General features: G+C 41.0%; 1 protein-coding gene and 1 pseudogene across 10 annotated transcripts; one reads left to right on the top strand and one right to left on the bottom strand.

The window, feature by feature from the left end:
* Positions 1–2,915: 2,915 nt before the first annotated feature.
* On the bottom strand, positions 2,916–3,104 carry LOC108392566 (large ribosomal subunit protein eL38-like; annotated as a pseudogene).
* An 11,577-nt stretch (positions 3,105–14,681) lies between these two features.
* NR4A2 (nuclear receptor subfamily 4 group A member 2) lies at positions 14,682–24,040 on the top strand. 10 transcript variants are annotated; one of them, XM_036996074.2, is made up of 9 exons: positions 14,703–15,236; positions 16,197–16,408; positions 18,110–18,233; positions 18,692–19,540; positions 20,340–20,469; positions 20,877–21,040; positions 21,910–22,112; positions 22,502–22,680; positions 22,825–24,040. In XM_036996074.2, the coding sequence occupies exons 2-9, from the start codon at positions 16,374–16,376 to the stop codon at positions 23,079–23,081; spliced, it is 1,941 nt and encodes a 646-aa protein (XP_036851969.1). In that variant the 5' UTR covers positions 14,703–15,236; positions 16,197–16,373; the 3' UTR covers positions 23,082–24,040. The 10 variants fall into 10 exon arrangements, 9 of the variants coding, with proteins under 9 accessions (XP_036851974.1, XP_036851969.1, XP_036851973.1 ...); XM_036996078.2 differs by having other exon boundaries at positions 15,220–16,408; positions 22,502–22,518; positions 22,623–22,680; XM_036996079.2 differs by lacking the exon at positions 18,110–18,233 and having other exon boundaries at positions 14,682–16,404; positions 18,675–19,540; positions 22,502–22,518; positions 22,623–22,680.
* The last annotated feature ends 36,908 nt before the right edge of the window (positions 24,041–60,948 follow it).

Here is a 60,948-nt window from a genome sequence, read left to right as displayed (position 1 = left end):
TACATTTTAATGCAGATTATGTGGATTTGCTGGTATTTGTCCCCCTGCTTCTAACCTGGCCAGATTCCTAGAGGTCCACAGGAAACAGGATGCATTCCAGCAAACTTTTCAAGTGACAGCAACTCCCTTGCTACACAAAGATGTTGAAATCATGGAATTATTAAAAAGTATGGATATGAAATGTCTCCGTGTGTTCTTTTATAAGGTGGGTGGAGAGTCTTTAATTACCCTGGTTCTTTTCGGTATCTGATTGCATTTGCTATTTGAACTAATGCTTTGGTTCATGCCTATAATAAATATTGTGTGGGTCTGGGGAGGAAACAGACATGCACAGGAAATAAAATACTTAAGGAAATAGAAAGAAGGTCTCAAATTTAAAAGAGAAGAGGAAGACAGCCCAATATAAAGAATGAAAATTCTTGAACTTTGTAATGTGCTGCATTTGTGCAAGAATAAAGACTGTTACACATAATCACAGTTAAGTTGATGAAATTTAACATTCTTAGAATTATGACTTTGCTATTCCTGTTATTGTGGTAAATATCTGGGCTTACAAGGATTAGGCAAATTCTAAGGTCTCAGGCATAAAAAAATGTATGGCTCTTTCTGCTTCCACATTCATTTATCTCATGTACTCCATTATTTCCACTTTTCACAAATAATTATTGATAGCTAAGTGATCAGATCCCTAAAAATTCCAAGATGAATTGGAGAGAATTCTTGCCCTCATGGAAGTCAATCTAGAAGGGGAAATAAAAATAAAGAAATAAACCAGTAATTGTATATGGGCCACACTAGAAGGATGTACAGAGTCTAACAAAGTAAGTGATCGTTTTAGAGTATGTGGGTAGAAGGTATGAGGAGCAGGGCAGTGTTAGATAAAATTTCACAAAGGCTAGGGCACCTGAGTCTTTGAAGGGTAGACATACAGGAAGTTCATTTCAGTCTAAGGAAAAGAGCTCATGCAAAGGTACTGATATATGAAGCAGATGGGTGATTTGGGAAACTATAAGTAGACAGGAAGCTGGAGGTGGGGTGCAGCAATAAATAAAGATGTGGGAGATATACAGGGACCCAAGGCTGCTACATTTCATGTCTCCAGCTTAGACCATTGAATTTTCTGTTGTGGTGATTTAAGGGTTTCATGTCTCTGTGGCAAGAAGATTCTCATCCTCTTGGAAGTTCAACCCAAAATGGGCCCTCCCATTTTTGGTTCTGACATGCCAATTCTTATGTGACAATATTAAATCCCACCACCACAACCACCACCACCCTGCCTGGCTGCAGTAGCGTAATAAATTGGTATCCCACGGGATGCCTCTAATAATACTCAGTAAGTTTTGTACTTGGTATGCCTCTGAGCACTAAGGCTTGAGCAGGTGATACCAGTGTACCAGTTCAGACTCTCTCCAATGCGACAGACAGAAAATTCTGTCTGACTTTAGCTACAACAGAACTGATTTACTCATATAACCTGAGAGTCTGGTGATAGGTTTAGCTCCAGATTTAGTTTGATCCAGGTTCAGTCTTCAACACCCAAGTTCTCCTTCTCCATCTCTTGGATCCATTTCCTTTCTGTGTTGGTTCTATTCTCCAGCAGAATCTTGTCCTGTAGTGGCAGTTTTCATCTTTCTGTGTTCAAATACAAAGAGAAAAAGGAGGTCTTTCCAGATGGCTCCTGCATGAGTGACAGCCAGTCGCTGTGGCTACCTGGGGTGCTGTTTGGTGGATGGTAGGAGGAGCTAGGTAGTCCCTGGAACAGAGGAGTGAGGCCGGGCGACACTCAGCTCCCATGATGTGCCTGTATGCGAAAGCCATGACCTCGTGGGACTCCTTTGCCAAGCCTGCCCTGGGTCACCGCTTGGGCAACTCTTCCAGGGTCGGCTCCCAGCTCCTTGTATCTTCCTCAGGGCACGCTGATCATTCTCTGTCTCTCTCCCCCTGTGGAAGCCCATGAGGATCCTCTTTTCAGTTCCAGGGAAATCCTTTTCTTTTCGGAGCTTCTTCAAGGTACTTAGGCTGTGTCCAGGAATCCTTTTCCCTGAGACTTTAGGATTTTATAAAATGAAGTCAGAAATACTCATAGACAGCTTTTTTTCTGCTCTTCTTTGTGCCTCTTCCTGGGACAGTGAACACTTAGTTGATCTGCTTACAAGGGTGGGAGGAGAGAAGAAATAGCAGAAAATACAGGGAGAAGAAGAGGGTAGACATAATTTAGATTTGGAATTATTATCTCAAGGATTCAATGCACATGATATGACAAAGTAATAATACATTAAGTTTTTTCATTCCCTTTCTTTCCCTTCCCTTCCCTTCTCTTTCTCTCCCTCCCAAAGGTACGCGAAGACAGAGAGACCACTGACGGATAAGTTGGTAAATGGGCAGACCTCATAGAGGATATGTGATAGAAAATAAACCTTGACAAGTAGTACATGCCACCCTTATTTTTAGCATGGTATTCATGTATCAGTATCAGCTAAGTATTATTGGTTTCTGACTAATGAACAGTAAAGTTTATAATATTTTGCTTGTTTATAGTTTTGAGTATTTTTCCAGGAAAACTGATTTTCGAAATTTGTTGGGTCTCGTTCTACTTTCTGACGACTGAACCCTTTATTAACACTTCTACATAGCACATTAAAAACACAGAATTCCCAGTAAAATAAAATCAAGGAATAACAGTTTTCCATGTATATCATTCCATAATGCCTTTCAATAGGATCTATGGAGTCAGGCTCCACCCTGGAAAACAGAAGCTGCTCTTAAGTATTTAATACAGGGAGAATTTAATGTAAGTAATTTGTAAAACAGGTGGTAGAAAGGCTGAGTAACCAAAAAAGAGAACAGTGCTTTTTCTTTTTCTTTTTTTTTCAGAGTTTTAAAAATTTTAATACAGTTCACATTGGCAGGCCTGGTTCATTTCGGCTCCTTCACTGACAAACATGGCGGCAGGGACTGCTTCAGTTTCTCTGCCTTCTCTTTGTCTGTGATGACCAAGGCATAAAGGTATCTGCTGCATCGAACTTTAAACTTCACATTATCCTTATTTTTCTTGATCTGGCTGTGAGCAGGAAGTCCTTGATTTCCTCAGTTTTGCGAGGCATGGCTACACGGCCTGCACAGAAAGTACCAAGCAGCGAGGCAGACGGAAGAGCAGTGCTTTTTCAATAGGATAAAACCTCTACGATCTTTAAGCGGAAGGAATAAAGGGAAAAGGCAATGTTACAGGAGCCCAGGGCCAGAAGTCACTGTGCATTTGGCAGGAGGCAGAGAGCATGGTGGCACTGTGGGAATACCCTGCAGCTTCCCTTCCCCCAGCTCTCCACTTTCCTGCTCTTGCTTCCCATTAGTCATACCCAGTGGGCTGCCAAGTCCTAAAGGCAGGCAGGCAAAGGCAGCTTGCAGGGATCAAACCACCCTGTGACACAGCCCAGAGGAGGGCAAAGAAGAGCCAGGGATGGATCAGAGGGCCAACAGGCCTAGGACCCTGGACCCTCACAAAGAACTTTCTGAAATTCACTGTTAACAAATCCTGGTTGATGTTATATTTTATACTAGAAGAACAAAGTTGTTTGCAATGGGCCTTATCAATGAGTTACCAAAGTTGGTGCCAGTTTGGGGCTGAACCATTAAAAGCAGGACAACCTTATCAGAAGGACCAGCTATGTATGTATGTCTATATTTTGAACTGATGTTGGGAGCCCTGTTAATTTTGTTGAATTCATTAAAATAAAAAATTCTAAGAACCCTGCCTGCCTTAATTTCTTAGCCTTTTAAATGCAGAAAGCTCCAGCTCTATACCTTTTCCTTCATTTGAAATAGAATTTCTCATCACTTTTCTTGTTAACCTATTTCTTCTTATCCTATCCATTTGAAGATTGCTAAGATTTGCTTACACTATAACTTCAATGATATTTTCCGAAATGAATTTTCTATCATGAAAACTACACTGCATAGAAAATGGCAAATATTTGTGCTCATTCCTTTGAAGCTTCAGTCTGGCTGGTCCCACTCTCTAAATATAGATGAGGATTAACTGAGTAATAAGGCAAGAGTGCACAGTAATTTCTTTAATAAATTCTTCAATCCTGCTACTGTAGAGGAGTCTTTCAAAGGATTTAACCTCAGGTAGACAGAAACTTTAGAAATATTGAGAAATGTCCATAATCTAAAACATTCACTATGTTTGAAAAATTTTGACAAGGTTTATTCTATCAAGGAGATCCAAATAAAAGATTTTCCATATTTTAAGTCTCTTCTTTCACAAATTTCACCATGATTGTTCTGGTTTTTCTTTTGTTTGAAGGAAACTGGTTATTTTACTCTATTTCTACTGGTCTTAAAGCTTAAAATTGGGCATGTCTCAATTTGAGCCTGTATAGTCTAATTCACATTCTACTAAAAATTTTAAGGTAAGAATAGAGAATGGAACTGATTGCATTAAAAAGGGAAAAGAAATAGGCAAGAGTTTCAATTTAAAACTATGTGAGAAGTTGGAAGTTTCAGGAAAGAAGCAAAGAAAAACACCTCTTTATAAGCTGCAGAAGAAAGATCTTTAAGATGAACTTAAATTAGAAAGACCAAACATTTTATGGGGAAGGGAGGCAGATGTGCTTTTGCAACCGGGAAAATACTGGTTACCTTTTAGTTGTGATCACACTTTGATGGTGTCTATGTGAAGCAAATGTTTTGGCTCTAAACTAGTTTCTGTCGCTTTTATGTTTTCTGCCTTCACCAACCAGGAGACAGGAGAATAAGGTAGATTCTTTCTGATGTGGGTCAGTCAGACTTTCCCTATCTCATTAAAATCATTGATAAATGATTTAGTGTCTTTCAACTGAAAGCTTTTTCCTGAAGACCCTATAAGTGAGATTTAGGGGCACAGTTGGAGAAAGTGGTCTTAGTACATTTTGCTACCCATAATTCATCCACTCACATGTGAGAATGTGGGGTTGGAAAGGACCTAAGACATCATATGACTTTAATATGTCTGTTGATGTGTGAATGAAGCATATAGTGACAACTGTTTCTTCCTCTTAATATAGTGTTAATGAGAGCTGAATTCATTCTTTTCCTCAAACAACCCTAATATATTTTCTTTTTGAAAGATGCGCAGAATAATTAATCATGAGAGGACTGAATTATTTTTCATTTGGTTACCTTTTTCCCCTACGACATTGTGTGTTCATTAACTTTATACTTGAACAATTATGTCTTTCAACATCCTAGAATGTTGTTGTTGAAAGGAGCTTAGAAACCACCAGTTCTCCATTTCGAAGGTGAGAATACTGAGAGAGCAAAACATGTGATTTCTGCAAGGTGGCACAGAGAGGCACAATGAAGAAATAATTAAACCCCAATTCCCTAGTCTCCCAATTCCTATCTCATTGAGCCCTTCATTACACCATTTTGTCTTGATTGTGAACCGAGAATCATTTCCTCGGTCCTTTTAACTCACTCTATCCATGCCAGGTCACTTGAAAACTTTTGCTTGGATCTGCAAATTACATACCAGCATCTCAGGAAATTTGGAGTTCGTACATATGAGCCATTTTGCTCCAGAGGAGCTAATAATTGTCTTTATTAATAGTCTATTGGTTACTTACTAGCTGATGTTTCCACGTTAACGGACTACGTCCACTTGTATAGGTGGGCCTCAAAGGACAGCAGGAGTGTCAGGGTGTGGGGCAGAATTGCCTAAAAATGGAACTTAGAACAGAAAGTCCCCGCAACAAAGTTACCTACAGAGAAAGCCCCTTTTAAGTGGCAGCCCGCATGAAAGTGCAGAATGTTGACAGATAACAGACTTTTGGAAAATTCAAATGTGCAATGTACAAGGCCAAAAAGACAGGCAAAATGCTCTGGGGCTGAAAGCGTGAGTCTTGGAACTGAGTCTCTACAAGTCCCCAGGTCAAAGCAGTAACGTAGCCCGGCCCCGCAAAAACCTAGACAGATCATTCTGGTGGAATTTGAGCAAAGGGATATGATCCAGATACGGTGTGCGCTGCAGGCGGAACCCCGGCAGGTGCACCCACAGACGTTAAAACGTAGCAGATCAGGATATTTAAGCTGGAAGTTTTTTGTTTTGTTTTGAACTGAGCATTCACTACCACCGCGCCTCCGACCTGTGCTAGAAAGGGCGTGGAGGGCGCAGGAAGCACGAAGAGGTGAGACCCGGTGGGGCAGAAGGCAACAGCGACGCCACTCCCTGAACCCGTCCGCTCGGCTCAGTCCTTCCCCCGCGGGGGCCGCGGGAGGGGGCGCGCGGCCGGGAGGGCCCGGGCGGCCGGGGAGGCGGGCGGGCGGCTTTATTGTCTCCCTGCGCCCTCCTCCGCCTCCCGCGCCTCGCCCCGCGTCGCTGGAGAGCCGCCCGGGCCGCCCGGCGGCGGGTTATTTATAGTGCGGGCTGCGCGCGCGTCACGGAGCCCGGCCCGGCTGACGAGGCCGCTGACGCGCTTGGCCGCGGGGCTGCGCGCCGGCCCGGCGACAAAGGGCCCCTGTGTGTGCAGCTGCCGCCGCTGCCGCCGGGGGCCGGGGGCCGGGGAGGGGGCCGGGCGGCCGCTCCCGAGCCGCCTCCCTCCGCCCGCCACCCCTCGGAAAGGGACCGGTCTCTTCTGCCCCTGGCCGGGTCCCGGGCCCCGCCGTCGGCTGCGGCTTCCTCTTCTTTATTTTTAAAATATCTTATCAGTAAGTTCCCCTCGCCCCAGTCTCCGCTACCACTTCCCCCGTTTCTCTCTGCCCGCCCCCCAACACGAGAGAGGGGGATTTAGCCGGCCGGGGGGCGACCGCCTGGTGCGGCCTGGGAGCGGGACCCGCGCCGGGCGCGCCCAGCGGGGACGCGGTGACCGCGGGGCCGGGAGCGCCGGGCAGGTAAAGTACCGCGGGCCGAGGGCGGGGCTTGGTCTGGGGTGGGGGAGGGGCCCCCGTCTCCCCGTCTCCCCGCGCCTTCGCCCCCGCCGCCGCGCGCAGGAAGCCTATCTGGGTGTGTAGCGCCTAGAGCAAAAGAGAAACTCCGGCGTGACTGACTAGCTGAGGCTCCTCCCGAGGGCCGGAGATAATGGAGGGCTCCCCGCCCCCTCCCCGCGGGGCCCGGCCGGTCCGCCCCCGCCTTCCGGGAGGAGGGGCTGGCGCGGAATTTAGGGACTTCCTGGGACGCGGAGACCGGCTCTGCACCGTCCCTCTCGGCAGCCGGGAGCTGGGAAAGCTTCCTCTGGAGCCTCGCGCACGTGGCAGGCAGGCAGAGAACTTGCTGTGCCTTCTAGGAAATTGCAGTCGATTTGTACTGCAGTTTCGCTAATTGGGAGTTCAAAATTAAACTTTAATAAAGCATTTGTGTCGTGTCGTCTAATTGTGAAAGCTTCCATCCGTCCTGGTAGATAGGCTCTAAGTCTCGAGTTAATGGCGCTAAACTAGATTTCCCCCCCAAGTACAATTCCGCCAGCCGCCGTTGGCGCAGCTGGATTTCCGTGAAGTACAGATGTTGCTAATGGCAGCTTAAGCACGGATGGGCAGATAGCATACGGCATGCAACATGTTGCCATATGGTTCCTTTAGCCTTTCACCTCCAGGGATATCAATCACATATATTCTGGGAGGAACTTAATGACTCTCTGAACGGCAAAATGAATTACCTGGTACAATTTATATCCCTTGACCTGATACGTTATAACAACAGGGAGATGGCGTCTCACAGTTTCTGTGGTATAAATTGAGCTACAGGGCTACATTTCAAATTCTGTAACATCTCTGTAGTTTGAGGGGCCCTGCCAAGTCATTCTGGCTGTAAAATCTGTTTCTGTAATCCCTTCCCCTTCCCACCTCGGATGACACAAAGTTTATAAAGTTTAGCAAAACCGTTGTCTTAGAAATTGCCAATCAGCTGACCAAATACTAATCGATAAAGGCATGGAGAAATGGAAAATATGACTTCCAGAACTGGTTACTTAAAGAGTTAGCAATCTCTGGGAACACCGTACTGTGGAATCCAGAAAATTAAAAAGGACTTTTAGGAAAGACAGGTATTATGCTAGTCGTTTCAATGTAACTTATAAACCCGTTCATTAACTATTTTTTTAAACTTAAGTCATTCATAAATTTAGGAAAGTAACTTACAGAAAACAGAGCTCAGCAATATGAAATACAAGAAATATAAGGAGAAACTCCTCAGCAAACCAATTTCTATACAGTTCCCCAGCCCACCATGAACTATGTACTTGAACTTAGATCACGGTACTAGTTATTTGCCACCATGACCCCCCCCCCCACACACACACACACACAGGTCAGTGACAGTGTACTGAAGTCACTTTAGATCCTAGTGGAATGATTCGGCAATATTTCACAGATCTTTTTTTAAAATATCCTGGTGACTAATAAAATGTTTAATTGCCTCTAATTTCAGGTTATACACATGGTTGTCTTTTACTGTATCTCTCCTTTTTCTTTTACTAATGCAGAGAGGCAATAGCGAAAAGCAAGAAATAAGGGTAACAAAGTAAAATAACAAAATAACATTTTAAAACTTTTTAATAGGGACATATGAAAGCAATAGACATCTAAGGTATTTTGTTTCTGATAATATGTAAACCATGTGAAGTGATAGACTAGCAAAATACACAAAGACATAAATAGTATAAAAAGTATATTTTCAGTAGTCAAGTTTCAGAAAGTTAACATTTTCAAAGTTTGTCTATACATTATGTTTTTTCAGAATCATTTTGAAATTACAAGATAATGTTTCTCCTTTCCTCCTCCTTATGTTATGGCTGATGATTTGTTACCTAGTGCTTGAGTTAGTGCAATGATTTTGATAAGTATCAAAGAATATTAAATCTTTTGTGTATATTAGTAGAAAGTCTTACACAGAATGCATTAAGACCAATCTGAGTTATGATAACCTTTTCTGGAGGCTGTTTTTGGTAATTTTCAATGGCTGAGATTTTATTTCTCTGTATAGCATCAGCCCTAGAGTTTTAACCTTGATCAGTACTTGGCTTGTCAATAATGACTACATCTCCATGACATCTGAATAGGCAGTGAGTGTGTCCTTTTAGTCAGTCACACAGAACTTGCCTTACAAAGCTGTTATTGTCATGAACAGATATTGCAGCCTTTTGTTAGACTCTGTGATTATTAACGTGTTCCTCCCTCAAAAGCCTGGCTGGAAGTCCTGCTGTGCTTCATTTCAGAATTCAAGTCCATTAGTAAATAAAATCCTAAGCAGCATTACTTGCTTTTTCTCAAGTTATAACATTACATATAGTTTATGAATAATATCAGGCCCTTTTAGACATTAACTATATATTTTTGATATACAGTAATAAAACAGTATTTGTATCTTACATCATGACTTATTTTAAATGAAGATTTGATGGATGTCCATTGTTACTCCAAACGAGATGGCTGGCTGCCAAGGCGATCCCTTATAGCTGGAAAATACTAGCATTGTTATTTTCTACTAGGGAATCGCTTTATATTTTTTGAGGCCTCAACTTCACCTCCCTCTCTCAATATTGCCCTTCCATACAGCTAACCTAACAAATGGTTTGGATGTGAATATGTGTCCGTATTGGCCAAGGAGATTTTCGCCAGGGTTTCTGGTTGCCTCCTGGTTTACTACCTTATTTTGAGCTGGTAGGTTTAGCTGAAAATATTAATTGGAGAAGGTGTAGTCTCCATGGTCTAAGTAATTTTAATTGTGCTGTAACCCAAGCTACGTTATTTTTTACTCATGAATGTATTTAAAAATATTTAAGATAGGGTAGATTTATGTTTTTCTCAAGGTAACGAGACAAGTTCTGGATAGTCATTAGGTCTCTAACAGAACTCTTCACTCCAGTGAGTGGGGGTGGGGAGAGCTATTAGGAAAGAGCATATAGTCCAAATGTACTTACTGGCTGTGTTTGCTTTTTAAATTTAAAATCCACATTGCTACATTGGAAACTTGTTTCTTTTATAGCATTTCATTTTTACAAAATTAGAAAAAAAAAAACCTGTCAATCTGTAAATATTTAACCAGCCAAGCAGGAAACAGTCTTTTATTCTCAGCTATATGCAGCTTTGTTTTTATCTGGTTTAGTGTGAGTGCCATGTAAATATCACATAAAAATTTGACTTGGTTTTCCTTACTTTGACTGAAGATTGACAGGGGCTTCTTTAATTAATCTTGTTCCCTTTCATGTTCTGTATTCCGATATTGAAATACAGTATTTTATACATTTATAAGATTGTGTTGCATTTATTTAATTTGTTTCTTTTTTTAAAGCATGTAGCCTTGAATGTTTGTTCTACTTTTTTTTTCTCTTCACATCATTACTCTGGTACTGCTTGATGTAACTTGATTAGCTCCCTCCCCAGTCATGATTGGTAATTAAAATAGGCATTAAAATTAGTCACTTAGCAATTTTGCTGTTCAATTGGCAATTAAATTACTTAATTGCAATTAAAGTCCTAATTTTAATTGGCAAAATGATAGATGTAGATTTAAGATAATATGTATAAATACTTTAATAAGTGTCTATATAAGGATTACTTAATTACTCAACTTCAAGTTTATGCTGTTAACTTTAGAACTTTCAAGTGAGCAATGAAATTTATATTACATCTATTCAAAGGATATGGTAATTAGATTTATTACTTATCACTATAAGGGTCCTTGCTATAAGTTACTTTTGTAGTGTTAAAATTGTAGGCTTCATAATTGCAGAATTATGATCAGGGAAAGGGCATATGTCTTTGTGTTATATCAATTCAGGATCTTCATTTTTTATTAAATTGAGAGGTTTGTATCCACTAGTTAGTGGTTATTTTATCATTAAAGGTAGAACAAAAACTAGCCAGCTATGATATACATATAAAAACTGTTGCAAAGGGTATGTCTTCTATCTACTTAAACAAAATGCTATATAATACTGTGATGGTTACTAATGTTATTAGCTACTTTTAGAATTTCAAGCATCTATAAGTGTCCTTGGTATTTTCTTACCATATAGCAACCTATTTTTAGAATCTTTCAAATGTCTTCTATGACTTTGTACATTTCAATGTCTCCCATGTTTACTGAAATTAGCAATGAAATCTAAAACCAAAATTACTCTTCCTTACTTTAAAAAGAACTCTTACATAAGAAAATATTGGTAGTTACTAGAGGTTGGGAGGAGGTGAGATGTTTAATGGGTATAGAGTTTCAGTTTTTTAAGATGAAGACATGGGGATGGTTCTTGATGGTGGGTACACAACAATGTGAATGTATTTAACACCATTTAACTGTATGCTTAAAAATGGCTGAGATGGTAAATTTTTTGTTAAGTGTATTTTACCATAATGAAGAAAGAAAATATTATGTGGTTAATTTAAAAGCAAATATTGAGGAAATGGTTACTGAAAGTCAGACATTAGAGAAAAGATGGATTTTTATTACGCAAAATACTTTTTGAGTGGCATGAGGCTTTACCATATGTTCAGTTTTATAATTTTAATTTTCAAGTAGATGCTTCTAGTAAAAAGGATGCTGGTTTTTTCTGTACATCTTTACACATTTCTAGAACTGAGTTCTGAATCAAAGTAAGAAATACTTTCATGTTAAGTGGTTTTTGGTGAGAAGTGGGCTGGGTAAAACTGATTAAAAGCCCCAACTACCCAAAATATAAATATCAGCTAAGCAATTAACTTGTTCTCAAAAGCATACCATAGGAAAGGAACAAATGATTGGTTGATTAATGTCTTATTAATGCAAATGAAATGGCCAAAGCAGAAAACCCAAAGCCCTCAATATTAAAATATGATTTTGTATTTCCACTGATTTTTTTTTCAAAGTGAAAATTTCTTCTATTACTAATGTAAAATAAAACTTCCTGCTGAATGGTTATAGCTTAAGATATGTATCTCATTTTTATGCTTAAAATATGTTCTATTAAGTAATTTTACCTTGAAATATCTTAAGGTTACTTTGACTCTTACAGCATAACAGTTGTGTCTATTCACTGTATCTGAGTTGTAAGGTCTACTCTATGTTCATTCTGGGGGAATACTGAAATAAATCCCTAAAGGCCTCTTTTCCATGCTTTAAGATAGAAAATCCTGTGGGATTACATCCATGTTTGCTTTGTAAATTATACCAAAAGCTCAATTTTATTAAGTATAATCTGCCTAGCCATGCATAAAATAAAATACTTTGGTTTAGATGTGAGTGTATGTATTATTGACATTAAAAAAAATATTTTTCTATACATGTGCTAATATGTTCTGATTAATATCATCATAAAAAATAGTATATATGTAGTAATATGACTTTCCTAAATGCTTTTCTGAGGTCAATAGTATAGATTTATAGTAATAATAATCTTGTGATTTGTTGATTTCAAAAGAAGAAATGGACAGGACCAATTTTTTACTCCCATTTATATTAGATTGTTAAGAAAATAGATCTTCATTTTGGGGTAACTTTACACATTTATACATGACAATAATATAAAGTCATATCAGATTCTGGACCCTGAAAAAAGCCATTATTGTCATTTTAATTGAGTTATAAAATAGTATATATTCAAGAATCTATTTATGTTCAAGAATCTTGAAGTGTTGCTGTCATATAAATGCGGAATTTCAGTTTCTTTTAGCCTAAAGCATCATTTTAACATTTTCTGAAAGGTTCAGTTACACCTTTTGATTCCATTATATGTGTAATTAAACCTCTGTGCATAAAGCATTCTCTTACATACCAGCAAATACACCCACAGGAATCCTCTTCTAAACTGTAATTTATCTAAATATGTAATCATAGGATTTTAAAACATGCTTTCATTTTTTCAAACTATATGCCAATTTGAACTAGGTGATAAAACGAGAAATTATATTACTATTTTGATTTTTTTTGCCTCTCTGTGACCTAATAGTGAGTTAAACATGGGTAGGAAGAAATAAAATCTATTGTGAAACTAATTCCATGTGTTAAACTGTTTCCCTTTTCTAGAAAAAGAGACTAAACAATGTGTAGTTACTTATGAATTCCAGCACAACATGAATATTTGGGCCTGCAGTATGCTCTCCTCAAGCCTAAATAGTAAATAGCTAGAGGCGTGTGGGGGTGCGGGGGTGCGCGCGCGTGCGTTATCCTCCTGGACCGTGTGGAGTCAGGCCCCCTACTGACAGGATCAGTCAATTACAGACATTGGAGGTTCTACTGAGAGTTCGTTCCGTCAGAATCTGGTAGCACACGTAAGTCTGGAGTTTTGAGTGTGGTACTTTACACTTTCTTCTGGTGACTGTGCTGGGTCCTTTCCACCCCAAGTACATCCGAGCTCTACTAAAAACACCAACCTAAGGAATAACTTACACAGTAATTGATTTAAGTGAGTTTTTCAGTCTTGCATCCACTGTGTCTTCCTAAGAAGTAAAGTTTCTCAGGAATTAGAATAAGAATTTGAAGAGGAGAGGGAAGACTCATATGAAGAGACAGATAGAAGGAGGAAAGTCCACCTTCATCTCAGTTTAATGTTATATTAATCAGCCCATTCCCAGTTACTCATAATTATTATAATTAGCCGCTGTGAAAACTGCCTCTCGATTTTAGGGGCTTTAAGACTTGGGCAAAGGCTCTATTATCAAGAAGCCAGACTCGACAGGTTGTCGTTACAGAATAACGCTTCACACTACGTTTGATGTCTTTGGGGCTCACTTTAAGAACTTCAGAACACTTTACCACTCTCTGGGAGAGAATTATCAAGTTGCCCGCAGGCTAAACCCAAGTGATTTTTTTAAATGGCAACCAGGAAGGAGGAAAGTGTGGAAGGAATGTTTCTACTCAGTTGTGCTTGTAGTATGGTGCGTGATGGTTACAACCTTAAAGTTCTCCCGGTCCCCGCTTTCCTAGGAATAATTAAAAAATAATTACTGCCACCCCAGCGTATCTGCGCCCGTTTCCTACTGCCAGAAAATAGCAGCTGGGAGCCTGGCCCCCCGCCGGGATCAAGGCGCGCTCCCCTCGCCGCGCCCCGCTCCCTGGCGGAAGGGGAAGGGAACCCGGGAGGGCGCCACCGAGCCAGAGCTGCTGCTATTTTGGGCCCAGCCGCGCGGGTGCGTCAATGCCTGCGCCCCTGCGTCACCGCCACCCCCACCCCTTTCCTTCTCCCCTACTCTCCAAACTCTCACTTTTTCCCTTTCGTTCGCGTGGAATCGCTCCTGCCCACGGAGCGCTGACGCTACCGAACTCATGCTAATAAGCTATTCTTTGCCCTCCCTCATCCCCCTACTCACACACCGTCACCCGCCTCCCCCCACTCTCTCTCTCCCTCTCCCTCCCTCTCTCTCTCTCTCTCTCTCTCACACACACACACACACACACACAGACACACACACACACACACACACACTTCCTGGTTTTATTTTTTCTCGCGCCCGCTAGGGCACCACTGAGCCGCGGCGGCGGCGGCGGCGCAACAGCAGCAGTCGCAACATCTGGGGGAAACTTAAGGTGGTCACGTAGGTTTTCCCCAGGCTGCGGCGCGGAGGTGCCAGCGGCTTCCCGGGGCAGCCGCCACGCACCTGACGGTTACGCCTCTCCAGCCGCTGGGGTGCTGGCGGGGGCGGGGAGCCGGCAAAGGCGGGGGTGGAGATTAGAGCTGAGCGGTGGGGATCGCGGAGAGTTCCGCGCTTTGGGCCCGTACTGGGAACACGAGGATGGGCGGCGGTGGGGGTAGGGCGTGGCTCCCGCAATCAGGAAGCGAGCCACTCCGGGGGAAGGCTGGTCCTCGTCGCAGGCAGAGAAGGGGGTCGCTTCCAAACCCTTTCCCCGTTCCATCCTCTTGCAGCCCCACGGGAAAAGCCCCAGAACCCCGCCTAGCCTTCCACCCCAGCGTATCTGCACCGAGGAGCCGGGAAGGGGACTCGCTCCAAGGAGTAGGGGCGTTTCCTTTGCTAGAAAGCGCCTTGCACCCTCAGGGTGGCGGGTGGATTGACTTACAAAGCGGGGTCGGCAGCGACTCCGGCTGCCGCGGGGGTGCGGCCAGATCACACAGTCGGCCCGGGCCCCGTTCTTAAGAGGGCTGGACGCACACACTTTACGCTTCAAGGAGATACCCACTGACCTAAGTTTTGTCTTTCCCTCTTGGCTCCCAGATAGAGGCAGCGAGAGCAGTTGTGCTCCAGAGAGATGTCGGTGTATTTCCCTAAAACTTATGGAAGGTTGTGAATTGTTGGGCACCGAGATGTGTCGAAAGTAATATTACAGTTGGCAAAAGGTGAGATTAGAGCACCTTTCTGCAGAAGGCGCACCTGTTGCGCGCTGCTCGGCTGCATTGTCTGCGAAAGTGGGTGACGCCTCACTATGAATTTTGGGGGTCCCTAAAGGTCTGGGTCGCAGTCTACCCCCTCCTCTCCCCTCCCCTATCCACCCACTACGTCGTCCTTTGCACGTGGGCACTGCAAGGAAAGAAGGGAACACAGGACGTACCCACTCCCTACCCATGTGTGTGTGTGTGTGTGTGTGTGAGTGAGAGAGAGGTGGGGGCGGGGAGGGGAAAAGGGAAGAGAGAGAGTAGGAATGCCAGAAGAGGAGGCCGCGGACAGGAAAAGGAAGAAAAGGACGATGTAACGGGCTGGGGAAATCCCACCCTAACTGCCCGAGCTCTCCGAGCGTCTCGTGTCGTGGGGCTTCTGCATGCGCTTCGGCTAATGGGGGTGACAGGCGTGGGTGGGTGAGGTTAGGGCGCTGCCCGGCACACCCCAGCCTCTGCGATTCCAGGTGCTGCCCAGGTGCTGGCTACCTGGCCCACGCCAGCCCTCCCTTGCGCCGGGGCTTTTGTTGCACCCTCCCCCACGCTTGAGGGGCCGGGTGGCAGCGGTGGTGCGCGGGTTTGGGGGAAGGTGAGGTGAGATGTCGCGGCGCTTGCGGGCTGCGCAGACCCGAGTGAGGAGGTCACACCTCTTTCGGAAAAAAAAAAAACAAGAAACAAACAAAAAAAACCCAAAACCAAGCTGGCTACCAAGGTGAACCCAGAACGGTTCCCACCTTAAAATCGGCCCTGCTCGTGACGTCAGGTCGGAAATATACCAAAGCGAGCGCGGGCCAGGAGTCCGGGGAGCGCGGCCGCGCGGCGATTGGGCGGCGGGCCGCTGACGCGCGCTGACGCGCGGAGACTTTAGGTGCATGTTGGCAGCGGCAGCGCGAGCCACATAAACAAAGGCACATTGGCGGCCAGGGCCAGTCCGCCCGGCGGCTCGCGCGCAGCTCCGCGGTCCTGCTCGTCCGCCCAGCCGGCCGCCTTCCCCTGCTCCCTCCCGGCTCTCGGCGGCTCGGCTCCAGCGGCTCCGCAGTTCACTCCTCCCCGACCCTGCCACCCGGACTCCCAGAGGGAACTACACTTCGGCCGAGTTGAATGAATGAAGAAAGACGCGGAGAACTCTTAAGTGAGTAGGTACAGTCCGTGCGCTTGCGTTCTTTTATCCTTCTTTATTCGTTTGCATGTCTCTTCTTTCCACCTACGTGGTACAGGTTCTCTAGGAGTGGGCGTCAGAGGCGCGGAGCGCCAGTGGGCCAAAGGATGGGGAGAGTAAGTGCGCCCAGCTACAGAGGGCATTTGTCTGAACTCCAGCTCTGGCACTAGGGGTAGCTGACTCTCATCAAAGGCTTCCAGGCTCCTCATTGGTGGACGTGGAAGGGAGACTTGCATAACTTGGGAGGCTTCGGACTTATCCGCAGAAATGTGCTCAAAGTTTGCTCTTAGTGAGAAATTGATTGTGGCCTTTGGACGCAGAGACTCCAAGCCCTGCCTATACGAGGGGCCTGGACGCTGCCCACAAAGTGACAGGGAGAAAGTTATTCAGTATATGTGTTGCTTGGGAACTGTGTCACCGCGGCTGGCCGGCTGGCCAGTGTTGCCTGGGTATTGTTGAGTAGGAGGGTGGGAGAGGATGTTGGTAGAGTGTCCTGTTTCTAAGTTGTCTGAAATTTCTGGTTTTAACACATGCCGTGCTTGTGTATGTGAGTGTGTCAGACAGAGACAGAGACAGAGAATATGTAGAATACAGTTACAGAGCTGTGAAGTTAACCAGGAGGTTACTATCCAGCAAGGGCATATTTCTCAAAGGCCATAGAGACCAAGAGTCTTCTTTCTATTTTTTCTGGTTAACCTTTCTCATGAAGTAAGATTATGGAGGAGGGAGAAGCACAAGAGGAGTAGATGTTTGGCTTTTTCACTAGTAATAAGATTGTCTATGTCTAGAATGTCTTCCAAGTGGAGATATCTGAAAATTACTAGGACTCAAGAATGCCTTGTTCCAGCAAGTAGGCAGGTTGTGGAAGGCTGTATAGGGAAGGTGTTCAGCTTAGCATGTTGGGAAGTGCTGCTAACACTGTTGTCAATACTGGATAAGCAGTGTGCCCCTCCCTCTGCAATTGACCTAAGATGCCCCTTAAAAAGTAGTCTCTTCTTCCCACCCTTTGGCCATTCAAGATGTTGAAAGACAAGCTTGCTGGAAAAGTGAGTGGCAATTCACCTGTATCCCCAATCCCAGTGTCAAAAGCATTTAGGAAATCCAGATGCTTCCATTTAGATTGACTTCAGGGCTGCCCAGGCCTTGTTAACATTTTGTAACGTGTGGGGGCGGTGGAAGAGATTCATTTTCATTTTATATTTTTGACTTCTTTTCTCACCCCCTCCCAAAAGAAAAGCCAATTTCACCACAGGAAAAGAAAGAAAAAATTAAGAGAAGGTCCCAATGCTGTATTTTATTAAACTCTAGTTTCTTCTGATTTGGGTCTGCATTAAACTAAAATGGAAATAAGAATCCTCTCCCACCTACCTACCCCCACACATCCTAGCAAAGGGGCCAATCTATTATATTTTAAGTATTAAATAAGTACATGGAATACCTTTCCTCCTTCAGAGACCTCTCTCTGCAAGGATTTACACAGTACAGTGGGTGGCATTTTCTGTTGTTTTCAGCCATCTCAGCTACACATTCAATTTCACTGCTAAGTTTGGTAGAGGCTGCAGAGTAATTTCCAATAAAGCAATCAAGGAGGGCATCAACGGGCCTGTCTGGTGAGTCTACAGATGCCCAGCCAGTCGGGGGCAAAGTCACCCTGAAGCTTCCTGTGTCTGTATTTCAGGGAGGACATCAGACAGGCTGGACTCCCCATTGCTTTTCTAAAAATCTTGGGAATTTTGTCCTTTCTTGAATTACGACCCTGTCCACCTTTAATTTCCTCGAAAACGCCTGTAACCCGCCTGAAGGTTAGTGCAACTTCATTTCTCTTTCCCTCCCCCAAGTTTCCTAAACAGCAAGAAACAGGGCAATGCTATGTTCCTCAGCAAAGCCTTTTAGCTTAAGGTTTTCCCGAGCCATCGCTTTGGGGAACAACTTTGTCATTGTGCAATTGAACTTCATTTCTATAATGAGCTTGCTGAACCTGAGCTTAAGGGGAAAGGGTCATTCGAGCGGGATTGCCCGGGAATATCCGGGAACGGAGACCCTCAATCGGTCTTTCTTTGAGCAGTCTCTCCATGCCCTGCACTGTTTTGCTCCGCAGCCCTCGCGCCCTCCTCCCTTCCTCTCGCGCCCCTACACGCTCTCTGACCGCCGCGGGCTGCCGGTGTAGCTCCAGGTGTACCCGAGCCCGGGAGGAAGTGTTCAGTTGACCAGGCTGAGTGTATATTACCCTGTTTCATTTCCAGCCATGCCTTGTGTTCAGGCGCAGTATGGGTCCTCGCCTCAAGGAGCCAGCCCCGCTTCTCAGAGCTACAGTTACCACTCTTCGGGAGAATACAGCTCCGATTTCTTAACTCCAGAGTTTGTCAAGTTTAGCATGGACCTCACCAACACTGAAATCACTGCCACCACTTCTCTCCCCAGCTTCAGTACCTTTATGGACAACTACAGCACAGGCTACGACGTCAAGCCACCTTGCTTGTACCAAATGCCCCTGTCCGGACAGCAGTCCTCCATTAAGGTAGAAGACATTCAGATGCACAACTACCAGCCACACAGCCACCTGCCCCCCCAGTCCGAGGAGATGATGCCGCACTCCGGGTCGGTTTACTACAAGCCCTCCTCTCCCCCGACGCCCACCACGCCAGGCTTCCAGGTGCAGCACAGCCCCATGTGGGACGACCCAGGCTCCCTCCACAACTTCCACCAGAACTACGTGGCCACAACTCACATGATCGAGCAGAGGAAAACGCCCGTCTCCCGCCTCTCCCTCTTCTCCTTTAAGCAATCGCCCCCCGGCACTCCCGTGTCTAGCTGCCAGATGCGGTTTGACGGACCCCTGCACGTCCCCATGAACCCAGAGTCAGCGGGCAGCCACCACGTAGTGGACGGGCAGACCTTCGCTGTCCCCAACCCCATACGAAAGCCCGCGTCCATGGGCTTCCCAGGCCTGCAGATCGGCCACGCGTCGCAGCTGCTCGACACGCAGGTGCCCTCGCCGCCGTCACGGGGCTCCCCCTCCAACGAGGGGCTGTGTGCGGTGTGCGGCGACAACGCGGCATGCCAGCACTATGGCGTGCGCACTTGTGAGGGCTGCAAAGGTTTCTTTAAGGTGAGCAAGGACCGGGGTTGGAGGAATCAGGTATGGGCCCCCTAGTGCCCAGAGCCTCCGAGCACGGGCTCCACCCTGGTGCAGGCAGCCCAGCCCCAGCTTGTCGGGACGGTCCAACTCCCGGGGTCCGCGGAGGCATCCTGCCGCAGTCCACCGGATGCGGGGTGGGGGTGGGGTTGGGGCCTTTGGATGCCTGAGGAAGGGAAATAGAAAGACCCGGAGACTCGGGGTCGTATCCCTCGGATGCAGCCGACCCGGCCGGCCCCCCGCCCGAAGTTACTGGAGCCAGAGTTGGAAGAGGGTCATTTGCATGTGCTAGGAGCTGTCTTCTCTGTTCAGATTGAAATTGGTTAGGACAGAGAACCGTGTCTGAGCTAACCAAGTGGAACAGAATTCCCTATGGTCAAATTAAGTGATCTCTTTATTTCGCCATCCTGATTGAATAATCTTATCATTTTAAATAGAGAAGGTCTCCAAGGAATGTAAATAATATGAATGCCCACGGATTTGTATTTACTGAGCGTCTCCTTCTACTTCTCTTGGCATATAAAACACAGCAAGGAGCGGCAAGGTTAGCTCAAATGTTAACGCTATCAATTTTCTCCTGTTAAATGCCCTGGGGGAGGAAAAAGAAAAGAAAGAGAAAGGAAAGGAAAAGGGGGAAAAATTAAAAAGGAGTTGTGTGTGTTTGTTTGTGGGAGGGAGTGTAGATTCCAGCTGTTCGGAAATTATCTCTGGATTCCTTGGGTTGCTGGATTTTCAAGAGAAAAAAATTCGGCTATATTGTCTCTTTTTGCAGCGCACGGTGCAAAAAAACGCGAAATACGTATGTTTAGCTAATAAAAACTGCCCAGTGGACAAGCGGCGCCGGAATCGCTGTCAGTACTGCCGGTTTCAGAAGTGCCTGGCTGTTGGGATGGTCAAAGAAGGTAGGTCGGAGCAAGCAGCCCACTCCTCAGTCTGCACCCCCGGGAAATCGCTGTTTCTACCACAACCCCACTTTCCACTTCCCAGACCTGGGGGTCTCCCGGATCCCCCAACCCGCATCTGTCCTCCACGACCCGGCAGCTGCCTGCTTGCCCATCTTGCCTTAGAGAATGCCGCTAGGCCCTTCTCGCCTTTAACTATACGACCCATTTGGAAGAAGACGTAAAACCACCCCGCATTTTTTATTTTATTTTTTAATGCTTCTCGTTAGTAAAAGCTTTACAAGCAGTGGGGCCCTGAGCCGCCCCGGCCCGGCGTCCGGCGGCTGCGGCCTTCCCCGAGGGAGGGGCAGAGGCGGCAGCTGGGTCCCGCTAGGGGGAGCGGCGCTAACCTGGCTGTTCCTTCGCAGTGGTTCGCACGGACAGTTTAAAAGGACGGAGAGGTCGTTTACCCTCGAAACCGAAGAGCCCCCAGGAGCCCTCTCCCCCTTCGCCCCCGGTGAGTCTGATCAGTGCCCTCGTCAGGGCCCATGTCGACTCCAACCCGGCTATGACCAGCCTGGACTATTCCAGGGTAAGAAGCTGGCGGGGGGGTATCCTATGGACAAACCGGCAGTTGGGCAGGACCCCCTTCCCACACCTATCACTAGCCCCCAGATTCAAGGATAAAGGAGGCAAGCCCTGCTGTGGCCTCATAGCTTTGGCCAGAAACACAGGAGACAGACTGATAGATAAATGCTGGGGGTGCAGCCGTGAGGACGGGACAGAGGGACAAAGAGAGGATAGGCCATACAGTCACACCTCTGCCAGCTCCCCATACTCACACACTGACCCCTCTGATGCCAAAACCAGAGACTGTGCCAAGTGCCCCCACTTGGATTCTGTCCCTACCCTTTCATTCAGATGCTTTAGCCCTCTTCCTCTCTGGCACTGTCAGGGTGGGGCCTGCCTGCTCTGGGGTCAGGGAGAGGAAAGAGTGAGGGTATATAGAATAGGGTGGGGTTCAAGTGGTCAGATTCCTCTTTTACCCCAGCTGTGAGAAATCTGTGGGCTTTAATTGGAGGAGGTTTGTCGGGCAAACCTAGAAGTCACTGCAATGTTATTAAGATTTGCAAAGGGCGGCTCTGCTTGGGACCCACTCTGGGACTGGCATGAATACTAACGTGTCAATTGTTTTGTGAAGATAAGAGTGAACGTTTCCCAGGGCTGGATGGCACTGTATTTAGTCTGTATGGAAATGGTAATTTACATATTTAAAGCAGCGACCTCATAGCACCATCCCTAATTGAATTAATTGCCCCAGAACATCTAATTTCCTTACTGGTCAGAGCGAGGTTTAATTGTTATAAAAACCTGGCTCCCCTACTAGAAGCGGGGTTAGCAATTTCACGGGTTATATATTTTAGAGAACCTCATTAAGTGCTTTTTAAAATGAAATTCCAGTTCCAGGCGAACCCTGACTATCAGATGAGTGGAGATGACACCCAGCATATCCAGCAATTCTATGATCTCCTGACGGGCTCCATGGAGATCATCAGGGGCTGGGCTGAGAAGATCCCGGGCTTTGCTGACCTGCCCAAAGCTGACCAGGACCTGCTTTTTGAATCGGCTTTCTTAGAACTGTTTGTGCTGCGATTAGCATACAGGTAATGGGGGAGGCAATTCAGGAAGGCTGGAAAAACAGGAAGAGGAATGGAGAAAGGAAAAGAAAGAAGGAAAAATGGGTTGGGGGCGGGGAGAGAAAAGAACAGATAGGAAATGAAAGGTGTGGGGAAAGGAAGTAAAGGGTAGTAGACAAAAGGAAGCAAAAGGAAGGAGCCCGGGAGCCTTGGATGAATGGAATGGAGGTGGGATAGGGGGCGTTCTTGATTGTTATGAAATTAAACCTTTTCAAGGTCTACTGGTCTACATTTTATTAACTCTTCGGTAATTAGGTGCCTCTTAAATCCCTCATTTATTGCTCTTCAAGTAATTAGTTGTTTAGCTTTTCTCTCTCTCTTTTTTCTCCCCTCTCTCTCTTTGGTATTAATTGCAGGTCCAACCCAGTGGAGGGTAAACTCATCTTTTGCAATGGGGTGGTCTTGCACAGGTTGCAATGCGTTCGTGGCTTTGGGGAATGGATTGATTCCATTGTTGAATTCTCCTCCAACTTGCAGAATATGAACATCGACATTTCTGCCTTCTCCTGCATTGCTGCCCTGGCTATGGTCACAGGTTAGTACCACAGGCTCAGGGTGCTTCTCCACAACTGCCCAGTAGAACTTGTCCCGGTTTTTCCTTGCTACCGATCCTCCCTGGTCCTGCCAGCTAGCTAACTGTCTTGTGTGTTCCTCTTTTGTTTCTGATTGTTTTTTGCAGAGAGACATGGGCTCAAGGAACCCAAGAGAGTAGAAGAACTGCAAAACAAGATTGTAAATTGTCTCAAAGACCACGTGACTTTCAATAATGGGGGGTTGAACCGCCCCAACTATTTGTCCAAACTGTTGGGGAAGCTCCCAGAACTCCGTACCCTTTGCACACAGGGGCTACAGCGCATTTTCTACCTGAAACTGGAAGACTTGGTACCACCACCAGCAATAATAGACAAACTTTTCCTGGACACTTTACCTTTCTAAGACCTTCTCCCATGCACGTCAAAGGAACTGGAAAGAAACTTAAACCTGTCAGAGGGGCAAGTCACAAAGGGCAGAGATTTCCTCCTGAGCTGCTGCAGCTCTAGCTGGCTCCCACCCCCTCCATAAAACCCCTAACCCCTTGATCCCTAAACAAACAAATAAGCAAACAAACAGAAAAACAACAAAAACTGTTGCTATTTCCTAACCTGCAGGCAGAACCAGAAAGGGCATTTTGGCTCCGGGGCATCCTGGATTTAGAACACGGACTGCACCCAATACACTGGTATAAACTTTTTATTATTAGTTTAAAACTCAGTTTATTGTTCAGGAAAAAATTCCTAATGTATGATGGGAAATGTTTGACCATGTTTGGTTGTTGCAGTTGAGACAAATGTAACACACACACGCATACACACACACACCATAAGGGGACCCACATGTATTGCCCTTAAAGACTTCAAAGTTTTCTGCTGTAAAGAAAGCTGTAATATATGGTAAAATTAAATGTTCCGTGGGTGGCATGAGTTGAAGAAGGCAAAGGCTTGTAAATTTACCCAATGCAGTTTGGCTTTTTAAATTATTTTGTGCCTATTTATGAATAAATGTAAAAAAATTCTAAAAGATAAGTGTGTTTGCAAAAAAAAAAATAAATAACTACACAAAAAAGGGAAAAGCATGTTTGATCCTAGGTCGAAAATGTTATAGGCACTTGCTACTTCAGTAATGTCTATATTATATAAATAGTATTTCAGACACTATGTAGTCTGTTAGATTTTATAAAGATTGGTAGTTATCTGAGCTTAAACATTTTCTCAATTGTAAAATAGGTGGGCACAAGTATTACACATCAGAAAATCCTGACAAAAAGGACACATAGTGTTTGTAACACCGTCCAACATTCCTTGTTTGTAAGTGTTGTATGTACCGTTGATGTTGATAAAAGAAAGTTTATATCTTGATTATTTTGTTGTCTAAAGCTAAACAAAACTTGCATGCAGCAGCTTTGACTGTTTCCAGAGTGCTTATAATATACATAACTCCCTGGAAATTACTGAGCACTTTGAATTTTTTTGTTTTTTTTAATGTCTAAAATTGTCAGTTAATATATTATTTTGTTTGAGTAAGAATTTTAATATTGCCATATTCTGTAGTATTTTTCTTTGTATATTTCCAGTATGGCACATGATATGAGTCACTGCCTTTTTTTCTATGGTGTATGACAGTTAGAGACGCTGATTTTTTTTTCTGATAAATTCTTTCTTTGAGAAAGACAATTTTAATGTTTACAACAATAAACTATGTAAATGAACAGAATTTTGTCTTCTTTCTGGGTCAGGAAAAAAAGATGACTAGCCAGGCATATACAATAGACAGAACTGGAGATTGACTTGGGATGGGTCACTTATTCAACATTTGAGTTTCAGATCTACAGCCTAGATCTATTCTGACAAAAGCAACTGGGGAATTGAACTAATTATCCAAAGAATTCAGTACATTATTTTTCCTTAACCACAATTTTGCAGTGTGGCAACCTACATTTATCAGAATCAATAAGAATATCTCATCTCTCTGTTAACTTTGTAAGTGCAGCTATCAAGAGAAATTCAGGAGACCAAACAGCTTTTGAACTTTTGTAAGGCTAGAACTTCTGTCAAGTTTTTGTCTTCCATGATGTTTAGGAAGTATCTTTTGAAGACTCAGGAAGTCAATACAGATTTGAAGTGTGTTGTTTGTGACCTCTGTTTTCTTTTCAATTCTTCTAATTACTACTGTTGTATAGGGTCTTGGAGGAAGGGCCAAGCATTTGGGACCTTTGGTTAGTGGTGTTTGGCATAGAGGAGAACTCAGTAGAGGCTTTTCTTAAAACTTTTTGTTTTCCTCCTTCAGTGGATAGTAAAGAAGTTCAATTTGCAGTTTTGGAATAATATTTCTGTCTTAACATTTTCTCAGATAAATAAAATATCCATTTGTCAGGTCCTGGGTCCGGTATAAATACGTTATACCACAGCTTATAGGATTCCACCCAGCACCAACTTTAGCAAAGAAAGTAACTAACACTGTAGACGCTGTTTTCTGTCTGTGTTTCTGCTTAGAGACCAGGTCCTTAGGCGGTCGAGGTCCTTCCAGTTTTGCCTCAGTCCAGCTGTGCATTCATAGTGCAGGGTGGGTACAGTGTTCCCTGACCCTGGTGAATTTAGTGATGGCTTCTGGGTCACTGAAATTTACATAGTGTTATTATTTTTTTTAATGCAGGGTTAGAACAATAAATTGCCCCGAGAATTCTCAGGTTGTTATTTTTACTTTGCCTTTCCCCTCCTCTTGAAAAAAAAAACTTCTGTGGGTCGGGAAAAGGAGACAAGGCAGGTCTCAGGTAATTTAAGGTTATTTTTACGAGATGCATTTCTCTGCAGGTAACTCCGAGGGGGCAAAAGTAGGTGGCCACGGAAGAGATTAAATAATAAGCGAAATGTCCAATTGCCTGGCTTTCTTGAAAAGATGGGGCTTGCCATTCCTTTTATTTTCACAACGTAAGCCCAACCAAAGCAGCACACTAATAAGCACAGAGAAAAAGAAAGCTCTTCAGACATGCTGGAAGTCTGCAGAGCCGTCAACGCACATCTCCCAGGTGTCTGCAGCCCCGAGACAATTACATTTCGCCTCAGAATCCCCGAGAGCTGAACCCAGAAACGAACCCTGTTGCCAGTTCTCCCTTAAGGAAGCGGCTGCGCATCACCTGAGGCCAAGGGGGTGTCAGGTAGTGCGCCTCCCGAGAATTTGGGGTGAAAGGAGGGAGGGATGACTCTCCCACCCCCGCGTGCAGATTGCACCGGCTCCGCACACATTCAGTTGTAATTCCTAAGTCGCAAAGTAGCTAGTGCTTTTTCTGCTTCACAGCTACCGAGTCGATTTCCAAGACCTGGCTGCGCACTGGGTTGTACGGGGAAAGCCTCGGACACATCGCTTCTGCATCTTCCGAGATCCACGCAGCTGAGCCCTTTTCCTGTCCTAGTCTTTCTAGAGTAAAGCCTACTAGGAAAAGCAACAGACACGTTGCATTGTAAACACCAGACATTGCAAGGAACTTCTTCAGAAAGATATTCAAACTTTATAATGGGGGCTTCATATCACTTTCCTCTCTTCACTGTCCTTTCAAGAATTTCGGGTATTGTGTGTAGTTCCAGCAATGAAAAATACATAATCATTGTTCTGCAGATATGACCACGCACTTCTCAGCTCAGAGAGAAGGTCTAATGTTAAGTCCTCACGGTGTCTAGACCCACTTAAAGTGTTGTTGAGAACGTCTCCTGACTTGATGAAGAAATGCCTTTAACTTAAAGCACAGGTGAGCCAGCACTACCTCCTGCTGCGCGGTGGGTCCCTCTTCTCCGCAGTCCAGGCGACCGCCGCGGCCGCAGTCTCTGTAGGTGCTCAGGCTGCTTTCGCTCCCACCTTCCGCTTTTGGGGAGCGGGTGGGAGAGGGCGAGAGAGACAGAGACAGAGAGAGACAGAGAACAAGGGAGTTTGAATTCCTGGTCCTCATTCAAACAGGAGAGCTACACCTGGCCCAGGTCGCTTGATAGTATTCCTTAGTGACAGCGGCCACCCAACGACCTCTTGTGTATTTCTTCTTTTTGGTGCTCACCTCTATCCCTAGAGTTTGGGTGGCTCCTCCACTAAAAACATTAATCGTAAGTCTTAATCGGACAATGGTTCTCTCTCCGAAGGAGAAAGTTTTGCCAACGTGAAAATGTCACTTGAAGGTGCAACTTCACTTTGCCTTGAGAACATCTTGGTTTCGTCTGTGGCGGTGCGTCAACACGAGTGTCCAATGATCTGATTAAATTTTAAACCTAGGCGTCGGCAGCGAATACTTCCGAGATACAAACTGGTCCGTGAGGGAAAAGTTTTATTTCATCGTAGTGTGTTGGGCACAGAGTTTTCCGGTACAGGATACATTTCCGTCCTGCCCGTCCCCCGTACAAGGGCGGCAACACACGCGCATTTTGGGCGTCGCCGCGCGTGTTGCGCATCCCTGCACCCCCAGCTCCCTGCCTAGCTCTGCTCACGCGTCCGTTTCCTTTTTCATCCGCGGAGCGGCAGCGCGGAGGTGGCGGCGGAGAGTAAGGGCTGGGGGTCTTCCGGGCCAGCCTCGCCACTCTCGGTGAGAGAGGCGCCCTTCTCGAGGCCTTGGGTGCCCGCACCCACCTCAAAAATGGAAACAGTTTCTATCAAAGCGGGAGGAGAAAGGAAGGTATCTGGTCCCACGGATTTACAAACTTTTTTTTGGTATTATTTTGACGGTTGAACAAAGGTCTGGGAGTGTCTCTAAGACATCCTCCTCCAAAAGGGATTGTATGGCTCCCCTTGCCCCCACCCTCTGTGTCCGCTATTCGGAAACCGGAGCTGTCCCTTCTTAGGCGCACGCAGGAATTTCTCAGCAGTCCAACTTTCCTGGGCACCCGGCAAGCAGGACTTGACTCAATTTTTGGGTCCCACGGAGGAAGGAAGGGGTTGAGTCCTAGCCCCAGTCAACTGCTCCTTCCCGTGGGTCTCGGCCTCTAGTAAAAAGAGGGCACACGGTTGCAACAGTCTTCGGAAAAGGTTCTGCTTAGATCCTTGCAAGACAAAACTAGAAACTGAGAGCTCGCTTTTTGCAGAGCTGCATTTTGGGGGTTTCAGGGGATATTGGCTAACTTCACTGGTGAAGCAAAATGTGAATTCCCAACAGCGTCATCATCTTTTTGCAATTTTTAATTTTATATGTTTAATAATAAAATAAACACAGAAAAATCCGCTTTTCATTTTTACTTTTTAGTTTTACTAGGAACCCCAAATTGGAGAGTGCACACAATCATTTTAGGATGGCGAGGCTGTCATTTAAAGCCATTTTTTCCTCAGTATGTTTTCTGAGCACGACAGAAAACGATCGCTGGAACTCGCAAGGTTCGTGCTCCGACTTTAACTTTACATTTCCTTAGGGAAAGTCCGGCTTCCGTCGGAGGGCTGCTCTTAGAGCAGTCTGTGAGCAGGGAGGCAGGGCCCCACCCGACGCCCGGCGCGAGGAAGACAGGCGCACCTCTGGTTTCTAGCCGGGAGGTGAGTTTAGGGACAACGGGCAGTGGTGGGAGACCTCCGGAGAGCGATCCTCTGGCCGCTTACTCCCCGCCCCACCAGGCTTCTCACGGGGCTCCCCCTCCCAGCGTGGTCTCATTTTGAGGCACCAGGATTCCTGCAGAGGACGTGTGCGTGTTTACGGGTCCGCCCGGCACGGATGTAGACACGCAGCAGCTCACTGCGTTTTGGAGACTTAGAGTTTGACTTTGCAGGTTGCACCAGGACTTTGCCGAGGGATCCCGGCAGCAATTAAGACGAAATCGCCCGGGTTAACTCTCTGTTTCCTTGGTTTCCTGCCCTCCCCAACTGCCTCCTGGCTTCTTCCCCAGCTGTTTCTTGTCCCCCAGGGCTGGAGGTCTCAACAGGTTCCAGTCAGTGCAGGGCCAGTCCGGTGCGTTAGGGCGCGGGCACCTGCGGCTGTGCGCGCCGCTGGCTTCCCTTGCACCCACAGATCAGTAGTCAGCCTTGGGTCTGTCGGATCGTGTCTCTACACCACACTTGGGAAACCTTTTTTAAAGTGTGGGGCGCATAAAGGGGAGGAGGGGCAGAGGCTCAGGGCGTCCGTACGAGCGCATCCGCACCACAAGAAGGGCTGGGAAAGGGCCCGTTCACCATGTGCCGCACATGTACTCTCAACTCCGAAGCTGCGAAGAGAGGTCGCGCGCATCCTGGCCCTGCCTTCATATGTCCTCGAAACACTTGTTAGGAGACCTAGGCCCGCGAGCTGGAGGGAGCGACTGGTCAAGGTGGCCAGATGGTGCTGCGCCCTGAGCGGCTGCGGGGCAGCCAGTCTGCCTACCCGCCTGCCCCCGGGCGCGCTCCTTTCTCCCTGGAAGACACTGATTGCGGGTGGCTGGCTGCCCTCTTTTACGCTCAGCAGAGAGCTCTCGCTGTCGTGCTCAGCTGGATGCCCAGCCAACCGTTCCAGCTGAGACGCGGATCCTTGGAGAGAGCGGCTGCCACGCTTTCCACCAGGTTTCTTCTTCCCTCAGTGGATCTCTCTCCTTTCTACTTCTTTGTATTTCTATCCAAATTTGTGTTTGGAGAAACTAGGACTTCCACGACACCCGTCGTAACAGAGACGATGCTGAGTTTCCCTTAGACTTCCCTAAGGCAGTAGCGGGTGGCTGGGGGGCTGCTGCGAGTTTGAGAACTCCAGCGGTTACTAGAGGGACTTCCAGAGGGACGAGCCTGCTAAGATATTCTGCCTCTGGAAGCTTGCACAAGAGGATTGTGTTGACTATCTCAAATTAAATTGGACTTTTGAAAAGGGTACAGGAGCGGGGGAGGGGGTGGGGAACAGAGAGAACTCGCCATCAGTATGTGGCAATAAGGCTGGAGTTTTTCAAACTGGGTGGGGGTCCTGACCCATTAGCGGTTTGTAAAATCAATGCAACAGGCTGTGATCAGCATTGTCTTTCAAAGGAATAAAAGAATAACAGAATTAAAATAATGAGTGTTACACAGAGTAGCTGAAGTATGAAAAGTCTAAGTGTTGTTTGTTGAAACTTTTCTTGGGCTACAATATAAAATATATGTATGAGGATGGGTCTCACTCAAAAAGTCTGAGAACTGCTACCAATGGACCAGAGGGTTCCTGATGTGGAGGGGAGGGAATGTCTCACTGAGAGACACTGAGAAGGGTTTTTCAGCCCTGTGGGTTTGTAATCAACCCTTTCTCTGTTGTCTTTTTTTTTTTTTTTCTGTTTCTGTTTTCTCTTTCCTCCTCCTCCCCAACTCCAATGGGAGTCCACATCTTTGGCCTGTTATGTGCTGGGCATCGGGAGTAAGGGCAGGGAACAAGCATATAAAGTCACCCCCAATGCTTTCTCTCAGCAACCTAGCATCTGGGAGGAGGGTGAAAGTGAAGTGAAGAAGGTCACTGGGGAGGCTGGAGAGAAGGGAGGGGAATGGACATAATGTGTCTACTCACCATATGCTAGGCCACCTCATTTATATGCTGTCACCCAACACAAGGGAAAGCAAAAGCTTTAGAGGAAGATAGGTAAAGACACAGGTGGATCAAAATAACAAACCATACTGTGAATGATCAGGTGAGTGGGGACCGAGAGGGAAGAGGAAGAGGGAACTTGAGGAGTTATGTAATCGGAGTGTTAGAGTGGAAGGCACACAGAGATGGGCAGGAGAAGACTAAAGTGCCCTGGGAATATAGGATGCCCAGGTACCACCTACAATGTAGATGAATTTAAAGAAAAAAGAAGAGATGAATGGAGCAAATAAGAAGGGCACATAAAGGATGCTGGGGGTAGGTGGGCAGGTATGAGATAAACATTTGGATGTGGAGGCCATAATAAAAGGATTATCTAAGGAGAGGGCGGCTGTAGGTGTGGGAGGCCTCGGGCTAACAGGGACCACTCAGAAGTTTTGTCATAAAGGAATTGAAAAGAACAAAACCAGTGGCATAGAAAGGTATGCTTCTGTCCTCCCTTTCTAACTGAAGAGCTTTGGAAGCAGGCTGGTCTCCTAAAGGGTGCTGCAATCTCCAGGCAGGCGTGGTGTGGACTCCTTTGAAGATTTGGGCCAATGTGGGCACATGCAGGTGGAAGATGAGGCCACCTTCCATAGTTTCTGGACTTCCTCCATCACAATAACTCTACCCACCATATGTTGCAAAGCTAAATCTCATCTCAGGTAGTCCTCCCAACTCCAACCTGTGAGGTTCACATTATTACTTTCATCTAAAAATGAGGAGATGGGGCCCAAAAGCCTTGTTAAATATCAGCCAAGAGCTGGATAGTTGGGATTCGAACTCAGAACTAGGGCATACAATTTCAGCTGCCTCTCCTTTGCAATACCAGGGTCAGAAGGATTGTACCTCTGCCCACACCTTGGGGAAACTGATCATATGTTTCTTCTGCGAGTTGAGAATATTGTTTCAGGTGTGCTCAGACTTCTAGAGGGAAGCATTGATGTGAAATCATAGTGGGGTACCGGTAATAGTATATTGCTCTTCTCTCTCATTTTAAAGAATAATCCTTTCTTAGAAAAGATTATTTTGCTTTTCTCAGTTAATGCAGGAAGGAGTTTTGAGTTGTTTGCTTCACTGCCCAAGAAAAGAATGATTGCTGCATGTGTTTATGTAACTGAGAAAGTCCTATTAAAGGTAGTAAAGAGAAAAAAAAAATGTTTTTCCTCCTGAAGCTGTTTGAATTTCTTTATATTAATCACTTGCTTTTTAGCCAGCTTCTAGGTTTCCTATCAGGAAAACCAAATTGCACATCAGTATGTTCACTTCAGTCACGGCCCCGAGCAGACCACTTTGTAAAAACTGGCTGGGCATGAGCCATTTACTTTTTCTTCTACTTCGCCTGTATTTTGGGTCTACGATGTTTAACTGTTATCAACATTTTCTTTAAAGCTACTCTCACAGTCTACCCAACGGTATAAATAGGTTTTGCTTAGCATCTCAAACAGAGAGTAATATTTCTTCAGAAGATTCTCTGCATCTAACTCGGTGTGGTCAAAGGGTTGCAGAAGTAGTTTTATTATATTATGAAATTTATTAGAATATACACACTAGACAAACAAAATATGGTAGATTTAGGTCACCTGTTTGCTTATACAATGATTTTGTTTGTCTTTGACATTTAATTTAAGCTTCAGTTATCTGAGGGCCGGAGTAGGCAAAGGGTGTTCTGCCTGTGTTATGTTTCCTGTTTTATAACACTTACTTGTCTGTAGCTCTCTGGATATAAGTCACAGGAAGTGATTTAGGGACAAGGAAGCCTTGTGACATATTCTGAAAGTGCCTTTCTGAAACAAAGTTCTGAAAAGTTGAATTATGGCGACCCTAACAGTGGCTTTTATTTTTGAAGACTTGATATAGCTTCATTTGCTTTCTTAGTCTTTGCTTAATTATCTTCTTTGCATACTGAATTGATACAGCTAAAAACAAGCTTCCAGAAATCCATAATGAATGCACTGGATGCCAAGAATATGTGTTCTGTGTAATTTCCCCGCTCTCGCGGCAGTGCTGGGCAGAATGTGTATGGCCCACATGTGTAAAAACAACATCAACAACACTGACACATCAGCGACTGATTTTTAATATACCTGAGAAGAATAAAGTCTGCTGCTGTAAAATCTACACTTGCGGATGTGTTAGCCCTAAATAACCTTTAAAATTGGTCATGGTGTGGTGGGAGACGGTTGGTATTCACGAGTGTTTTGACATGTTTGACATTTTATGTATGGTGTACTGCTTGTCTGTCTTGCATTTTTTCCCCAATACTTCATGTTTTCTTACTAAAATGCAGCTTTTGGTGTTTATATTTGGGGCCTATAAGTCTGCTCATTGGATGAATGATTCATTGTTATTTATGCAAATATGTATTGATGATTAGGCTATTACTGCCTTTCATGCTATGGTCATAAAAAGAAGGCTGTATAAAGAACTTTTAGATTTTAAAGAAAAAGTGTATTTGACACATGTCAAACATCTGAAATTTGCTACAGTTCTCAATTAGCAAATAAGGAAAAGGAATTCTATGGAATGATTATGCGCTCAGAAGCCAAGGAATTGGTGCACCAGAATCTGGTGTAATGAACAGAGGTTTTGAAATCAGTCTGAGAAGCACTTAAAATTTTCCTCCATTTATTTTTGGAAAGGGTGAAAGGATCTCTACAGGGGATGACCAATTGAACTGAGCAATCTAGGTGGCCTTGAAGTAATATTTATAAGAAAACACATATCTAAATATGTATAGAATCAGAGCCTTAAACAGCATTCTCTGAATAAGACAGAGATTCAATCATCTTCCCTTTGTACCACTGTCTGTTAGTTCTCCAGGGGGAGCTCAAAAAATGAGTTCCAAAGGTTTAGCTAATCTTTGGTGAGGCATTTTTCGAATCGATGAGTACCATATACTGAAAGAACTAAAAACTATCATTTGTTTTTCGAGTATTGGAAAAGGCAACAACTTGGATTGAAAAGCTTTTGGTGTCCCTCTTTACCTTGTAGTCTATTTTAATGTCTATACAGATTTGTCTACAGACAGATTTGGTCAAAATTTTTCGAAGTCAGAACTAATAAGTTGCTAATTACCTTTCCTCCCTTGGAAGCCCATGTTGCTGATAACTGTGGCTTCCCTTTAAATGTTATCCTCTTTAAGACTGTAACGGACTCTAAGGCTTTGACATTTTTTTGTCCCAGATATTTCTCCTGTTTTTAATCTCCACCTGTGGTCACATGCCAGGAGATGGTGCACCTCCAGGCGGGATTCTAGAGGGGCAACGCTCTCTGTCTGGGGTGTCAGGGCCACTTTTCTTCTGGAGTGTATTTTTGTGTGAACTTTCCTTTGTGCCCTCCCCAGAGGACTAACACATCATCTCCATGACACACACAATTGTTGCCTGGGGTTTGACAAGAATATCATAAGTTTACTTTCGGCTAGCAGAAATATTTAATGTTGCATCTTGTGATTCAAATGGGGTCAAGAGACTGACACGCATGCACTCTCTCTGAGTATCTTCCCAGTTTCTCCTGTAGACTAACAATGCCTTAGGTCTTCCACATCCCTTTGAAGACCTTCCTTAGTAAACATTCATTCGTAAAACACAAAACAATGGAAAACTTTAACATGGAAGGTGCAGGGTTGCTCTTTGAAAAATATTACTTTGACTTGTAAAGCAATGTGAATGATTATAATCTGACACTAATAAGATTGTGAATCTCATTTCCTAGGTGATGAGTTAGTGGGAAAAAACGCAAGGCTTCCCTTGAATGTGCAGGGTTTTTGTATGCTTAACATTGCTTTCATCAAAATATGTACTGTTGATCATTCATTACATTTCTTGTATGTACTTAACTGAAAAGCAAGAAAAAGAAAATCAAGTGCTTGTCTTTCCTTGAAGTTAATTTCCCTTAACATGTATTCAAAATAAGCATTCCAATGTAGCATAATATAGTTACGGAATTTGATGATTACAGGAAAGCTGGTGTGGGTGGGAAATGCATCATTCATTGGAGTGCAAGTAGCAATGTATGATATAGAAAAGGCGAGATAAGAACAAAGAAAAAAACTGAAGGAACAAAACATCAGCAGACTCACAGAACCCAAGAATGGACTAACAGTTACCAAAGGGAAAGGGATTGGGGAGGATGGGTGGGAAGGGAGGGAAGAGGGAAAAAGGGACATTACGATTAGCACACATAATGTAGGGGTGTGTGTACAGGGAAGGCAATACAACACAGAGAAGACAAGTAGTGACTCTATAGCATCTTACTACACTGATGGACAGTTACTGTAATGGGGTATGTGGTGGGGACTTGATAATGGGGGGAATCTAGTAACCACAATGTTGCTCATATAATTGTATATTAATGATACCAAAAAAAAAGAAAAGGTGAGATATTCTAAACAAGAAGCTGTAAACTGGCATTTTTTTTCCTTTCTGTAACTAGAATACTACCTAATACTTGTATTATATATGCATATTCATATGTTTTGATGATAACTTAGTGAAACTGGACCATAAATATAGAAATGAAGCATATTACTAAATATATATGATTTTGCAATGAGCACTTATTATTTTTAAACGTCTGTGTTCTTATGGTTTTTACTTAGAGAAATCAATCCCTCAGTACTCTGAATAGCCTTATGATATTTTTTCCTCCAACTACTAACAGTAACTTCCAAAATTGAAGACTGAACCATAGTAGTCAAACTTAACACTCCTTTGATCAAATTACAAAACTGGTAACTAAAGGAACATGAAACCTCTGATACAGTTTCACAAAGTCTTATTTAAGGTCTTATTCAGATTAGCATGAGCATGGTCACATATACCGAAAACTGGTTGAAAGGCCATAAATAAAAAACTGTCATCTGGCAATAAGCTGACTTGTGTGGAGCGATTCACTGGGGGTGTTTTTATAAGGTCTTATATAACTTTATTATTAATAATGTTATAATGGGCAAAGATCATATTAATTACACTCAGAAATGGTATTGCTTGGAGAACTTGGTGAGATGGGAGAAACACAGTGACACAAAGAGAGGCCAGACATACACGGAGAAAATAAATCACTTCTCAGCTGAGCAAGGAAGATGAAAGCAAATACATCCACTACATGTCATAGCAAAACAAATTTAAAATATAGAGTATGAGTGTAAAAGAAAAATTTGTAAAATACTAATATTGGAGTGAGGGCTAAATAAATAATTAGGTAGAAATATTCCACGTAAAATTAGAGGAAAAATCTTATATGCTTTTTTAGCTGAATGCGTAGGGACTTCTCACCGTCAGAACAGGAGAGATGCTAATCCTCTTCTGCAGGAAGCTTTGACAAGGCAGTGCCAGAATCCTGCATGCAGCCCTGAACTTCCCAGCCCCAGAGGGATGTTGACAAATTGGACAGATTTCAGAGAACCACAACAAAAATGATTAAAAGGGGCTGGAGCAACTGACTTATGAGGAAAAATTAAAAGAACCAATTATGTATTGCTTACCCACACAAGACAAGCAGTAGAGGGGAGGAGAGATAAGAAAACCATGTATGATTATTTGAAGAGTGTAAATACCAAGGTAGGAGATGAATTGTTTAGATTGTCTCAAGGTGGCAATAACTTTGAGGTAAGGGGAGGAAATAAGTAGAGGAATTTGGTGGATCATCAGAAAGATAATTTGCAGTGGTATTATTTGTAAAATAATAAGCAATTTTGAGGAATGAGTAAACTGTATTGCATCATTATTATTTTTTTTAGTGCAAAAAAGACTGCCTATTCACTACTGGGAAAACTTTAAGATGAGTTAGAGAAAAGAGAAGGAAAACAAGTAGTTTACTTCAACTTAGAGTGTGAAGAACTTTATATGTAGTTTAAATTAAATATGACATATTCAAATAAAAGTCAGAGTGAATCTTAAATGAAGCTAGCCTAAAAATAAGACCATTCCTCCTTTCATAGGTCTTCTCAGCATTAGATCTACTCTTGTCCATATACCCTGCAGTAGGGTAGTCTTACAGAGGTCAATTGTAGTTAGAGGATTTTAATGTTTTGTTTTAATATTTTCTCATGGTATTGGCCTCCTCAATAGTGATGTTGCTAGAACTAAGTCCAGTATCTAGTTGATATAAGAAGTAAGAAATGTCCTCCTTTGACTTTTATTACTATTTTTTCTGGCATGCCCCTCTGAAACTTGTCTCAGCTTGGAAGGGAAAAGTACAAATGGAATGAAGTGGCCACTTTAAATGATAGCAGGCATGGAACTGAGGGAAAGAATATTATTCTGAAAACATCTGAAAGTGCCTGACTCTGGAGGTGAAGCAAAGAAAAGATTTCTTCTAGTGTCAATGGGAAATATAAATGGATCTAAAAACATGAATGGCAAAAAAAAAAAAAAAAGTACGTGGATGCAAGGTGCCTCAGGACCTCTTGCTTTCTCTGTCTTAGTAAAAGAGTGCTGTTCCTGTGCTAGAAGATGCAGCATAAGAGACAGAGATGCAGAAGGAGAATCTTATTAACATGAGCTCTGCACTCCCCATGCACTTTGAAACTGCCTGCTGTCAGGCTGCTGAGAAGCCAACATGTGCAGGCTTCCAGGGCGTGCATGCTGCAGAAGGCTGAGTGTAATTATTTCTGGATAGGATCCTGTGTATGATTCCATGATAATAGTGACTGGTAGTCTGTCTTTATTTGAACGGATATTTACTATACATGTAATTTAAGCTTTTAACAGTGAGGTATTGTATTGGGGGAGACACCACTGTTTTCTCTTAAGCTATGCAATAAATGTTCATATCTTAATTCTGGTGGGTATATTGTGCTGATTGGAAGAAGTAAAAATCCCCAACATTATTTTTTTTTTTACTTTTTTGGGAGATGTTGTTTATAGCCAGTACATGATAGATTGTGTCTATTATAACCAATTGGTTCTATCTGGAGTATCTACAAATTTCTAATGGATGTGTTTTATACCAAATCTTGCCACATAATTTTAGTTTCAAGATGACGTATCAAGTGTTTGTAGTACTCTCTCAGGAGATCCCCAATGTTTTCCTTGTTATCATTGTTTGTTAAAAGTAGTGTTTAAAAAATGAATTACCTAATAAAATTCAATGAACTATATTTACTGGACAGTTTCATTAAGTGGAGAGGATGCTGTAAGATTTCAGTAGCTTTTTTCATTTTGTAAACGGTTATACTTTCTGTTTTTATTTTGACAAACTCTTCAACCCAGACATTTAATTTAATCATTTTACCTTAAAAAGCAGAAGAGAAGAGATTACACAGGTAGACTGTGCTGTCAGTGAACATTTATACTTGCTGAACTGCTTTACTTTTGTTCCTATGTTAATGGTTTGGTGGAAAAATGACCTTGTTTTGGCACAAAAATTAATTCAAGTCAACAAATCTATTTTTGACTTTTTCTTATAAAATTAATGATAGACTTTTCTAACAAGGAACATTTCTGCTGTAACTAGTTGTGCAGCTAAAATATCAGTGTGGATAACGGAGGGGATTGGTTTTTGTTTTCAGTTTTATGGTTAGCTTTATTTTAAACATTAGTTCTTCTGATCATTTAAAGGAATGTTGAATATTTACAGGGCTTACACCTGGGTTCCAAAACTTTGGATAGCAAAGTCTTTTTGTGATTCTTATTTCTTTAATAACCAGGAATTTGTTGTAAGTGCTATTGTGCTTTTGTTTTTCAAATAATTAAGAACTTAATTTCTTTTTCATTTTTAGTCTTGTCATTGTTTCAGGGTGAAATTTTGGCTCTACCCCTTTGTCTGTTAAACTTTTTATTCAGTTTAACCTTCACATTATTTTGAGCTCAAGTTTTTTACCACAAATTTTCCTGAAGTGATTTTGCAATTTTTTTTTTCTATCCGTGACATTTGTGGTTCCTTTCTGTCTTTCGAAAGCATAGACAAGTCCAACCAGGGTGAAGGGCCATGTTCAGAGCTGAGAGTTATGCCGTAAGACTATGAGTTGTGTGGATCCTTTCAAATTCTCTACGTCATTGCACAGAATGTGAGTTCTCTTTGGGTACAAGAACATTATTATGAATTATGCCTTAACTTCAACAATGTTTGTAATATCTACTTTGTGAATTTGATTCTTGAGGCAGTTAACATTTGTTATCTTCTTAGGAAGACAAATACTTGTCTACTTATAGAATTATAAATGATGAAGCTTAGAGAGATCTCGCAAGGTTGACTAAGGCCATCTCTTTTTCTCCTGGCCAGTCTTGTCTTGCTTCCCTTGCATGTCAAAGACAATGTCCCAGTGTATCTCCAACTGCACAAAGGGTAATAATATATCAAGAATGGAGATTTGAAAACAAATTTTTATGAGGACTTGAATATTTAGATGGTAAATACTTTGAATATGCCATTAAAAGGAATGAGAGATTTATCTTTTGATGTATTTCTGAGACCTACTGAAAATCCTTAGTCACTTGAGTGTTTTACTCCATGGTGTATTAACACATTTATCCTCCAGATAAATGTCTCAGAAATGACTGTTTTTAGGCCCACTTTAGGAAGGGCATATTTTGCATATAAAATATTATGATATAGTAACAGAATATTATAGCATTTAGTGAATGATTTCATGAATACTCTCCCAAGTGTGTTTAGGATGCCAAGTGTATCTAAATTACATTATGTACATTTGGCTTCCTTGTACAAAATGTATTTATTTATGGAAAAAGTGGTTTTTTGAAATGATTCTTTAACATATGTGAATAACTTCCATTGATTTTTTTCCAAGGAATAAGATGTCTTTGAGTTGGTTTGAGCATTAAGAGTTTTTGACAATGGTGAGCTTTGTCTCTTAACACTATCTTTGTGGATTTATAAATAATGACTTATGTTTGTAAGATGTGCACAATGCAGAGGAAATGCTTGAGGCAGTAGACATGTATTATTATATATACAGATACTAAATTGCTCTGACACTAATTAGGGCATAAATAATGGCATACCTAACCAAAGGCAAGCAAAACGTTTGTTGAGTAACTAAAACTAAACTTACTTCTTTGCAGGTTCAAAGTCCATCTGTTTAAAATAGGCTAGGTCAGGCAGATAAACATGAGCAAGTAAATACACAGTACCCAGCTTTGCATCATTCTGAATATATTGAACTCCCACTGAGAGCCTAGATCTGGAGGCATGTGGAAATCGAGGTGTTGACATGTTCAGCAGGATGAACCTCTATCTTAGAGCTTTTTATTTTCAGTAAGTTGTATACAAGACTGCGCGTATCTCATGTTCTCCTTGTTCTTTTCTATTTGTAATTTTGTTGGGAAGAATTAACCTAATTTGGGCTGATATTAGGAGCCCTTCAAGAATTAGACCAGTTGCTTGGTTTAAAGCTATATGTTATAGAAAAAGAAAGGGAAGAAGCAGGCTCCAGTGGAATAATAGCTTTAGATTCTTTAGGAGTATGCAGGGGAACAGTTCTGAAGATTTGGATGTAAATGTAGGAGTTGACTAAATGCAAGCTAATAGTCATTCCATAACTCAAGATCCAATGCAATGTATCACATACAAGATACAGTGAGATTCCTGGCACTTCCTGTGAACATTGAAATAGAAGTACCAATCTTTGGTAACCCACAAAACATTTAAGTTTGTTGAACAGTGCCAACTACTAGCTATGTTACCCTGAGCAACTTACCTGTCTTACCTATGCCTGAATTTCCTCATCTGTACATGGGATAAAAAGAGCCTGGTACATGATTAACGCCCAGTAGGGTATTGCTATTATTATTCTATTACCACTATTTGAGAAATAAAGACTTTTTAATTTCATTCATATTAATATTGTACTGTACTTGATGCTTTATAATGCTGATGAGAATGAAGGGCCTCTTTTCAGGTCTGTTTATTTGACCAGGCTTGGCCGCAAAGTCTTTACATGCCAGTGTAGGAATGCTGGGAATGCAATGAAGAAAAGACACGGTCCGTCTGCTTTCAAGTCTCTTACAGTCTAATAAGAAAGACATAAAGGAAAACAAACACTTTCTGCATTTTTTATATGTGTATATATATATATATGTATATATATATAATTTAATTAAAGTATCATTGATATACGATGTTATGAAGGTTTCACATGAAAAACATTGTGTTTTCACCATTCACCCATATTATCAAGTCTTCATCCCCCCATTACAGTCATTGTCCATCAGCGTAGTAAAATGCTATAGAGTAATTACTTGTCTTCTCTGTGTTGTACTGCCTTCCCTGTGACCTACCTATATTGTGTGTACTAATTATAATGCCCCTAATCCACTTCTCCCTCTCCACCTGCCCTCCCCAACTCCTTCCATTTGGTAACTGCTAGTCCTTTCTCAGAGTTTGTGAGTTTGCTGCTATTTTTTTTTTTCGGTTTTGCTTTGTTGTTATCCTCCACAAATGAGTAAAGTCATTTGGTACTTGTCTTTCCCTGCCTGACTTATTTCACTGAGCATGATACCCTCTAGCTCCATCCATGTTGTTGCAAATGGTAGGATTTGTTTTCTTCTTATGGCTGAATAATATTACATTGTGTTTAGGTACCACATCTTCTTTACCCAGTCACACATAGGTTGCTTCCATATCTTGGTTATTGTACATAGTGCTACGATAAACATAGGGGTACATATGTCTTTTTGTATCAGGGATCTTGTTTTCTTAGGGTAAATTCCTATGAGTTGAATTACTGGGTCAAATGGTATTTCTATTTTCAGCTTTTTGAGGAACTTCCATATTGCTTTCCACAACAGTTGAACTAATTTACATTCCCACCCAGCAGTGTAGGAGGGTTCCCTTTTCTCTGCATCCTTGCCAGCATTTGTTGTTTCTTGTTTTTTGGGTGTTGGCCATTCTGACTGGTGTGATGTGATATTTCATTTTGGTTTTAATTTGTATTTCACTGATGATTAGTGATGTAGAGCATCTTTTCATGTGCCTGTTAGTCATTTGAATTTCTTCTTTGGAGAAGTGTCTGTTCAGATCCTTCACCTATTTTTAATCAGGTTATTTGTTTTTGGGTGTTAAGGTGTGTGAGTTCTTTATATATTTTGAATATTAACCACTTATCAGATGAGTTTTTTATAAATATATTCTCCCATACTGTAGGATGCCTTTTTGTTCTACTGATGGTGTCCTTCACTATACAGAAGATTTTTTGTTTGATATAGTTCCATTTGTTCATTTTTGCTTTTGTTTCCCTTGCCCAAGGGGATGTGTTCAGGAAAAAGTTGCTCATGTTTATATTCTAGAGATTTTTGTCCATGGTTTCTTCTGTGAGTTTTATGGTTTCATGACTTACATTCAGGTCTTTGATCCATTTTGAGTTTACTTTTGTGTATGGGGTTAGACAATAATCCAGTTTCATTCCCTTACATGTAGCTGTCCAGTTTTGCCAACACTGGTTGTTGAAGAGGCTGTTATTTCCCCACTGTATATCCATGGCTCCTTTATTGTATATTAATTGGCTATATATGTGTAGGTTTATATCTGGGCCATCTATTCTGTTCCATTGATCTATGGGTCTGTTCCTGTGCCAGTACCAAATTGTGTTGATTACTGTGGCTTTGTGGTAGAGCTTGAAGTTAGGGAGCATAATCCCCTTAGCTTTGTTCTTCCTTCCCAGGATTGCTTTGGCTATTCAGGGTATTTTGTTGTTCCATATCAATTTTAGAACTATTTGTTCTAGTTCATTGAAGAATGCTGTTGGTATTTTGATAAGGATTGCATTGAATCTGTAGATTGCTTTAAACAGGATGGTCATTTTGACAATATTAATTCCTCCTATCCATGAGCATGGGATGTATTCCCATTTATTGGTGTCTTCTTTAATTTCTCTCATAAGTGTCTTGTAGTTTTCAGTGGAGAGATCTTTCACCTCCTTGGTTAGGTTTATTCCTAGGTACTTCATTCTTTTTGATACACCCACATAATATATTAATAACCCTAAATAGGGGCCTGTAAGCCACATGTTGAGATGGAGTACCCGAGACTTCCTGAGAATGTCTTTGTCAGAGAAAATAGGAGTTTACTTCTAAGCCAAAGAGGGGATATATGATTAAAGGCATAGAACTATGAAAAGACCTGGGGTGTTCTGGGAAATGTTGGCATATAAAATCCAAGGTAAGGGATATTGGCAGAGGAGGTTATATTGCTATTTGGAACCTAGATTCTGCAAAGCCAAAATTTAGTTTATATTTTGACTGGTAGGCAGTAGGGAGCAATTAATGAATCTTCAACTGGGAAATACAATCATCTGATTAAATTTTTATAAAGATCACTCTGGCTACACATGGAGGATGGATTGAGGGCAAATTGATTTAAGAAATAGGGAGACCACCTAGGATGATGCTGTAGGTGTCTAGAAAAAAAGATGGGTACCTAAATTAAGGTAGTGGCAGAGGGCCTACAGGAAGGGGAACGTATCCGAGAGATGTTTTAGATGCACGGAAATAATGCAGAAATGAACCAGCTCTGAGGGAGTAAAGATAAGAAATGGAGTATATTGTGATTCTAAGGTTTTAGGTCTGAGTATTAGAGTGGTGGCAATAGATGTTATGGATGGGGAGTAGTTACTGGAAACTCTACTTCATCTAGGTTTTCTGTGAGTGTGTCAGGCAATGCAGAGACTTTAAGAATCCCTCCTTGCTGGGATACACACTTTTTAATTTTTATAATATTCTAACATGTAAATTAAATATACTTTTTAATTAAAGCAATATTTCATCTAGTTTAAAAGCAATCAAATAGTAGTAAAAGGTTTATAAGTACAGCAATCACTTGAAGTCATCTCTTGCCTTTCAGTAATCCCCATCCCCAGAGGCAACCACTTCAGAAATTTTTCTAGATCTTTTGATTATATTCCTCTTTCTTGATTTCTTAATGTTAGACATTTATTTATTGACTTCCCATTATGATAGCTGAGAAATTTGCTTTCTTTCAAGCCATTTCTATTTCCCTCTTTTTTTCATTTCCACTTCATTCTTTCCATGTAAGTATATTACAAATTTTAGTCCGTTCAATAGTACATCATTATGACTCCTATGAAGTCAAAATCAAACTATGATTTACTTTTTCATACAAATTTTATATCTATTTTTCACTTCATTGCTTGCTTGTCAGTGTAGTCTATCATTGTACTTCATTTGCTGCTTCCTGTGTTCCTTCTTACTATTTTTTCCAGTGCCCAGATTTGTTCTACCCTAATTTGTAATTCTAAAATTTTTAATATAGTTCCAAACTAGTTAATAATCGCAATCTATTCTCTTCCCAAGCCCCAGTCTCAGAGCAATCTTTGCCCCTTATCCCCAGACTTTCTATTCTGATCTACACTGAATGCTGCTTGGCCTGGGGCATTTTTCTCAACCTGGGGCTCTCCTTCATGGGTCTTCTGTGTCATTCTGTTTCCTTGGTCTCATTTCCTTTCTTTGTTTTAATTTCCTGGGTGATGACACATCCTTCATTAATGTTCTGAGAAAGCATTCATGAGAGAAATTTGCCACAACTTTGTTTGTTTGACAATATCTTAATTTTATCCTAACACTTGTTTGATAGTTGGGCTGGTTATAGAATTATAATAATTTTTTTCCTCTGAATTCAGAGAAAATAATTTTTTCCTCTGAATCTTGATAACATTGCTATATTTTCCTTTTGTATCTAGTGTTGCTGTCGAGAAACTTAGTGCCATTCTGATTACTTTTCCCCCCCTTTGTATATGGCCTCTTTTACTCCCCTTTGGAAGGTCTTAGGATCTTCTTTGCAACTTCATTACTATAAAATTGTATGACCTGAGTTATATTATTGGCCTTTTTAAATTTATTATGCTGTGCTGTGTATTCAGTGGGATCTCTCAGTCTAGAATGTCATTTAGTTTTGGGAAAATATCCTCAGTTATTTCTTTCATATTGTTTTCCTCTTTACTTTCTGCTCTGTCTTTTGGGAACTCCTGAGGTAACACTATGGATTTTGGACTCTCTGAAATAATTAAAAAATATATCCATATTTTTTTTCATTTATTTTTTGCTGTTATTTCTCCCATCCAAGTAGTAACCAGGACTAACCCTGCTCACCTTCTGAGATCAGATGAAATCAGGCATTCAGGATGGTATGGCCATAGCCATTTTGCTATTACTTCTAACAATCAATAATCAAAGACCATTTTTTCTCAACCATAAGTTAGTAAAAGTTAACCACATTGACAATATCCTTTATTGGTAAGAGTGAAGGGAAATAAGCCTTCTAAAATTGTTGGTGGGTGTGTAAATTGGGATAGCATTTTTAGAAGACAATTTGGCAGTACTTGCAACAATAGGTTCCAAAGTTAAGTCTCTCCCCTAAAAAAATTCTCCTTAAGAAAAAGGGATACCCATATGGATGCTTAGTGTTGCATTGTATTAGTGAGGCCCCCAAACAATTGAAATGTCTGTCAGGGGAATTATTAAATAAACTGTGATATATTCAAACTATGGAATACAGCATAATTCATCAAAAATATGATGTAAGATATATGAATCTGATTATGGTAAATCTTTAAAATATATTGTTAAGAATAACATTTATAGTTATGCAGCATGTTCTTATGGTTTTGGTACCAGTTTCAATACGTGTATGTGGGAGGTTTCCTATGCCAATAAGCAATTCTTGGACACCAGATGCATGTCCTACAGTTCAATTCAATTCTGACAGAATCTGCCTGAGATAACATCAGAATTCACAAGGTAAGGACTCAGTCCCACAAGACTGTTCCTACCCCTTCAGATGCCTGCCACAAATCCAAGTTATCAACTGTACTTTTGACCAACTGGCTGTAGACTGGAGGTTCCAAAGACTTTCTAAAACTCAGAATGCCAACTGCAAGTTCAGGCTGTTACTTGTACTTCTGATTGACTATATATATTCCTCTTTTGGTTCCATTAATTTGCTAGAGTGGCCCACAGAACTCAGAAACATTTTACTTACTAGATCATTGGTTTAATATAAAAGGATAGCCAGGTGGAAGAGCTACCTGGGACAAAGTAAGAACAAAGGGAAAGGAGCTTCCATGCTCTCTTCAAGTGCATCGCTCTCCCAGCACCTTCATGTGTTCAGCAACCTGGAAGCTCATGAACCCTGTCCTTTTAGGTTTATGTGGAGGCTTCATTACATAGGCCTGGTTGATTAAATCATTTGTCATTGCTGATTGAACTCAGTCTTCAGCCCTTCCCTCCTTAATTTGGGGGAATAAGACTGAAAGTCCAACCCTCTGATCATATGGTTGGTTCTTCTGGCACCCAGCCCTAACTTTAGGTGCTCCAAAAGTCACCTCATTCACATAACAAAATACCTTAATCAGTCTTATCACTTAGGAAAGTTCAAGAGTTTTTAGGAGCTCGGTGCCAGAATGGGGACAAAACCAAAATATATATTTCTTATTATAAATCACAATATCATGCATGTATAATATGATCTCAATGAATCTATTTATAGATAAGTATCACTATATATGTGTGCTACTATAATGCTTTACACATAAATTTAAACACACAGCCTTCTAGAATGTTACTTATCACTCATTATTAAAAATTTTTTTTCTTTTTTTATTGAGAAGTAATTGACATATATCACTGTATAAATATGATTTGATTACATATATTGTAAAATGATTACCACAGCAGGTTTAGCTAACATCCATCTTCTATATAAGAAGATCTTCTATATCTATATAAGACATGATAAAAAGTGTTAGCGATAGCCATTCTAGTGTACATTATAACTCTTGTACTTATTTTCGTAAAACTGAAAGTTTGTACCTTTTGACCACCTTGCTCCAATTCCCCCTCTCTCCACCCCTGCCTTTAGTAAGCACAAGACTGATAGACTGATGTCTTTTTTTATGGGTCTGGTTTGATTGTTTTTTAGATTTTATGCAAGTGAGATCATACAGTATTTGTTTTTTTCCATCTGACTTACTTATTTTACTTAGAATAATGTCTTCAAGATCCATCCATGTTGTTGCAATGGCAAGATTGCATTATTTTCTATGATAGAATAATATTCCATTTTATATATATATATATATATATATATATATATATATATATATATATATATATATATACCACATCTTTATCTATTCATCCATCAGTGGACACTTAGATTCTTAGATTGTTTTCATGTTCTAGCTATTGTAAATAATGCTGCTATGAATATGAAAATACAGATATCTTTTGATCTAGTGTTTTCATTACCTTTATATTCCTAGAAGTGGAATTGTTGGATCATAAGGTAGGTCTATTTTTAATTGCTTGAGCATCCTCCATACTGTTTTCCATAGATTGTACTAATGTACAATTCCAGCAATAGTGCATAACGGTTCATTTTTTTTCATATCTATGCCAGCATTTATCTCTTATCTTTTTAATTAAGACCAGTCTGCCAGGCATGATATGATATCTCATTGTGGTTTTAAGTTTCATTTCCCTAATGACTACTGATATTGAGCGTCCTTTCATGTACCTATTAGCCTTTTGTATATCTTCTCTGGAGAAATGTCTGTTCAGTTCCTTAGTCCTTTTTAAATTGGGTTATTTTTTTTTTGCTATTAAGTTATATGAGTTCTTCATATATTTTGGATATTAACCCCTTATTAGATATACGGTTTGGAAATATTTTTTTTCTTTTTCTGTAGGTTGTCTTTTCACTTTGTTGATGGTTTGTTTTGTTGTGTAGAATATTTTTAGTCTGATACAGTCTCATTTGTCGATTTTTTATTTCGTTGCTTATGCTTTAAGTGTCCTATCCAAAAAAATAATTACCAAGGCACATGTCAAAGAGTTTTGCTCCTAGGTTTTCTTGTACAGGTTTCATGGTTTCATGTCTAACATAGAAGTATTTAATCTATTTTGAGTTAATTTTTGTGGGTGGTATAAGATAAGGGTCCAGCTTCATTCTTTTCCATGTGAATATCTAATTATCCCAGTATCACTTACTGAAAAGACTGTCTTTTCTCCATTGAGTATTCTTTGCTCCCTTGTCAAATATTAGCTAACCATATACATTTGGGTTTATTTCTGGGCTCTTGATTCTGTTCCATTAATCTTTTTTTTTTTTTGCCAGTACCATACTGTTTTGATGACTACAGCTTTATAGTATAGCTTAAAATTAGTAGTGCTATGCCTACTGCTTATTCTTCTGTATCATAATTTCATTTGAGGTCTTTTGTGGTTCCATACACATTTTAAGAGGTTTTTTTTTCCTAATTTAATTCTGTAAAAATTCCATTGGAATCTTGATAGGGACTGTGTTGAGTTTTATAAATGGCTTCTGGCAATACTGACATTTTAACAATATCAATTCTTCCAAACCATAAATGCTAGAAACATTTCCATTACTTTGTGTTTTCAATTTCTTTCATCTATGTCTTATAGTTTTCAGAGTAGAGATCTTCACTTTCTTAGTTAAAGTTAATCCTAAGTATTTCATTATTTTTGATGCTATTATAAAAGGGATTCATTTATTTATTTCTTTTTTCAGAAAATTCATTGTTAGTTGCTACTGATTTTTGTATATTAATTTTGTATCCTGGATATAAAATTGTATCCTGAATTCAATAATTAGGTCTAGCACTTTTATGGCTGAGTCTTTAGGATTTTCTATATATACAATCATGCCATTGCAAATAGAGGCAATTTTACTTCTTTCTTTCCAATTCTGATACCCTTCATTTCTTTTTCTTGCCTGATTTCTGTAGCTAAAACTTTTAGTTCTGTGTTGAATAGGAGTGATGCAAATGGACGACATCCTTTTCTTGTTCTTGATTTATCTAGGGCCACTTATTAAATATTTATTAGTTTCCTTTGGTGGTAGCTTATTTATCTAATTTTTCATCATCTTTGATTCCTCGTGTTGGTACCTGCACATTTGAGTCATGGTGCCCCTCTTCCAGACTTTATACGTTTGCTTTGGCAGAGACCGACAGTTCCTCACCAGGCAGCTCAGTTTGGGTTTCTGGGTTTGTCTTTGCATAGGTGGGTCCTGCCTACCATTATGGTCTAATTTTGGGCAAAGCAACTGTTCAAGTTCTGAGGGCAGAAATGGGGATGTGTGCCACTGGCTGAGAAGAGTTGGCCAGGACTGGTGGCTTGGTTTTCTACCCCAGTAAGGATATAGGATGTGCTCCAGAGTTGCCTAAATTCTCTGGTCAATCTTATTAGGTGGTTGGAACTGGATACTATATTTAGCAGCATATGGGGCTATATGCTATCCCTTGCCCAGGGCCTACCAGCTGGTTGTTGGGGGCCTGCGTCAGGCCAAAGTATACAGTGAATTCCTTGGTCAAATAAGGCCACCAGATTTGTTCTGCTGAAGCTCTGCTCTCTTTTCAAGTACCACTGTAATGTAAGACTGTTGAATTGGCTGTGCATCTTCCTGTGTGCCCTGGCTAGATTTCCTGTTTAGACAGGCTGAAGGCTGTATTCAAAGATAAGCAAGGCTATGAATTAAATTCCGTACCTAGGCACAGTGGGAGAAGCAGCTCTTAGACTAGTAAAGCTCTTTGTTGTCTTAACTCAAGCCAACCTGAACACTGAGTTTCCTGGCTAAACAGGGCCACTGGCTTTGCTCTGCAAACTATTGGCTTTGTCTGCTCTTCACTTGGTTCAAGAGCTGCTGGGCCACCCATTTCTCAGGTGTTTTTGCTGTCCCTTCTGGTTAGAGGGGGCGGCTAGAGGACACTCCACAGCGGGTGGGGCTATGTCTCAGCCCCCTTGGCTTGGCAAGAGGAGTTGGGGCCACTCCAGGACACTCTCAATTTCCCAAATAGGTTCTCCAGTTGGGAGGAGCCAGGGGTTTCCCTCAGGCATGGCTATGAATGAATCCTCCTGCTTGTGGTTAATAAGGGAAGACTCCATGCCTGGTACTGGCTTTGTTCTGGGGCAATAAACTCTGCCTGCCCACCTCTTGGCTTAAGTGCTACCGGCCGCACAGCTTCCAGCGGTTGTCACAAGGCCTTCTGGTCAAGTGGGGCTGGAAGTCACTCTCCATAGCAGGTGGGGCTCTGACTCAGCACTTTGCTGGGGTGGCAAGTGACTTTTGGGCTGGCGAACTCTTCATTTGAGGATCCAGATGAGGCACATCTGCATCTTGCTCAGTTCTGTGGTCAGAGTGTGCTCCCAACTTGGTTGTGCTGATGAGCAAAGCCACTGGTTGGGATCACTACTTGGGCACGCAGGTATGAACTTGGTTGGCCAAGATAAGCTCCTTCCCCCTTATCCATTGTAGTCAGATTCCTGTAGCTGGGCCCCTTAGATTCCCCTGCAAACTCCATGGTGTGAGATCAGAGTAGGGGCTCCCCAAAAGTCATCCACAATGCTGGGGGAGGCTGATTGTTCCCCTCAGGTTCTCTTTGCCTACTAGAGGAACTCGAGGCTCAGGGGAGACCTCTCTGCATGGTGTTGCACTGTCCTAGGGGAGAGGTAATTCAGTTAGTGTGTAACTGCTACTGTTACTCTTAAGTGGTCTGTCATGGCTCCTGAGGTGCAGGGGGTGCTTCAGCCTCACCTTGCATTCTAGGATTATTTCAATGGTGTCTTGTACTTGAATAGAAGTTAGTTGTTTCTCTTGTAAGGAGGAGTGGTGACCTATTTTGTCATCTTGGTGATATTTCACTCATTTGACAATGGTTAGTGAAGAAACTTTTTCCATTTTATTATAGAGACTTCTGCATTGGTAATTTTACCAATGTACTTATGTATGAGGTTTGTAAATTGAAAAAAAAAACAACTCAGATTTTTTTCACTATCAAATAAATTCAAGCAAGAAGCACTCACTCCTCATATTAATTCTGTGGGTTTAGGTATTTTCTACCACTGTCATCCATACCTTGAAATTTGTGAATGTACTAGCTTGAAAAGTAGTTTTATAATCATGCAATCAATCTTGTATTTTATTTATGATTATTTTACCCTTTGTTACTGAAAATATATTTGCCACTTAATATTTTCTAACATCTTGTGTGTTTGTTGAATAATACGTAGAGTACAGAGTGCAAAGAAAATCATATATCAGGATTCGTTCAGCAGCCTTTGGCTGTGAGAGTCTCACAGTATGACTGATAATTAGTTTTCATTAGTGAAAATAGAGAAGCAAAGAAGAACAAATCAACTACCACACACGTGAATCAACCTAGAATCAAGAGTTCCATTTGTTTCCATGTGAATGATTTAGTTTTCTTTGATTTTTATGCTACTGTAGAGGAATAAATAGTATATGAGTAATTCAAATTTGTAACATCCTTGGAAACTTAATAAAAAGGAGAAAATTTGCTCATTTGAAGAGGAGCCATATTTTAACTAAAATATATATACTGTGCAAACCATGCAAGTTGGTTTGATAATGGGTCATGGAAAAATGCCTGTTTTTCATAATTTTCACATATCAAGAAGACAAGGATTTTGATGGATCTTTGTATTGTTTTCTGTTTTTTTAAGCACTAAATTCATTTTAGGTGGTAAAACATAGTGACAAATACATATTGATATTTTTTCCTCTCATCACAAATTGCTTGTGAACCAAGAACACTCAGTTCTTTGAATATGTCCTGATGTTGTCTGGCTTCTTTAAGAAGAGACCCAGTCAGGGTTCTCTGTCACCTCTTGGCTTCGGAATCTAAATTCAGATCATGTATCTTGCTGCTGACATATCTTATGCAAAGGGTAACTCCAGAACCACAAAGTGATGATGTGTTTTGCTTTTAAAGGCAACTTTTGGGTATCGAGGTCACATCTCAAAGCATTAAATTTCACAGTCTACTTGAAGGCTGTGAATTCTTCATAGATAGATATTTGTGGAATATGACCTCTTTTTAATTTTTGCATGTTGTGACTGTGCCTTTGACGTTTCTATAAAGGTAAGCAAGAGATCAGAGATGAAGGCTGTTGGGGAGAAAAGTCATTGTTATTCTAAAGCTACTTTATTTACATAACAAGAAATGTCCACTTTATACCATTCTCTTTCAAGTAGGGTAATGGAATGCTCAATTTTTTTGAAAGGAAAGAAAAAAACATGCTGTAAGGAAAAATAATTGTATATTTAAATTATGATATGTTATGTAAGGGGAATAGTGTATAACTGCTAATTCATGGAGCTGTGTAAAGCACCTATATAATGTTAGAAAGGTGCAAATATGTCTATGAAAATAATATGCATTTATTTTATCTACATTGTATTTATATTTTATTGAGAACTTATGGTAAAAGCAAATGCAATGCCTGTTGTAAGAAAATCATGTTTGTAGTTGCCCATGTATCTATTTCAAGGCTATAAATATTTACCAAGGAAAGAATCAATCTCTAATCAAAATAAACTATAATTCAGGGACAAGAAAATACCATGTTTAGAACTTGACAATCAAAAATCAGAGAAAAGAGCCATCGGTGAAGCCCTTGTAGAATAACATGTATTCTTTCTTACTGATCTCAAATAATTTTTACCAAAATAATTTTTTTGAATAATAGGTTAACTAGAGCCTTGAAGTTTTTCTTTTTGATCCTCTCAAAGAATTCCCAGCTAGCCAAGTCATAAAATGCAGCCTACCTGGTACCCAGGGGACATGCTGAAGTAGACAGGAGATGTGTCTGGAGACAAGTAGGAGCTGCATGATGCAGGATCTTCTAAGTGATTGTTAATGTTACCCTGAGGGTGATGTGTGGCCACTGACACAAAATACTGAGACATTATCATTCTTATTGGAAGATGGTGGCTTGCTTAAAGATGATTTTTCTCTGGGGTCACATATGCCTAAATAAGAAATACAGGTAAAAATAAAGTATTAATTCATTAATTAAAGGAATAGTTGTTAGGTTTCTATTGTGTATCAGACAGCATGGGGGATATAAAAATGAAAGACACAGATGCTTAGTCTAATGGAATATTCACAAAAATCAACAAACTCCATGGTGAACCGTTGTAGAACAGAAGTATGTGCATGTGTTATGGGTACACAGGAAGAGGCATGTTTATTTCTATTGTTAGGAAATGAAAAAAAACCTGAGTGTATGACTTTGGTCGAGACAAGTGAAACTTATGGAAGCTTTTTAAAAATACTTCTAGTGTTTGTATGTGTGTGTGAAATCTTCACAAGGCATACAAGACTTTTCTTACTTGGAAACAAGATTACACACATGAACTTGCCATGGACTTGATATCTCCATTATTTTGGTTTGGCCTAAAATATTTCAGACCTTAATATAACTTGATGTATATAGTATAACTAGATAGCAAATCTGGCCACAGGAGAAATTACTGAGGCAAATATAAACTTATTGTTTTGCACAATCTATTCTGTTATTCAAGATTTTTAGTTTCAATTCATTTAAAAATGTGTCAAGCACCTAATATGTGCAGGCAATATGCTAGAGCTGGGAATTAAAATGAGAAAGACATAGTCCCAGTTCCTCCAGAAAATACAATCTAATGGGAAATAAAGATCATGAAACAGGCAACTCCATATTGTTATATTTTTTCTAGTTGTGAATTTTTTGTTCTTTCTCATGAGTAGCTGCCATTTTTCAGTACTGAGTCATTTCAAAACCTAATTTGAGATGATAATAATTAGCAGTTATGGATGTATAACATTATTTGTTCTTGTTTAGGAGTGACATGCTTTGTTTTTTATTCCTAAAAAGATAACATCATAAATATGGAATTGGTTTACATATATAATGTCTTATTTATTCAGTTGGTTTGTTTAAACCTTTTGGGAATAAGACAGTTACAAATGAATGAATAATTATTTACAGCTGTCATTGATGGAATACTTACTATGTATACTTTACATACATTAACTCATTTAATCATCAAAACAATCCTGTTAAGAGGGTATTATAGTCTACATTTTACAGATGAGGAAACTGAAGCACTGAAATGTTAAGTAACCTGCCCAAAGTGATACAGGACAACAAATTGGAGCCAGAATTTAAGCCCTGGTAGCCAGACTCTAGAGCCATTGCTCTTAATCAGTAAATTATACTGATCCCAGAATGAATTAATGCATAAATATTCAGTTGTACATAAAGGAAAAATTTAGTGCTAGAGTTCTAAATTATAAAGCTTAGATTGTCATTGATCATCATATAATCTGATTGTCACAAAAAGACCATTGCCTCCGCAGACCTGCTGTGGAGCCTGATAATTCTATCAGAAGAATTATTCCTTTGGTATGAGACTGATATTCTAGAGGGGCTCCCTAAAACAAATGGTTATCTTTCTATGGAAAACGTACTTGTAGAATGTACTATTACATTAGCTGGGATTACATTGCTAAATAATCTAGCTGTCGCTTAAACAAATTTGAGGAACCAGGGGAATAGCACATGAGATAAGTACATTTTTAAGAGGAAGATGAGAGTCTGGTCACCTCATAGGCTTCCTAGGAGAACACTGATGCCAAACTGCACTGGACTGTCAGCAAGGTTTAGCACTAGAGTAACGAGTCCTCTGATGGGGAGATTGGTGCCAGTGACATCTACAGCCCTTTGGGAATCTATTCTGGAAAAAACAGTTTTTCTTATACTCTTGTTGCAGATGTAATTAGCATTTCATCATAGAAATAAAATGAACTTTGCTCTTACTCATCAAGCACAGATTATGTTTAAGAACTTGAAGAACCGCTAAATCCTTTCTGATCACTGATTTCAATGTAGTAACTCTGTTCTAGTTGTTATGTAGTAATACTATTGCAGAGCTATGTGCCAGAGCAGTGTTTTTATTTTAAGATTTTTTTTTTAGAGTAGTTCTAGGTTCACAGTAAAATTGAGAGGAAGGTAAAGAGGTTTCCCATGTGCCCCCTATCCCTACAATTGCATCTCCCCTCCCATTACTGTCATCTCCACCAGAGGGGCACCTATGTTATAATTAATGAACCTACATTCACACACCATTATCATCCAAAGTCCATGATTTATATGGTGGTTCACTCTTGGTGTTATACATTCTATGGGTTCAGACAAATGTATAGTGATATGTATCCATTATTATGGCATCATACAAATTATTTTCACTGCTGTAAAAATCCTGTTTTTGCCTATTTATCCTTCTTTCACTCCAAGCCCTGGCTATCATGGATCATTTTATTGTCTCCACAGTTTTCTCTTTTCCATAATGTCATATAGTTGGAATCATAGGTTAGATGGCCTTCTTAGATTGGCTTTTTTACTTAGTAATAGCGTTCAAGGTTCCTTAATGTCTTTTCATGACTTGGTAACACATTTCTTTTTTTGCACTGAATAATATTCCATTGTCTGGATATACCACCACTTATTAGTCCATTCATCTACTGAAGGACATCTTGGTTGCTTCCAAGTTTGGACAATTATGAATAAAACTGCTAAGGTGTTTATGTGGACACAAGTTTCCAGTTCTTTTGGGTACTTACCAAGCTGTGCAACTGTTGCATAATATCTTAAGAATATGCTTAGTTTTGTAGGAAACCACCAAATTGTTTTCCAAAGTGGCTGTACCAGTTTGCATTCCCACCAGCAATGCATGAGGGTCCCTGTTGCTCCTCTTCCTCTCCAGCATTTGATGTTAGTGTTTCAGTTTGGCTATTCTAACAGGTGTGCGGTGGTATCTCATTACGATTTTAATCTGCATTTCCCTGATGAATATGATGTGGAACGTCTTTTCATATGCTTATTTGCCATCTGTATATCTTCGTTGATGAGGTGTCTGTTCAGGTCTTTGGCACATTTTTTAATTAGGCTGTTTTCTTATTGTTGAATTTTAAGAGTTCTTCATATCAGAGTTGTTTGTAGCATTTAATGCTAACCAGGGTTTAATGTGATGTTAATAAGAAGTAAGAGGCATAATATAATATAAAACATGGACTAAAGGAAGGTCTGTGTTTATGAGAACACCATGAGTATAGAAGAGATGAGAGTTGCTACTCAAAAATGTTTGAAGTCGAACACAGGCAGCCAGGCTGTAGGAAAGTCCAAGTTAGATATGCAGATAGGATGTGTGGAGAAAGAGAGATGCATGCTAGTCCCCAGCTGTTTCAGTGAACCCAACTCAGGTGTCAGACGTATGTATGAAGGGACAATCTTAAACATTCCAGCTCTATCAGGTGCCAAGCTAATAACATCTGAGGCCCCAGGCATGTAGCCCCAGTTGAACTGTCCATCCACCTATATGCATTTAAGCAACCCCAGCTGAGTCCCAGACATTGTGGAAAACCATCCCCGCTGTGCCCTGCTCAGCTCTCGTAATGCTCAGAATCATAAGCATAATACAGTTAAGTAGTTTGCTACTGAGTAATAGATGGTCAGGATACGCTCCTTAGATCCCCTTTGTAACTCAGATGAGGTTTAAAGCATGGGTGGGACATCAGCCTTTGCATGAACTAAAACAACCTAAACTGCCAAGCACACAATTGTATTTGGTTTGCAATTTCAGTTTCCTTTGAAAATGCAAACCACCGTGGTTAATTAAATATTAATAACAAATATTTAACAAAATGTTGGCAACTGACTATGACCTTATAGGAAAAGGACATGCGAAAACACTTCTCCAGGTATGTCTTTGGCCTAGCTCCGGTTCAGTGCCGTCTCTGGTTCCCTTAGGTTGGTATTCTTCGGCTTTTCTCTCTCTTCCTCTTGTTTCTGCTTGTACTTCTCTCTCACTCTCTCTTACTGGAATAACATGAGAAAAATAGGAAGAGTGACAGTTATGTTGTAGGCACAGTGCATCATGATAGAAGAAGGCGTGCAGGGGGATGGAATCTGTGATGGCTTTGACCTATGTAGGTTTTAAGACTCCTGTTTGAAGGGTGGATTCTGAGCCAGGGATCCAGGCCCAGTTGCCGCGTGTACTGCAAAGCGGAAGCAATGAAGAAGGGAAGGCATTTTGTACCTAATGAATAAAACAAGAAATGGTAAAGTATACATAGTTTGTTCAAATAACTTAGTGCGCCTTGAGTGTGGGACTCAGCCTCTTTAGGTCTCTGTTTTGGGTTTCATAGTTTAAAAGGGTTGAGTTAGAGGGCCTTTAAAAATCACTCTATTCCTATACTGTTTGACCTTGAGTATAAAATAGAAGAAAAGATAAAATCAGTGATCCTGACATATAGTAGGTGCTTAATAAATATTTGTTGAAAGATTAATATGAGACATGTATCAGATTTATCTAGTAGGCTCTAAGACAGTGAAAGCTAACTCTTTTCAAGAATGCTATGATTTCCTAACTGTAACGCTTGTATTTAGAGCCAGAACTAGACAAAACTGATATAGAGGGTATGTTTCTTGGTATCTTCATTACTCTCCTTCTTTTCTTCTTTCAGGAATTCCAGCCTTAATCCAGGAATATACTGATACAATCCCTAAAGGATTTGCTCTCTACACTGGGTATCAGCTAGGGTGTTTGGAAAACAGCCTAAAGTCAGTAAACAACTCTACCCTGTCATACCACTGAATGTTTAGAAAAACTGAACTTCTAATTTGATGTTCATTTGTAGATTATAATTATAGTGTAATATCACACTTGGGAAATGGACATTGATATAATCCACTGGCCTATTCAGATTTCACCAGTTTTACATGAGCTCACATATATATATGTGTGTGTGTGTGTGTGTGTGTGTGTGTGTGTGTGTGTATTTACTTCTATGCTATGTTGCCACATATGTAGATTTGCAGAACCACAATCAAGAGACAGAACTGTTACATCACCAGGATTCTTTGTGCTACTTTTTAATATAAAACTGCTTTTCACCCCACAACTCTTGGCAACCACTCTGTTCTTCATCTTTATAATTTTATCATTAAAAACTGTAATATAAATGGAATCATGCAGTATGTAACTTTTTGAGACTAGTTTTTTAAATTCCATATAATTCCAACCCACTGACTTTTAAGGCTCAGGAAAAGATGGTATAATAAAAGACTAAGATATGAAGGAACTGATATTTTTGGATAAGATTTCTTATGTGTAGTTTGTTTCTTTGACCCAATTAGACAAACTACCTCCTCTCTCCACTATGTATGCCAGTTCATACTATGTCAGCAATCTTTTATCGTCAGTAAAAAAGTTTTTACCTGAGAAGATGAAGTGAGGAAAAGTGAATTAAGCCTGACTTATTATCTACCAAATATGCCATTTCTAACAATAAGCTCAAGTGAAGGGGTTTTATTTAGTGATCATATGGGTCTAGTCACCTTGGACTAGGTGTTATGTCTAGGGTTATAAAGATCCCATAAAAAAATGTTTGGTGACCCCTTTGGCCTCCAGAATTGGGAAGCAGGGAAAAAGCTCTAACTGGTAGTAGGGTGGTACTACAAAAACCAGAACCAGAAAGTAACTAGCAGAAGTGGAAGAACTAGCAAAATACCAATATCTTCACACAAAAAAAGAAGAGGTATTATTATTATCCTTGTTTTACAAATGAGAAAAAGACAGCTTGAGAGCTTAAATAATTTCCTTAAAATCACATAGCTGGAGGCAGAAATCAGAATCCTAGGAGACACGATTAGAATCTATTTCTATTTCTAAAGAAATCTCTTTCAAAAAACTAAACCAAACCGGTGCCACAGACATTAAAGATGTAAGCATCTGGGGAAGACAGTCTTATGAGGGAGTGACGTCTAAGTAAACTATGTTGATTGAAGTGGAGAGGCCATTCTAAGCAAGTTTGGAGGATTTGAGAATACATATTTATATGTTAAAGACAGCAAGGAGAATATGTTTACCTAAGGTACTGATCCTCAAGGTGCGGGCCCCAGACCAGCTTCATTAGCCTGACTAGGAACTTGTTAGAAATGCAAATTTTCTGGCTCCTGACTTAATGAATCAGAAATTTTGGGGTGGAGCCCAGAAGTCTTGTTTTAATAAACCCTGTAAGTGGTTTTGATGGGCACTAAAGTCTGGGAACCACAAATGCCCAAGTGGAAAGCTTACATTAAATAGTATATGGAAGTGAAGATCTGAGGTGTTTTAATGGCCCAAAGGTATGATCCTAAGTTTAAAAGAATTTCTACAGAACTGACTTTCTTCCTCTGCCCCTTGATTCTGATCACTTGCAGGTTATCTCCATCGGCTTAAAATCTAAATTTTATTTAAGTATTCTTATATTTATTTAAGTATCTTTGGCCTTGATTCCTACATCTACAATCTACTGTTCTCTGAATTTGAGTGCACTATTGTACTCTGACTTACCTCTGGCAGATACTGTTCATACCAGCCCTGGGACGGTAGGGGCATAAGAGTATTTTGATACAGCATGGATTTTGGTAAACTGATAAGTTTTCTAACCTGAGGAGTTTAGATCATTACTTTTAGTCATAGGATATCCATAAAAGACTTTCAATAGAGGAATGATATGACAAAAATTGTGTTTTTTGAATATTAATTTGGAAGCAATTTGTAGAATAAATTTGGTGGAAGTGATTTATGAAGCTCATGCAATAAACTAGGGATGAAATGGCAAGAGCATTGGTATTGGGAGGGAATGATGGGAAAAGGAATAGAATGTGAAAAACCACACAGAATTAAGAATATGACTTGAGGACTAATTTGCAATAGAGAATTAGTAAGAGGGAGGAAAGAGTAACTAATGGATCAAGAGATTTGATAAATATGAAATAATGCTATTGACAAATATGGGACTCAATTCAGATATCTTGTTTTGGAGAGTTAGATAATTTTGAATGTATTCAGGGTGAGAGAATGCTGAAACATCCAAGTGTTGCTTCTCATAATAATAAAATAAATGAAGGATTCTTTCTTTTACTTTTGTAAGTAAATGAATAAATGGATGCTTTCTCCAAGGATCAAATAATAAAGTTAGATTACCTTAGGGAAGATTATGATTTTTCTGTCTTGAATTTCATTAATCCCAGCATGATTAAATAGATCTGTTTGGCTTTGAAGGCATGCTATTCCAGACAGGGCATCCAAGAGATTGCAGTAAGTGGGCAAGACAAAGGAAACTTTGAAAAAGCATAGTCCTTGCACAGTGGATCCTTAGTGGCAGGGATAGTAATGGTAGTGGCTTTGATGGGGCTTTGATGGGTGAAGGGAGTGGGGTGAATATTGGAGGGGTTGGTGGTGGTTTTTAAATGGAGAATATATGTATCTGGATAGTATTTTTTATTTCAATAGTCTACTGCTCTTGGATCTGATCTTGCATGCCTCAAAAAATGCACAGCAGGAATGGAGATATGGAAATGTATAGTCACATGACTGTGTTCCTATAGAACAGTCTGTGAAAAGATGCTTTGCTTGCTTAGAAGTTGATGTTAACTGAAAGAAGCCACCTACTTTAAGATAGAAAGATGTTCCCGGGTTCCATTTCATATCTTGCCAAATCGTGATAGTATGCAGAGTTTGGAAAACAACATTATGGAAATTATTTAATTACATGCAATGTATATGAAAGGGAACACGCTTTTTCTTTAGCAGATATGCTATGCCCTGCTATACTCTTTACCTGACAAGCAATATTTAAGTTTTTCTTCTTTTGTTCCTTGGGGTTTATAATAAGCTTTAAAACGATATAGGAAATAGTGCCTGGGGACCCCAAAACACTGACACCAGGGTTCATAAAGCATTTATAAAGAAATGCTGATACATCTCTTGAGGCCATCCCTGTTAACCAATTGTTACTATAGCTGTCTGAGGAGCATATTAATACACCTATTAGCAATGTAAGTCTATTTCATTTTTGGGTCAGACAGCCAAAAGATTATTTCTTTTTTTCTTTTCTTTTTCTGATTGCCATACCTGGGCTGTAACCAGCTGAACATTTACAACTGTGAATGATATAATGCAATTAAGACCCTCCATAACATTCTAATTTGCATATCTCATTATATAGAGTGACACCATTAGAAGACATGTGTTGAAGCTTTCAAAAATGATTATGATATGTGCATGTATAATGGGATGAATATGCCTTTCCGAACGAAGATTGTACAATATTCAGAGGCATACTTAGGCTAGCAGGTGCTTTTCAAGGAAGTGATTTCTATGAGCTCATACCAATTGCATTCTTTATTTTGCTTCTCTTTTCTATGAACACAAGCACAAAAACTCAAAATAAGGTATAAATATGTAAATAGAAGCTTTAGATGATAATAATTATTCAAACACATTTAATTATCTGGGCTCCTTACTCTTTCTCCCTCCAGATTTTCCTTTTCTGGATGGGTTTGGCCAATTAGAGGCACTGGCCGTAGAGAGAGATGAGTTATTTATTTCCCACCTTCTTCCTTGCTGGGGCAAGACTTGGCAGTGACTGCATTTGTATGAGGATTCCCATGTAATGAATAAAGATTTCTATGAAATTTCATTTCATGTACCCGTTCTTTCCAAGGCTCAGAGAGGGCCTCCAATAACATATCCGCATAGTCTTCTGTTTTTGTTAGAAGGAAAAAAATTTGACATTATGAAGTATATTTGAGGAGACACTTTAGAATGTTTCAGTAATATAAGTGAGGAATGTGAGACTTCTAATTAGGAGATAAATGAGGGATACTTTTAAAAAATCATCTCTAAATATATTTATTAAAAAAACCTGAGAGACATATTAAACAAGTAATGAAATATGAAGCAAAGTGACAAATGGAGTGATTAAAATCAGTAGAAACTATTCTGATACTGAGAAATAAAACAAAAAATTTTCAGATCATACTAAAAGCTATAATTCATTAAGAGGAAGAGGAATAGAAAGAATGAATAGGCTCTTGAGTTGTTTGACAATTTAATTAATAAAGGAATGACTCATACAGACACTTTGAA

Source organism: Manis javanica, chromosome 7 (genome assembly GCF_040802235.1).
Source record: "Manis javanica isolate MJ-LG chromosome 7, MJ_LKY, whole genome shotgun sequence".
Classification (NCBI taxonomy): Eukaryota; Metazoa; Chordata; class Mammalia; order Pholidota; family Manidae; genus Manis; species Manis javanica.
The sequence above is the reverse complement of the archived record's forward strand: the minus strand, read 5'-3'. Positions and strand labels throughout refer to the sequence as shown.

What these genes read in the sequence shown, in the direction of transcription:
- NR4A2 (XM_036996074.2), top strand. Translation starts at nt 16,374, where the DNA reads ATGAATGAAGAAAGACGCGGAGAACTCTTAAGTGA. An exon ending in GCTGCAAAGGTTTCTTTAAG is followed by an intron (nt 19,541 to 20,339) that starts GTGAGCAAGGAC and finishes CTCTTTTTGCAG; the next exon opens with CGCACGGTGCAAAAAAACGC. An exon ending in TGTTGGGATGGTCAAAGAAG is followed by an intron (nt 20,470 to 20,876) that starts GTAGGTCGGAGC and finishes GTTCCTTCGCAG; the next exon opens with TGGTTCGCACGGACAGTTTA.